This window comes from Hippopotamus amphibius, chromosome 6 (assembly GCF_030028045.1).
Source record: "Hippopotamus amphibius kiboko isolate mHipAmp2 chromosome 6, mHipAmp2.hap2, whole genome shotgun sequence".
In the NCBI taxonomy this organism is placed as follows: domain Eukaryota; kingdom Metazoa; phylum Chordata; class Mammalia; order Artiodactyla; family Hippopotamidae; genus Hippopotamus; species Hippopotamus amphibius.
The window spans coordinates 25,776,610-25,830,612 of NC_080191.1; the positions used below are offsets into that span (position 1 = coordinate 25,776,610).

Consider the following 54,003-nt stretch of genomic DNA (forward strand, 5'->3'; position numbering starts at 1 on the left):
TCTTTCATCAATGTCTTAAAGTTTTCTGCATACAGATCTTTTGCCTCCTTAGGCAGGTTTATTCCTAGGTATTTTATTCTTTTTGTTGCAATGGTGAATGGGAGAGTTTCCTTCATTTCTCTTTCTGCTCTTCCATTGTTAGTGTATAGGAATGCAAGAGATTTCTGTGCATTAATTTTGTATCCTGCTACATTACTAAACTCATCAATTAGTGCTAGCAGTTTTCTGGTAGAGTCTTTAGGGTTTTCTATATATAATATCATGTCATCTGCAAAGAGTGACAATTTCACTTCTTCTTTTCCAATTTGGATTCCTTTTATTTCATTTTCTTCTCTGATTGCTGTGGCTAAAACTTCCAAAACTATGTTGAATAATAATGGTGAGAGTGGACACCCTTGTCTTGTTCCTGTTCTTAGAGGAAATTCTTTCAGTTTTTCACCATTTAGAATGATGTTGGCTTTTGGTTTCTCATGTATGGCTTTTATTATGTTGAGGTAATTTCCTTCTATGCCCATTTTCTGGAGAGCTTTTATCATAAATGGATGTTGAACTTTGTCAAAAGCTTTTTCTGCATCTATTGAGATGATCATATGGTTTTTATCCTTCAAGTTGTTGATATGATGTATCACGTTGATTGATTTGCAGATATTGAAGAATCCTTGCATCCCAGGGATAAACCCCACTTGATCATGGTGTATGATTTTTTTAATGTGCTGTTGCAGTCTGTTAGCTAGTATTTTGTTGAGGATTTTTGCATCTATATTCATCAGTGATATTGGTCTGTAGTTTTCTTTTTTTGTGACATCTTTGCCTGGTTTTGGTATCAGGGTGATGGTAGCCTCGTAGAATGAGTTTGGGAGTGTTCCTCCTTCTGCAATATTTTCGAAGAGTTTGAGAAGGATAGGTGTTAACTCTTCTCGAAATGTTTGATAGAATTCGCCTGTGAACCCCTCTGGCCCTGGGCTTTTGTGTGTTGGGAGATTTTTAATCACAGTCTCAATTTCCGTACTTGTGATTGGTCTGTTCATGGTTTCTATTTCTTCCTGGTTCAGTCTTGGAAGATTGTATTTTTCTAAGAATGTATCCATTTCTTCCAGGTTATCCAATTGATTGGCATATAGTTGCTTGTAGTAGTCTCTCATGATGTTTTGTATTTCTGAGGTGTCCGTTGTGACTTCTCCTTTTTCATTTCTAATTCTGTTGATTTGCATCTTCTCCCTTTTTTTCTTGATGAGTCTGGCTAATGGTTTATCAATTTTGTTAATCTTCTCAAAGAACCAGCTTTTAGTTGTATTTATTTTTGCTATGGTTTCTTTCCTTTCTTTTTCATTTATTTCTGCTCTGATCTTTATGATTTCTTTCCTTCTGCTCACTTTGGGGTTTCTTTGTTCTTCTTTCTCTAGTTGTTTTAGGTGTAAGGTTATGTTGTTTATTCGATAATGTTCTTGTTTCTTAAGGTAGGACTGTATTGCTATAAACTTCCCTCTTAGAACTGCTTTTTCTGCGTCCCATAGGTTTTGGGTTGTTGTGTTTTTGTTGTCATTTGTTTCTAGATATTTTTTGATTTCCTCTTTGATTTCTTTAGTGATTTCTTGGTTGTTTAAGAGTGAATTGTTTAGCCTCCATGTGTTTGTATTTTTTGCAGTTTTTTTCCTGTAATTGATATCTAGTTTCATGGCGTTGTGGTCTGAGAAGATGCTTGATAAGACTTCAATTTTCTTGAATTTGCCGAGGTTTGATTTGTGACCCAAGATGTGATCTATCCTGGAAAATGTTCCATGTGCACTTGAGAAGAAAGTGTAGTCTGTCGTTTTTGGATGGAATGTCCTATAAATATCAATTAAGTCGAGATGGTCTAATGTGTCATTTAAAGCTTGTGTGTCTTTATTTATTTTCTGTTTGGATGATCTGTCCATTGATGTAAGTGGGGTGTTCAAGTCTCCCACTATTATTGTGTTACTGTTGATGTCCCCTTTTATAGCTGTTAGCATTTGCCTTATGTATTGAGGTGCTCCTATATTGGGGGCATAGATATTGACCATTGTGATATGTTCTTCTTGAATGGATCCCTTGATCATTATGTAGTGTCCTTCCTTGTCTCTTGTAATAGTCTTTACTTTCAAGTCTAATTGGTCTGATATGAGTATTGCTACTCCAGCTTTCTTTTGACTTCCATTTGCATGGAATATCTTTTTCCATCCCTCTACTTTCAGTCTATATGTATCCCTTGGTCTGAAGTGGGTTTCTTGTAGGCAGCATATAGAAGGGTCTTGTTTTTGTATCCATTCAGCCAGTCTGTGTCTTTTGGTTGGAGCATTTAATCCATTTACATTTAAAGCGATTATTGACATGTGTGTTCCAATTACCATTTTCTGAATTGTTTTGGGTTTGTATTTGTAGGTGTTTTCCTTTTCTTGTGTGTCCTACTTAGAGAAGTTCCTTTAGCACTTGTTGTAAGGCTGGTTTGGTGGTGCTGAATTCTCTTAACTTTTGTTTGTCTGGAAAGCTTTTGATTTCTCCCTCAAATCTGAATGAGATTCTTGCTGGGTAGAGTATTCTTGGCTGTAGGTTTTTGTCTTTTAGGACTTTCAGTATATCCTGCCATTCCCTTCTGGCCAGCAGAGTTTCCGTAGAAAGGTCAGCTGTTATCCTTCTGGGTTTTCCCTTATATGTTGTTTGTTGCTTTTCTCTTGCTGCTTTTCATATTTTTTCTTTGTGTTTAATTGTCGTTAGTTTGATTAATATGTGTCTTGGTGTATTTCTCCTTGGGTTTATTCTGTATGGGACTCTCTGTGCTTCTTGGACTTGGTGAATTATTTCCTTTCCCATGTTGGGGAAGTTTTCCACTATAACCTCTTCAAATATTTTCTCAGACCCTTTCTTGTTTTCTTCTTCTTCTGGGATGCCTATGATTCGAATGTTGGTATGCTTAATGTTATCCCTGAGGTCTCTGAGAGTGTCTTCTATTCTTTTTATTCTTTTTTCTTTTTCCTGCTCTGTGGCAGTTGTTTCCCCCATTCTATCTTCCAACTCACTTATTCGTTCTTCTGCCTCAGTCATTCTGCTGCTTATAGCATCTAGAGTATTTTTAATTTCAGTTATTTTGTTATCCATTGCTGTTTGTTTTTCTGAGTTCTTATGAACTGTTTCTTGTACTTTCTCTATTTTGTTATCGAGATTTTGTATCATTTTTACTATCATTACTCTGAATTCTTTTTCAGGCATTTTTCCTATTTCCTCCTCATTTATTTGGTCTTGTGAGTTTTTTTCCTGCTCCTTTGCCTGCATGGTGTTTCTTTGTTTCCTCATGGTTGTGCAAACTTTTGGGGTTGCTTGTCCTGGCGATAGAGGTGTTTATAGAAGACTGTCCAAGCCTCAGACTAATGTCCAAGTATTGGATTAAACAAATATTAAGTCTAGGAAACACATACATGTATAAGACACACAATTACTGAATCCATTAGGACATAAGGCTCTAGAAAGACCTGACAGAACCCCCGTGTGCTATCAGATATTCAAAGAGAAACCCAACAGAAATTGACAACTGAAACAGAACAAATCAGAGACAAAAGCAAAAGCAAACAAACAAACAAATAACACCTTACACATACAAACATTAATCCAGGGAGATTTTGTAAGCTAGGATCAAATATAGAAAAGAGCCAGAGTACCACCAGAGAGAATGGAGATTCTCAAAATGTAATTAGACAACTGTACTAAGAACTAAGATAAAGACAAAAGCCTAATATTAAATACCAAGGCAGTGCGTCATCTGGAGAATAGAGCAAGGCGTCTGAGCAGACCGATTGTGTTGCTTATAAGTATGTTAAGATAAAATAAACTTAAAAAGGCTGGAAGAAAGGGGAATAGAAGAGGGTAGTGTCGTTGGAAATATGCAAATTAAAAGAAAGGAATAGAAATGTATAAAAGATAGGGATGAAAGGAAAGTATGAGAGATATATTGTCCGTACTACCAAAACCTTAGCTAGATATAAAAGTATATAAAAAGGCAAAAAAAAAAAAAGAATAAAAAATATCATTAAAAAATTATGTTATAAAACTTGTAGATCCCTTAGGGCTAAGATCTTATTTAATAAAGAAAAAAAAAAAGAGAGAGAGAGAGAGAAAAAGAAAAAAAAAAAAATCCAGCACTGATCCCAGAATGGACCAGTTCAATAGGTATTGATACTACTATTTCTGTTTCCTTAGCGTCTCAGCTGTAAGTGTCCTTCTCCTTGCCTTGGATTTTTTTTTTGCGTTATTCTGTGACCAGCAGAGGTTCCTTTATTGTTCGTCTGTAAGCCTCGGTGTGTGGAGAGGGAGAGGGTACAATAGTGTCTCCTTCTCCTGGGAGTGAGTGAGCAGTGGCGCACTGTTGTTTCAGTCAGGCTTGGAGGTGCCTGTTGCAGAGGGACGCTGGTGGCTCAGGCGTAAACAGAAAGTCTTAGAGTTGGGCCTCTCTCGGGTTTTTTTGTTGTTGTTGCTGTTGTTGTTTTTTTTTTTTTTTTCTCACGGCAGCCTCCCTGCTGCTGGCATTGCAAGGGGTTTTAATCGAGCCCCACCCGAGCGCCTGAGGGTGCTTGTTATCCCTGAGCGCCTTAGGTGGCCCGCAGGGCGTCTCTCCACTGCCTGTTGCAGAGGCGCGGAAAGAGAGAGAGCGGCTACGCGCGCGGCTCCTCCCCCCCGCCTGGGAGCCTGCAGCCTCCAGCCGCCATCATGGCCGGGCAGCTCTCAGGGACGGGCACTCCTCTCCGCGGATCTCCTCCCTCCTGTCCTCTCGGTCCGTCACCCTACCGGCAACAATGTTTCTCACCCTGAACCAGCTCTCCGGTTCCCACGCTCCTGCTCCTGGACTCTCTGTTCAGCCGTGGATCGATGTCTCATTCCAGGAACGCTGAGCTGCGCTGCGGACCCTCCGTATGTTTCTCACTCCCTCCCGTCTGCCACAGCTCTGCCGCTTCACCCTCTTTGAACCCTCGTAGATGCCTCCCTACCGGCTATGTCGGGCTCCCCGCAGCCCTTTCTGGTGTCCGAGGCCGTCTGCTGGTGTTCAGCTGGTTCTCTGTGTGAATGACTGCGTCCTTCCGTGCATTCCCAATACATCTGTGGAGAGGGATGCACTCCACGTCTCTCTACTTCGCCGCCATCTTTCCCTGCTCCAATATTCTGTTTTTTGATCTTAGTGCTGGTTCCATAGTTGTGGTCACTTTTTTTTCTTTGGCATTTAAAAAAATATTTATTTACTTATTTGGCTGCAGCAGGTCTTCTTTGCAGCATGTGGGATCATCTGTTGTGGCCTGTGAACTATTAGTTGTGTTATGTGGAATATAGTATTATGACCAGGGATTGAACCCAAGCCCCCTGCATTGGGAGCACTGAGTCTTATCTACTGCACCACCAGAGGAGTCCCAGTCATGGTTTTTTATATATTTAATTTGTCTCAATGCATTTAATGTGATGCTAAAATTCTCCCACTTTTGGCCTCTTCAAATGGATTCCTAAAGATTTTGTCTGGCCACTGGTGGTCTCTGAAATGGTCACTTTTTAATATTTATCAAGCTGTGTTTGTATGATTTGTGAATTTTTGTGCATTTTGTCATATTTTAATACAATTTGTGAAATAACTAATAAACATGAAAGCATTCTATTAGACCAGAACCAGCCCCCTCCACAAAAAAAAAAAAAAAACAAAAAAACTTGCAGTTTATAGAAAAGACAAAACATTGACTCATAATAAGCAAAAGTTTAAAAACTGGAGAATGCTCAATGTTAAGAGAAAGTAAGGTGAAATAAATGTTCTCTTATATATATTGTGGAAATGGAAATCAGTTCAAATATTCTTCATAGCCTCTTGGAACAAAAACCTTAAAAATAGTCACATCCTATAATCTTGTAATTTTGTGTTAAAATTATCTGATTAACTCAGTTTACTCAATTTTCTGCAATTGAAATTTTACCTTCACTGTATTTCTTTTTTCAATTAACAAACTTTTCCATGTCCATGAAATTGGCATATTTTTACTGCACAGATAGAATACCTATTCATCCTTCTGTGAAGAACAGGAATCTGGAGTTTTCTCTCGTTTTTGAAACTCTTTCTTCTTGTATCTTCTGTTAAGCACTTTGGTACAAATAAGAATAATGGACTTTTAACCAGTTTATGCACAATAGGGTGGTTCATCAAAGTGATTAATCCCCATTCTCACCCCCAAGATCCAGGCACACAAGAAAGTAAAGCACAGAATTTCTGCCTCTATTAACTTGACTTCTCTGGACATTGAAGTTCATTCATGTTGTATCATGTATTAATACTTTGTTCAGTTTTATTCCTGAATAGTATGCCATTTGTGGATATACAGTGTGTATATTTTACAAAATTCATCAACTACATAGCATTCGTGAATTTTATAGAATGCAAATTACATTTCAATTTTGACAAAGAGCATGGTGGAAAGAAAAAGAAAGAAAAACAAAAGAGGTGGGGTATGATAGTATGGAAAACTGTTTTTCTAGAATATAGAGAAGTTCCATCAAGCTTCTATAAAGGATGAAGAAGTAATAATAGAACCTACTGGCAAGAAGAGATCTGGAGTGGGGGGATAAGAGACACCTGAGTAGGAGGAACTCAAGACCTCATGCAAAGCAAGGTCCGTGGTCACGAGCAGTAGCCGCCCAGTTTCATGCAACACACGCCTGTGCGGGAGGCCCTGTTGGAAGGAGAGACTTTGTGGGTCTCCCTGGAGGGCTGCAAAGCTTGAGAGGACAGAACAGAGGCCAGACTAGCAGAGCCTCTCCCCACCAATATGCAGACACTAAGCTTCTTCTGTGTCCTGTTCCATTTTGAGAAGGAGAAATAGGAGGGAAGATCCGTTAGGAGGAGAGAAACAGCATTTACAGAGAATTTAAATTGTCTTAAGTTTATTTCAAGTCAGTATTTAACACTGGAGGAGAAATGTGATCTTTAATCTACAGATTTATCGATTGCTTATTAGTGGGACGGAGGATTTGAGAATAAGATGTATTGGGTATAGACAGAAATTAATCTTTTTTTTTTGCACACATGGTTGAGTCATGGAGTATAATTCACTCACTCAGTTGCATGAGAATTAAATGAGATAACATAATTAAAGCCTTGTATTGAATTTGAATCAGTGCTAGGAGGTGGCTTCCAGGAAACAAGTTCCTTTGCTAGTGAATAAGCACAGAGAGTCTATTAAAGATCCTTGTGAATTTGGAAACCATGAAGGTCCTGCAGTTATAATTCAAGAATATTGTGTTAGCTATTTCAAAAGACAACAGTGCTTGTGTTGGAGCACATGAGATGAGGTTTTTTTTTTATGTTGTCCGTATTTTTTAAGATGCAAAAATGAGCACATGCCTGATCTTATCTGACATGGTTGTAAATGAGAGAAGTGAAATGTGTATAAATTTTATTCTAAGTTACCGTATGATACAAATACATTATTACCATTTTATAAGAATTTTGTGAGTCTCTTTGCTAAGCACAAAGTGTATACCTGAGACTGCTTGTCCTAGTGAATATGTAAATGATGTAAAACTTAAATACCTCTTTTGATCATGAAAAGGACACTATCACCATCAGTCAACCAAGCTGAATAAATTGGATCAAATCCAGGATTGTGCATTACATTAACTTTTCATGCCTTTTAGCCCCCTTTAATATGGAATAGCCTCTTTCCTTTCTCAGTGTTATCTGACCTTGGTATTTCTGAACAGTACATGCAAGAATGTTGTTCATTTTGAGTTTCCAATGTTTCCTCATGATGAGTCAAGGCTGAATATTTTGACAAGAATATACTGAAGTTATTCATCCTCAAAGATCATAATGGGAGGCACATTATGGAATATCTCAATATAACTGATGTTAGCTTTCATAACTCGCTTAAGGTGCTGTCTGCCAGGGCTTTACACTGCTCATTTTTATTTGACTTTTGTTACTAGCAAATCAATAATTTGTGGGGATATAATTTGAGAATATGTAAACATCCTTTTCTTCAGTCAGATGTTAACTCACTACTTTTACCATAAATAGGTGATTCCCCCCAATGTTTACTTTATATTTATTACTTGGTATTCTAGTCCAAAGAAGATGTTTCCCTTCTCATAAATTCCTTCATTCCTTCATTCACTCATTTCAGTCCAGATAAAAGGGTTGTCAGACTCCAGTAGTGAGACAAATCCAGCCCATCACCTGTTTTTGTATGGCCTGTGAGCTGAGTGATTTTACACTTTCAATGTTGAAAACAATTAGGAGGGTAATATTTTGTGACACTTGCAAATATACAAAATTCTAATTTCAGTATAAATGAATAAAATTTCTGTGGCTCCAAGTTTATGTATTTACCTACGGTTGCTTTTACAGTACAATGGCTGAGTTGAGGAAGTGTGACAGAGACCATATGTGCCACTCCACATGCTCATTGCTTCGCACACTTGCTTGTCCGACTACAATGACGTCATTATAACTCAGCAGAATTTCATATGTCAAGTGTATGGTCATACTTCATTTTTTTATTACCAATGCATGCCTATCATATAAGAACAAGAAAAAAAGTAGAATCTGAACGTTGTGCTTTTAAGGCACAGCGCAGTGCAGGTAACTTGTATTGAAGTTGGTAAGCATCATGTTTATTATACGGCAAAAGAGGCAGTGCTAAAAGAATACTGTGTGCATCAATATCACCAGACTGAGCAGTCATTCCAATACTCCCAACTCACAGGAAAGAAATGAGCAGAAAATTTTAAATTTTTAAACAGAATATTTCATCACAGAATTGCTTTATAAAAATAAAAATGAAGATGAGGCTGCAATCAGATATTCTTGGCTGAGCTACTCATTTTAACAAGTAATATATTCTCATTTCTACTTTTTGGGCGATTCCACTCTCATGAAAGGGATTCGTGTTTGGTTTACAAACGTTAAGTGAATCAAGAGTTGATTGAACATTTACAAGCTTAACTTGCCCTCAGGTTAAACTCTATTTACCACCAATAAAGATTTGTACATTGGAAGGATTAAAAATCTCCCCTAGGATCAATTTATGTGCCTAATGGAAATCTGTGAATCATTACCAACTAGCATATTATACAAGCAAGATGACCAAAGAACCGGTGAAAAGTCCAAGGAGATGTTAGCACAGGTCTGAGAAAAATGCCAATTATGTAAAATACAGAAAATACAGTCTGAATCTTTTGTAATGTCTACTTTAAGAAAAACACAAAGAAGGACATCACTTAAGATGCACAACCCTGGGCATTTTGGAAAATGCATTTCAATACTCAGTGAGTTGATAAGACCCTTGGAAACTTCCATAGCCAGTTTTACATGAGATAGTGCAAATAAAGACCTAAAGATTGAACGTCAGCCTTCTAAGAAAGGTCTAAAAGATTTTACTAAGCATTTCATGACCAACAAAACTGTTACTATAGCTTTCAAATATATATTTTTGTGTGTTGTATAGTTGTCAAAGTTAAGTAAATATGAGTACTGGTTACACGTATATCTATAGAATCTCCAACTGTTTTGACTGTTATTGTTTCTGGAGAAACCTGATATCTTCTTAATGTCAACAAAATATTTCCCGATTTATTTATCCAAACTGAGCTAGGACACTACTCATTGGCCAAGACAAACTCTGCACAGAATATTTCTTTCTTAGCAACACATCAATATATACCATCCCTGAAATTACATCAGAAGTGGATTTTGCCTCATCAGGTCATCTGTAACAGTGAGTAGTAAAAGGGTAGACTTAATCTCTTTCAAGTCTCACTCTCTCTCTGGCTTAAAAATATATATATTTTTTCTCTTCAATTTTCTGTTTTTACTCCTTTTTCCAGAAGTTCCTTCTGGACTTCAGTGCAAAAGAAAGACGGAGACACAAGATGTCCTTTCCCTTTATGCAGTCTTTGTCTCCTATATTCATCGTGGAGATACAAACTATTTATGTCTTGCCAATGCTGAGATCCTACATGTATCCATCCCATGCCCTGCTCTTTTGTCTTGTTTCTGTGACAGCTCTTATAATTCTCTCTCCTGAGACTGTGCAAGACAGACTAAAAACACATAAATAGCAAAAAATTGAGCGATGTTCAGAATGTTTGTATGGACTGCCTGACACTCTTTCCTCTTTTCTCAGCATCCAAAGTGTCTGGAATTGGTGCTTTTTAGGGAATGTTTGTGGTGACATTGTAGGTGTCAGGAAGTATGTGATAGTGACTCACACTGTCATTCTTGCCTTTCACTTCAACTATATCTTCTACCTTTGAACTTCTATATTTGTCCATATTATATAGTTGGATTCTCCATAGGCTGAGTATTCTATGGTTTTTACTGGAGAATTTGTGATGCCAGTGTCAAAAGATTTCTCCATCTACCTCTATTGAAACCCTTCTTTGTGGTTCATCAGCCATTCTATTCTGTCCTCAATTCTCAATAGTTGAGGTTGACTGAACTTCAACTTAAGTGACGAAACCTCCAAAAGTTTAGTGGAACCTTAATTGGGAGTCAAATAACATCCCACAAAGGCTTCTCTGTAGGTTGAGATAAAACATTTAATGAAATCAAGACATGTTAACATTAGTTTGATTCTCATGTTTTAGAGTGAGTGGCTGGTTGTTAACATGTAAATTTTTAGGTGACACTCCCCAGAAATTCTGATTCTCCCAGTCTGATATCAGGCCTAGAAACATTTGCCCAGAAACCCAGTTGATTCCAATACAAGTGATTTTCTACTCTACTCAGCAAAACTCTAACCTTTGACTCCCTTTATTAAAGATGTAAGTTAGATTGTTTGTAAAGGAATTAAATCTTATTTCTTGACATGGAATTAAGACAAAACAATAATCACAACTTTTTCACAAATTAATTTTCTTGGTATGCACAGAAATTTTTTAAAATACAAAACTGAAATACACTAGTTCTCACGTAATGCTACTTGATTTTATGGAATTCCTTTATCTATAATTCAAGAATGGATTTCTCAGGCAGAGTTAATAAAGAAGTTCTTTGTAGGTTTGAATTTTGAACAGAAGTGTCTTTAGACTGTTTGCTTCCTATTATTTTGACTTACTTCAAGTTTATTTCAGAATTCTGATTTAAAAATTCTGTGGGGAAGTATCGTAATAACCATATGATATCTTGCAACCATATGAGGGCCACATTTCTGAACTAAATAAATGTGGTATCACTGATGTAGAACATTTCCCACAATTCATTTGAAACAGTGTATCAGTTCCCAAAGCCTCAGAAGCTTCTTTCAGAGAAAGCATATTATTTATGCTCCAGATAAAACACAAATGAAAAGTACATTCATTTAAAAATCTTCTATTTTTAGAAGAATGAAAAATATAAGGAATAAAAATATAAAATACTAAGAAACTTTTTGATAAAATAAGTAAAACCATGGACTCTGAAACCAAATTTGGTATCAAATCTTGTAGCTCTTCCAGCTGGGCCACCTTGAATAGTTTGCTGTAATTCCTGTGCCTCAGTTTCCTCGTCTGTATGTTTGGACTCTTGATAATACCACAGTCATGGGGCTTAAAAAAAAGAAACTGTTTACCTCTTAGAATCTTGGTTTCCTCATCTTTATTATAGTGATAATAACTATCTCTAGCAATGTTGGGTTACTGTGAAGATTAAATGATGTAGTATTTGTAAGGTGGTTAGTATGGTAAATGGGTTGATACACATAGGACCTTTATATGGTCCTTGGCACATACAGAACACTCAGGAAGTATCAGTCATTTATTTTAAAATACTGAGAACTTGAAAGGAATTGTATCTGTTTCTATTTGTAGGTGATAATTATGGATGACACGGACACACATTTATTGAACTTTAAAGGCTATAATTGTGCAGTGCTATAATTAATGTTGACTTCCTAGAAAATATAGATGATTTTGAAACCCGAGATGATGATGTCTTTGTAATTACATATCCAAAATCTGGTAAGTTTGAGGAGTGGCCACTTGTTTTAGTCTTAGCTGTTTGGTAATACATGTGGACAAATGTGCCCTTCTCCAGACATTCACAGGAGCACAGCCTACAATTAGACAACCATATCTGAGAAATAGCTAAATAAATTCATAATCTTCCTGATATAAGACTATGTGAAATCCAATTTTTGTCATTTCTGATGGGACATATAAAGAAACCAAATATTGAGCCAGGAACGGATACTTGGTAAATACTACTGACCTGTTGGCTTGGTCTGAGAATGGAAGAAAATGTATTTAAAACCCCACAGAACTAATTCCTAGTATTCTTTTCTATTTCTCTAATTGCTTTATATTTGTCTATAATAATGCAATACTTTTAAATTAATATAAATTGCTCTCAATCTTACATTCCAAAAGCAGCTTATCCTTATACTGTGTTTTTTCGAACATAGAATTGATTGGTGCCATTGAAGCCATGTTGTACAGAGTGGTTAATGATACACTGGAGACTGTCAGTATAAAAAAAAAAAGCAAATTTGTTCCCAATTTCATGAAAATGCTACAGGCCCTTTCTTTACCATTTTTTTGAAATTCATGACCTTATTCTCTTTCCCCAAATCAGTAACACATTGCCTTATCTCTGGATTCTGGCACTCTGCACATCTTATCAGCACAACTGATATTGGTTTTCTTTTCCCTCTGTTGATGTGGGTGGCATCTCAGTTTGCTTAGTTATGGGTCAAGCATTACATCAATAAACAAGTCGTTTCTTTACCCTGAATCCAGTCCAAGTGTTTGGGACATCACACACCTATCCTCAGTGCACCTACTGAGTTTTATTCATCTTAGAGGAGAGTTTACAGAGTTTCACCAGGATTCACTATAAATTGTATCAAATCTGCCATGTATATAAATCAGTGGAGTAGTGACATTTGCAAGATTGTTGACATCCTCTTAGAACATTGATGGTATATTTGTGAAGATAGATGCAAAAATTCTAAAACCAATATGAGCAAAACAAATGCAGCAATATTAAAAAAATATATACTATGACAAAGGCAGGCTTATTTCAATTGTCAAGATTGGTTTAAAAATTTATTAATGTAGTGGGACTTCGCTGGTGGTCTAGTGGTTAAGATTCCATGCTACCAATGGAGAACCAAGATCCCACATGTTGTGGGGTGGGGCAATAACTAACTAACTAACTAAATAAATAAATAGCAATAGCTCACATTCCTAGAAGGTCAGAGAAAGTCTGTACTATCATTTTCAATAGATGCAGAGCAAGCATTCGATAAAATTCAGCTGCCATTCATTATGGAAATTGCTAGCAAACTAGGGAGAAAGGGGAATCCTTTTAACCTGCAAACGAAAGTCTATCAAAAACTGCCACAAGCATCATATGCCATAGTGAAACGTGTAAAATAAAAGGTAGGGGAAAGGCATAGATAGGGAGTCTGGGATTGACACGTAGACAATGCTATGTTTAAAATGGATAACCAACAAGAACCTACTGTATAGCACAGGGAACTCTGCTCAATATTATGTAACAGCTTAAATGGGAAAAGAATTTGAAAAAGAATAGATACATGTACATGTGTAACTGAATCACTTTGCTATATACCTGAAACTAACACAACATTGTTCATCAACTCTACTCCAATATAAAATAAAAAGACAAAAAAAATAAAGAGCTTGCCAAACATATATTTTACTTTGTTTTAAAGAAAAAGAAAATGTGAAGGCAAAATAAAAAATAAATAAATTAAATAAAATATTACATTTAAAATCAAGAACAAGGCAAGACTACTTTTATTCAGCTCTGTGTGGGAAGACACATGCTACACAATAATAAAACAGAAAAAGAAGGGCAAGGGGCCTTGAGCTCTTAATTAGTCTACACTTCTAAAAGATAAAGCTTTAAGACAGGAGACTAAGGAAGGAGAAACAGAGGAAGCCTCAGAAAATCATATAAAGGAAGCTTACTTGAAGTGCAGGAAACAAAGAAGCTGAAGGATTAATCTGAGTCACTAATACCTTGGAATCAGAACCACCACAGCTCTTCAAAGTGAAAAAGAAACTAACCAAAGGCCATGATTTTACCTTTACTGAGTTTAATGTAAAATACAAATAAAACAAAAAACTTGGAAAATTCATTGGCACTTTTAGAGTAATTAAAAGAAATAAAAAGCTCCAAATAATTTTGAAATGGATGGCATTATTATTGACATTTATTATTAAAAATTCATTCAAAGTTGAAAACAAGGTTATTTATTTTTACAGGTACCATCTGGGCTCAGCAGATATTAAGCCTGATTTATTTTGGGAGACATCGTAACAGAACTGAAATTGTGGAAACACTTCATAGAGTCCCCTTCCTGGAATACAGTCTACGAACAATAGACCATGACAAGAGACCATCCCCTTGCATCTTCTCTTCCCACATACCATATTATTTAGCACCAAAACGTCTCAAGAACAAAAAAGCTAAAGTATGTCATAGAAATAGCTTATGCACATTTTGCACAAACAAAAATATTTTCTTCAAATATTGTTCTCCAGCCTCACTCATCCACATCCTTTCAAATGTGATTATTATAATCTTTCTGACTTGTTTTATACATTAAACCAATATATATGAGTGGTTCATCACAAACATTGACTGCAGTGTTATATAACATATAGCAAAAATTCTTTTATGTCAGCACATAAAATTCTATTCTTTCATAGTTTCAGGTTGGCAATACAATATATAATGTGCACTGGTGGACAGGTAGGTTGCAGCAAAAAAACACACCAAATTGCAAATTGCAATAAACTTTCTTATAGATCTTTGTACTTTTTTGGTCTGGTGAAATGTTTCCCTAAAAGTGGAGTTTTAAGATTAAAATGTCCAAATATTTTATGTGTTGGTAGGTATTATCCATTTACCTCCTAAAATCTGTCAATTTGCATTTGCATGAAGAGGATAGAAGAATACTTTTTTCCCCACATCTTATCAGATATGGGAATTTTTAATTTTTCTCATGTGCTGGATAAATACAATGTCATTCTTGAGTAATCTGAAGCCCTTTTGGTTTTAAAAGTTTGAGCATCTTTTTGTATATTTCTAGGCCTTGAAATATCCTTTACTCATTTTTCTATCGCTTGGCCCTTACTTGCTGTTTTGTTGAAGTATTTATATTTGGGTAAATATTGTTCTAATTAAAAGTTTACTTTTAAAAATTGTTGGTTGCTTTTAATTTTATAGAACCAGTCTGTCAATCTTTCCTTCATAACTTCTGGCTCTTGAGACGTGCTAAGAAAACACTTACCAGCCACAAATTTTATGCGAATTCTCTCCAGGTTTTCTTGTGAACTTTTATGTTTCTTTTATTTTTAATTATAAGTTATATCTGATGCTGCATATGATTTGAAATATGACTGTTGCATGTTATCTGCCAAACTGGTTGGCCAATTGACCCAATATAGTTTAAGCATTTCCCTTTTACATAGTATTTTGAAGTCTACATTTTGATATACTAACTTTCCTTAATTCTTTCCCTTGATTCTGCATTTTTATTCCCAAAATTGGTAGATCTGTTTAATAAGTGGCAGTTCTTCACTGTTTTAAATATTGTAATTGATAAGACAAATTCTCATGCACCTTATTATTTAGATGTTAATTCTCCTTGATATTTAGATATTGATTAGATCTGATTAAAGATACATATTAATTCTGGAACACTCACTGCATTGCAATATTCCATCATTCCTTCCATTATCATTCTTTCATCCTTTATCACATCTACTTTCACGTCCACTGTATGTGATATGTTGTACTTGGTATGTTTCTTACACATTTTTTCCAGAATCTCCAGTTGTTTTTCATTTTTTATTGATATAAACTGGAATTTTTTTCACCATTGTATTTCTATTTAGTAATTACTGTTATCAATAAATGGCATTCATTTTGTTACACTAATTTAGGTGGCTCCATTAATCTCTTTTTTAGTTTGACTAATTTTTCCTATATTCCCTAAAACATATTTCATCTTAAAAAATAATACATTCCTTTTTGCTTTCCTTCCCAATCTTTGCACTTCCTTTCCTTCTCTTTTAGTAGTTAAAATCCACACACACAAAAATAGAATAGTAGAGGTGAAGACAAATGTCCTTGACTCTGGCACTCTCGGTATCTTTACTTGGTTTTGTTTTTTGTTCTGTGTTGTTTTACAACTGATTTTTGAGGCACATAACGCTGAGAAATACATTTTATTTTTATCTGAGTTTACTTAGAGTTTTATTTGTATTTTTGTTTTTGCTATTCAGAAAAGGTCTAATCACGTAAAATGCCTTTTTTGACAACTCTGAAGGTACCATGTTCTCCCCACCATCCTTTAATCTGTAGTGAATTGAAATCTACTAATAATTTACTAATGTTCTATTCCTGCAATTAATCCTACTTGCTTATAGTATAGTAGCACTTGCGTTAACATACAGCTGGAAGAGTTTTAATTTTAATTCAGAAATCTATTTTAAATCTAATCTAAATCTCTATTTAAAAAACACACTTTAATTTTCCATGATTATTTTATTGTTATTTGATTATAGAATCACTGGAAATCTAGTCTTGTAAAAAAATTTTTGAAGCTTTGTGCCTTTTTGCTAAGTTGTCAGTTTTAAAATATAAATCAACATAACTTTTTGAAGATTTAAGTATAGTCCATTATAAACATATCTAATCCTGTTCAATTTATAGTTCTACAACATTTTTCTTTTTCTCATGAGTTTATTTGAATTACCTGCCTTTCCCTAATTCAACATTACAATTTTATTTTCAAAGTCAATTATCCCCGTTTCATATAGATTTCAAAACACTGAAAAAATTCACAACATGTTCTGTCATGACTTGATCAGTTTTTCCCAAGTCTGTGATTACATTTTTCAATAATTTATAGTTTGAAAACCTTTATATTTTTTGTAAATTTTTCAGGATATCAGCAGTTTTCTATTATATGGTTTGTTTTTCCTCCAAAAATTTGGCTTCTTTTTTAAACATAATTTAAAGTTTTCTATTTCATTGATTTCCGTTTTTATTTTAAGAAGTTATTTCTGAATATTTCGTTTGCATTTATTTTTCTGTATTCTTTAATTAAAAGCTAATATTATATTTTTCCCAAATTGATTTTTTTAAATACTGACATTTTAAAATGATAAATATCTTTCTTAGTATAGCTATGGATACAATCTTGTTAGTATATAATCTATCATTTTAGTTTTAACTTTACAACTGGTCAAAGTTATTTTGAAGATTTTTTTATTTCCAAGTGTTTCTACAATTTTCTTTTTAAAGTTTTTTCATCACTGATTATTAGTTTTTAAAATTTATGAATAAGTTTTATGGCCATACACATGATCAATTTTTGAATATGATCCATGACTTCATGAGAAAACAGTATGTATTCTATGTGTCAGGCATACCACACATGTGTAAAATACATTTTGTTAAATAATATAGTAAATTTGTTATGTTAATCCTTTTATCCTCAGGTCTAAAGCTAAATGTGCCTCCATCTCCCATTATGATTGTTTGCTAAATCAAAATCTTCAGAGACTTACTAGAAATTGTGCTATTTATACATTATGTTCTTTATCATATAAAGATGCCTGTCTTTTGGTCATGGCAAACAAATCGCGTGTTGTCTTATTAAATCATTTGGCTTTAAATTTTACTAAACTTTATTTTGTCACTTGTTTTCTTTTTCCCTGGGGTTTTGCCATATGCCTTTTTTTGTTCTTAACCTTATTTTCCACTGTTCTATAATTTTACAGGTTGTGTAAGTATCCTATCCAAACTGCATTTCCCATCATTGAATAATGAGATTCTTTGACTTATCTTGTTATTATAACACGTTACCATGAACATTTTTGAACACATACCCTGGTGCACATCTGAGTGAGCTTCCCTAGAAGTAAACACCCAAGAAAAAAATGCAAAGGAACAAAATACAAAAACACTCACCTTTATAAAAAGATGCTGTTTTATTTTCAACAAAGCAGTTGTACTAGTTTATGCTGAAATCAATAACGTATGAGTTCTTATTTCTCACCTAGCAATTTTTCCTATCGAACTTAATTTTTATCAATTTGGTAATTATAAAATGGTATTTCACACTAATGTTAATTGGCATTTCTTAATTTGTGAAATTAGCACATTTTGATATGTTTATTGGCCATAATTATTTCTTCCTCTGTGAGATTATTATAACTTTTGGTCAGTATTTTATGATGTTTTTCTTTTTGATTCGTTATAGATATATATATACTTATATATATATTCTGAATACCAATCTATTATTGGTTATAAATGTTGCTTCTCATATTTTCTTGTATTTTTTAACAATATGGTATATTTTGACTAATAGCATCCCTAATTTTAATGTAGTCCAATTGATCAACTTTTATTTTAAATAATTTTTTCCTGTTTAGGAAATCCTTTATTTATCCAAGACCAGAAATATATTCTTTGTTCTTTTAGAATTCGAAGTTTTGCTTCCATATTCAAATCCTTAATCCACTCATAAATGTTTTTTTGTGAATGCTGTGTGGTTGAAATCTATTTTCTTTTTTTTTTTCTATATGGAAAATTATTTGTTCTAACATCATCTGTTGAGCAGTTTTTCCTTGTTTCACCAATGTCCAATGTTACCTTAATATCACTTAATATTCACGGAGCGTAAATTGAAACAAATTCGATGCAATGTAATTTGTAATACTAATTAAACTTACAAGTAAATAATTTCACTTTTAAGAAAGACAAATATTGTATGCTAACTCACATATACGGAATCTAAAAATGGTACTGATGAACTCAGTGACAAGAACAGGGAAGCAGATACAGAGAATGGACTGGAGAACTCGAGGTATGGGAGGGGGCGGGGGGTGAAGGGGAAACTGAGAAGAAGCGGGAGAGTAGTACAGACATATATATACTACCAACTGTAAAATAGTCAGTGGGAAGTTGTTGTATAACAAAGGGAGTCCAACTCGAGGATGGAAGATGCCTTAGAGGACTGGGGCAGGGAGGGTGGGGGGGAATCGAGGGGGGGGCGTCAAGGAAGGGAGGGAATATGGGGATATGTGTATAAAAACAGTTGATTGAACCTGGTGTACCCCCCCAAAAAAAAAAAAAATAATAATAATATAAATGTGCAAAAAAAAAAAAAAAAAAGAATCAGTCCTATATGCTTGCATATATGAAATATCATGTGAACAAAGGTATTTATTGAAATTAATCTTTGAAATAGCAAAAAATTGGAAAAACCTAAAATTTTCATGTATACGTTGTGAAATAAATTATGCATTCATGTAATAAAATATTATGTAGGCATTATAAAAAACCTGTAGACATAACCAAGAATTATTAAAGTTGTTTTATTATTCTCCCTGCAGATTATTTACATCTACAGAAACCCCAAGGATGTTTTGATCTCACTTTTTCATTTTTCAAATTTGGTGGTTACCTTAGAAGCTCCAGATAATATGGAACATTTCATGGAAAAGTTTCTAGATGGAAAGGGTAACTATGAATTTATTTTCCAAGCAACATGTTTATGAACCAATGTTGACATGTAGCCAAATTCTCAAACCTAGGGAACATATTTTAGGGAGATGGCGAAGGGTAATCATAGAAGGGGAATGCACATAAGCGGTCACTATTGTCTCTCCACTTAATCTGCCACCCAATGGCTTGTCTATGCTCACCTGGACCACTCTGGGGATTGTCAAGGTTGCAGAGGCATATTGTATAGGAAATATTTTGACCAGAGTATGAGAACCACAAACGGTCTAATGATTCAAACTAGCTAGATCCAGATGTTCCAGAATAGCTCATGTTCAGGGTGGGTGTGGTATTCATGCTCTGTCCTGGCCCTGGGGCAGGCCTTATATGACAGCTGTGGAATGTTCATTCCAACACTGAGGAGAATAGGTTGATGCAGAAGGCTTGTGGAATGGTGGGATCAGGGCTCTCACTCACTTAAAAGATTCTATTCAGGTACTGTCTTGTTGTAGATAGCTAAAATTGCTATCCACAGACCTTAAAATAGACAGTAAGAATAGAAATAAAGATGTGTGTTTTCAGGTGGAGGAAGTAGGAAAAGGAAGGGGCTTACCTTAATGAAACCTTCAAACTTAGGTATTTGGGATTCTTTTGTCTACATTGCTGCTTTCCTGTGGACATAGTGTAGATTGCAAAGGAAGGTTTGTACTGAAATGATGTAATTGTTCCCCTAAACACCATTTTTGACATTAGCATCAATGTCTAGTGGTGGGAGCTTGATTTGTCTTTGTGAGGAATCCAGAACAGAAAAGAGATGATAGTTTGCTGTTCAGTAAGTATGAGAACTTTACCTTGTTATTTATTAATTTTCCCATAGTGTTAACAAGCCTTTGGTTTGATCACATCAGAGGCTAGTATGAATACAGACATGACTTCAATATTCTGTTCATGATGTATGAGGAGATGGAAAAGGTAAGAGAAGTGTTTCTCTTTTTTTAAATTATTTTTTGAAACCCTTTCTTATCTTGGTTTCAATGAATCATATTCTCCTAGTTATCTTTGTACCTAATTACTTCTCAGGCTTCTTTCGGGGTTTCTAATTTCCTCCCCCTCCATTCATCAGAGCTCTCCCCTCACTGTATACAGTCATCTCTCGTGATTTATTTTTGTGCAACAATCTATAGCAATAAGGCCAAACTCAAATGTGTAGAGCAGCCATAGCTTAAAAAATTGAAAAGGGACTGTGGAGCACTGGGGTGAGAAGCCACTAAACTATGGCTAATTAGCCAGAAGTGAATGTTTGCCCTTGTACAAGTTTTTTAATTTTAAGGAGAATTTTGAAATGTAGCTCTCTTGTGAAATGTTTCCATGTTGGCATCCAATCAAGGCTGTCTTAAAACATTGCATAAACCAAGCAAAACACATTTGAAGTCACTATTTTCTTATCTTTGATTGACATATTGATTCATTAATACGCAATTTATTGACTCATGTTTTCGTAAATTATTGAATTCCTATTTGACGGTCACTAAATAACGAAAAAAGATTGAACCCAGTGTTCCTAGATCTTATCATCTAACAAGGAAGACAGGTATACCCAAGCGAGAATATATAATTAAAAACTATGATGTGTTATTCAGGAAAACTGCAGGTATGATTATCAGTGTATGGAATAAGAGGATCTGGTATCGTCAAAGATGATAGGTAATGTTTTCGGGAAAAAGCAACATGAAAACTGCAAACTAATAAATATGAGTTAACAAGGGAAGAGAGGTAAAAGAGAATTCTAACCTAGGTAAAGAGAATGTGCAAATTCCCTGGAGCAGAAAGTACATGTCAAGTTTGAGGAACTGAAGGAAGAAGTTAAAGAGCAAGGTGGAAGTGACAAAAGATTAAGAAAGAGAGGCATGTAGGAACATGACTGTGCAAGGTCGTAGACTATATTAATGATGGTGACTTCTTTAATCTTAAAAGTAGTAAGGAGTCCTTTAAGAGATATAAGAAAGAGGGGTGGCAATGTGATATAATTAATACTTACAATATCTTTCCCATTAGTGGATTGAAAAGTGGAAACAGTGAATATAGGCAAACTAGTTAGTACCACTGTGCTAATCCACTGAAAATTAGTGGCGCTTTGCATTAGAATGGGATAGTTGAGACTACAGAGAATGCAGAGTTTTAAGATTGTATTTAGGAGTTCAAAATGGGACTATATATAGGAAAAATGAGAATGAGAAGTATTAGGGATGCTTCCTAATATTTTGGTTCATATACTTGTGTAGATTATGGGGTCATTCATGGGGGTTGTAGGGAACACTGAAGCAGAATAAGTCTACAGGGAAAAGATTATGAGGTTGGTTTTGAGATATGAAGTTAAAGGTCACTTAGAAACATCCAAGTGAAGATGTTTGGAAATTACTGGAAAATACCAGGTCTAAAGCTCAAAAAAGAGATTGCGGCTAAAAATATCAATGACATTAATTAAGATATCACTACTGTATAAAATATCACTGATATCAATGATATTGATTTGGGCATCATCACTGCATAAAATATAACTAAAACTATGATCATGCATAAAATTAAGAGTGGGAACAGAGGAGCCAGAAGGAGAGGGAAGAAAGAAAGGAGGGGAAGGAGGGAGGAAGAGGGAAGAAAAGGGTTCTAAAACCTGTAACCAAAAGCCCTTAAGACATAAATTTGGGTAGAAAGGGGTGATCCCACCAAGAACACAGAACAGAAACAATCAAAAAAATAGAAAGACAATGAGAAAAAAAAAAAGACCAAAAGACAATGAGGAGTGTGTGGTGATATAGAAGCCAAGTGGGTGTGTCAAGAAAGACGTTTAAGATCTTTTTAATCTTTAAGGGCTTAGAAGAAAAAAATGAGCGTTCAAAATATCCATTAAATCTAGGGACATGCATACAGAGTGAAGTGAGTCAGAAGGAGAAAAACAAATATCGTGTATTAACACATATATGTGGAATATAGAAAAATGGTACAAATCAACCAGTTTGCAAGGCAGAAATAGAAACACAGATGTAGAGAACAAACATATGGACACCAAGTGGGGAAAACAGGGATAGGAGGGGTGGAGGGGAATGAATTGGGAGATTGGGATTGCCATATATACATTACTAATAAGAAAAAAAATATCAAATTGTACACTCTAAATATACACAGTTTATTATATGTCAGTTGTATCTCAATAAAAGTTTTTTTTTAACTTTATTTATTATTTTTGGGGGGTACACCAAGTTCAATCATCTGTTTTTATACACATATCCCCGTATTCCCTCCCTCCCTCGACTCCTCCCCCCACCCTCCCTGTCCCAGTCCTCTAAGGTATCTTCCATCCTCCTGTTGAACTCCCTTTGTTATACAACAACTTCCCACTGGCTATCTATTTTACAGTTGGTAGTATATATATGTCTGTGCTACTCTCTCGCCTCCTCTCAGCTTCCCCTTCACCCCCCACCCCCTCCCATACCTCGAGTTCTCCAGTCCATTCTCTGCATCTGCGTCCTTTTTCTTGTCTTGTCACTGAGTTCATCAGTACCATTTTTAGATTCCGTATATGTGAGTTAGCATACAGTATTTGTCTTTCTCTTTCTGACTTACTTCACTCTGTATGACAGACTCTAGGTCTATCCACCTCATAACATATAGCTCCATCTCATCCCTTTTTATAGCTGAGTAATATTCCATTGTATATATATATGCCACATCTTCTTTATCCATTCATTTGTTGATGGGCATTTTGGTTGCTTCCATGTCCTGTCTATTGTAAATAGTGCTGCAATAAACATTATGGTACATGTTTCTTTTGGGATTATGGTTTTCTTTGGGTATATGCCCAGGAGTGGAATTACTGGATCATATGGTAGTTCTATGTGTAGTTTTTGAAGGAACCTCCTAACTGTTTTCCATAGTGGCTGTACCAACTTACATTCCCACCAACAGTGCAAGAGAGTTCCCTTTTCTCCACACCCTCTCCAACATTTGTTGTTTCCAGATTTTGTGATGATGGCCATTCTGACCAGTGTGAGGTGATACCTCATTGTGGCTTTGACTTGCATTTCTCTGATGATTAATGATGTTGAGCATCTTTTCATGTGTTTGTTGCCCATCTGTATGTCTTCTTTGGAGAAATGTCTATTTAGGTCTTCCTCCCATTTGTGGATTGGGTTATTTGCTTTTTTGGTATTAAGCTTCATGAGCTGCTTGTATATTTTGGAGGTTAATCCTTTGTCCGTTGTTTCATAGGCAACTATTTTTTCCCATTCTGAGGGTTGCCTTTTAGTCTTGTTTATGGTTTCTTTTGCTATGCAAAAGCTTTGAAGTTTCATGAGATCCCATTTGTTTATTCTTGATTTTATTTCCATGATTCTAGGAGGTGGGTCAAAGAGGATCTTGCTTTGATGGATGTCATAGAGTGTTCTACCTATGTTTTCCTCTAGGAGTTTTATAGTGTCTGGCCTTACATGTAGGTCTTTAATCCATTTGGAGTTTATTTTTGTGTATGGTGTTAGGAAGTGTTCTAATTTCATTCTTTTACATGTTGCTGTCCAGTGTTCCCAGCATCACTTATTGAAGAGGCTGTCTTTTTTCCATTGTATATTCGTGCCTTCTTTGTCAAAGATAAGGTGCCCATATGTGTTCGGGCTTACTTCTGAGTTCTCTATTTTATTCCATTGATCTTCCTTTCTATTTTTGTGCCAGTACCATACTGTCTTGATCACTATGGCCTTGTAGTATAGTTTGAAGTCAGGAAGCCTGATTCCACCAACTCCATTTTTCCTTCTCAAGATTGCTTTGGCTATTCGGGGTCTTTTGCGTTTCCATACAAATCGTAAGATTTCTTGCTCTAGTTCTGTGAAAAATGCCATTGGTAATTTGATCGGGATTGCATTGAATCTGTAAATTGCTTTGGGTAGTACAGTCATTTTCATGATGTTGATTCTTCCAATCCAGGAACATGGTATGTCCCTCCATCTGTTTGTGTCATCTTTGATTTCTTTCATCAATGTCTCAAAGTTTTCTGCATACAGATCTTTTGCCTCCTTAGGCAGGTTTATTCCTAGGTATTTTATTCTTTTTGTTGCAATGGTGAATGGGAGAGTTTCCTTAATTTCTCTTTCTGCTCTTCCGTTGTTAGTGTATAGGATCAATAAAAGTTCTCAAAGAAAGAAAAAATCTAGGGACATGAAGTATAGCGTGAGATGCAGTAAACCAGATTGGAGGGGGCTTGGGAATAAATTGGTGAATCCCAAATGTGTATCACCATCCCAGACAGAAATATATTGCAGCAGTCTTCTATATATCTATTTTTATATCTAATTTTTTGACTTCAAACAAATATGTCCAAAATAGAATTGACCACCTCCCAACTTCTCCTGTGAAATGCACTGTATCTCAAGTGACCTAAATCAGAAACAAGCCTTCATATTTAACAGCTCTTCCACCATTGAGTCTTCATTTTATCAATCAATCAAGACATGAATTTGGTCTCTGAAACCTTTGTGGCAGACACAAACTTCTCTCAATTCATATTACCCTCTCCCTAGTCCAGGTCACCATCATCTTTTGCTTACTTTCTATAGCAGCCTTCCTAATTGGTTTACCTGTCTGCAATGTCAACTCATCAACATTTATTCTCTATTCCTCAACCAGAGTTATCATCTCAAAGTTCCAGTCTGATTCTTTCCCTATTTTTATATTTGAGTTTCTCCATAAGAATGTGCTCACAATGAAGATATTCATAAATACAGAATTCACTGAAAATTTGGACATAAAAACCACAGAGTAACTGTGCACAGTCTCTTAAATATGTCTCTGTTCTGTCATCAATACATTATCACCATGTATCACTTTCAAATTGCCTTCCACCAAGTAGCCACTGTTTATGTATTTTTGATATAGGTTTTTGTCAGCCTTTCAAAAAATAATTTTTTAATCATATAATAAGGAGAGAATCATCTTTCAACTTCCCCTGTCAAGGAGGATAGATCTTAGTTAACTTAAGTTTTCTGTTTTAAAGGTCTCTCTGGATAAAGATCTCAATTTTCTCAAGCAATTGGGTATCCGTTAATGTTATTGTGGATTTTTAGGTCTTGCCTTGTCTACTATTTCCCTTGGAAATTTCTTAGTAATTTTACCTAAAACTGTTTATGGTTGGTTTGCCAATTAATTGCATCAGAAAACCCAGACCCCATATAGAACCTATCTTAGACAATCTTGCTCATTTCCCACAGATTTGGAGGTATTATCTCTAGGACCCCAGTGGCTATGAAGAATCATTTTATTTGTTCCTGTTTCAAGTGTCAAGTAGTATGTATTTGGAATGAAGGCAAGGAGAGCTATACTGTCTGGAGAGTCATATTTAAATGAGTAAACTAAAACTAAAATCAAAGTAGTTATAAAAATAAGGTAGTGGTTATTTAGGGGGTGAAGGGCAAGGTTTATGATTAGGAAAGGGATGCATTTTGTGGGGTTCTGGGATACTGACATAGTTTAGGTTTTTGAGGTGCATGTTGGAATCATGAGTACTGTGTTCCCTTCATAATAATTCATTAAGCTGCATGTTTGTTTTATGCCTTTTCTGCATGTGTGTTTTGGTCAACATAAAAAACATTTTAAGAAGATTTTGATTTATCTTAAGTGAAATGAGAAGCTCCTTAGTGGCATATGCTGGGGCAAGCCTGATTTGGGGAGAGAATGAATCTGTCCCCTTCTGTGAGCTTTCCTTTGTACATTGACATTGGCTGAAACCTTCAGTAAAGAAATTCATACACAATTGTATGCCTGGGTATAGCAGTCTCTGGAGACTGAAGTGACAGGGGGATAAAGGAGAGGGGTGCTCACTGCCTGGTATAAAGGATAGTTTACTATTTTGTGTAATATGCTGGAATTATGAACAGTGACAAGGGATAATTTGGGGGAATGGCTCAAAATTATGCTGAAGAACAATCCCAAGTTTAGACAGGAGAAGTTTAGATAGGCATATGAAAGAGTTTATCTTACAAGCAAGGAACACTTCTGAGAGAAAGCAGATCTCTTTTCCTCTCTCCATGATGTATCATTCTGAATGTTTCTTTCTTCATCTGAGTCTAAACTGCCATTAACATTGTTCATCAAGGTCTTCATTTCTAGTCATGTATTGGGATCTCTTGTATTATTTTTTATCATTTCCAGTTTTCTCTCAAATTTGTATTTTTGTCTTTTATATCTTGAATATCATAAGCATAGTAATTTAAATGTTCTTTCAGATAATTACAGCATCTGTAACATGTATTATTCTATTATCAGTATTTTTATTTCTGCTAATTATTGAGTACATTGTCTTAGGTCTTAATGTTCTTGCGTATCTTGATTGTATGTAAGTTATTGTATATAAAAATTATTTGTAGAAATAATATGGTAAAGAGAGTCCTGTTATTTTACTCACCAATTGACACTCAAACTATTCCACTGCAATTGTCACCTAAAAGGTAAACATTAAGATGTTCTTTAACCTATAGTGTAAAAGAATCTGAAAAAACATAGATATATATGTATGTGTACAACTGAATCACTTCGTTGTACACCTGAAACATTGTAAGTCAGCTGTACTGAAAGAAAGAAGGAAAGAAAAATGAAAGAAAGAAAGAAAGAAAGAAAGAAAGAAAGAAAGAAAGAAAGAAAGGAAGGAAGGAAGGAAGGAAGGAAGGAAGGAAGGAAGGAAGGGAGAAAGAAAGAAAGAAAGAAAGAAAGAAAGAAAGAAAGAAAGAAAGAAAGAAAGAAAGAGAAAGAAAGAAAGAAAGAAAGAAAGAAAGAAAGAAAGAAAGAAAAAGATGGAAAGAAAGAAAGAAAGAAAGAAAGAAAGACAGGTGGAAAGAAAGAAGAAAGAAAGAGAGAAAGAAAGAAAGAAAGAAAGAAAGAAAGAAAGAAAGAAAGAAAGAAAGAAAGAAAGAAAAGAAAGAAAGAGAAAGAGAGAGGGAGGGAGGGAGGGAGGGAGGGAGGAAGGAAGGAAGGAAGGAAGGGAAAGGAAAAGAAAGGGAGAGGGAAAGAGAGAGAGAAAGAAAGAAAGTTCATCAAGCTCAGCAAGGCCCTTCATCACCTGTCCAGCCTGCCTCTCCAGGTACAAGTTTTGTGAGTTTATCAAGTACCACTCACACTGAAGTTCAGTTTTCACTGAACATGGAAAATATTTCAAGATTCTGGTTTGGGACTTACTTTTACACTCAGAAAGGAATTCTCCTGCTTTCCCAGGGACATTTCTTATCCTTGCCTCTTGCGCAGGGGCCATGCTAATCTTCTCTGTATCATTCCAATTTTAGTATATGTGCTGCCGAAGCGAACACTTATCCTTGCCTCTTGAATTGGAAGAAATGTTTTTCCTTCTTGAACTTTGCTCTCTCCTCTTCAAGATAAAATTATTCTCTCTTTCCTGTGAGCTACCATTGCACATGGTGTTTCTCTTTCCAGTTTTTCTCACCAATAGTTTTTTTATTGTGTCAAAATACCTATAACATAAAATTTACCATTTTAGCCAGTTCTTCGGTGTTAAGTACATTTACATTGTTTTGCAATAATCACCACCATCCATCTCCAGAGTTTTTTTTAATCTTGCAAAACTGAAACTCTGTACTCCAAAACAAAGATTCTCCATTCTCCCCTCCTCTCAGCCCCTGGAAGCCACCATTTTATTTTCTGTCTCTATAAATTTAACTACTCCACATGTCTCATATGAGTAGAATCCCCATACTGTATTGAACTTTTTGACTGGTATTAAGCCAGTCAGTTAGCATAATGCCGTCAAGATTCATGTATGCTACAGCACATCAGAATTTCCTTCCTTTTGAAGGCTGAATAATATTGCACTGTGTCTATACCACATTTTATTTTTTTATTCATCCATTGATTGGACACATGGATTGCTTCCACTTTTAGGTAGTTGTGAATAATATTGCTATGAGTCCCTGTTTACAATTATTTAGAGTATATACTCACAAGTAGAATTGTGGGATCATATGGTAATTTTATTTTTAAGTTTTTGAAGACAATATTATTCATAGTATTTTCCACAGTACTGCATCAATTTTATTCTTGCTAGTAGTGCACAAGAGTTCCAATTTCTTTACATCCTGAGAGCACTGATTATTTTATTGTATTTTTTTAACACTGGCCATTCTAAAGGATGTGAAGTGGTATTTCACTGTGGGTTTCATTTTTGATTAGTGATGTTGAGTATCTCTCCATGTGCTATTGACTTTTTATATATTTATCTGGATAAATATCTATCTTTGGTTCTAATCATTTTGAGTTAATTTTTGTATATATCAATATTACAAGTAGAAGCCTAACTTTTTATTCTTTTCCATGTAGATATCCAGTTTTCTCAACACCATTTATTGAAAAAGCTGTTTTTCCCCCACAGAATGGCCTTGGACCCCTTGTCAAAAAATTTTTGACCATATATGTGAGGGTTTCTTTGTCGGCTCCATAATGTGTTCCATTGATTTATTTTTCTGCCTTTATTTCAGTACCATGCTGTCTTGATAACTATTGCTTTGCAGTTTGTTTTGAAATCAGGAGGTCTGATGCCTACAACTGTGTTCTTTTTCAAGATTGGTTTGACTATTCAGGGTCCCCTGAGGTTCCATACAAATTGTAGAATAATTTTTTTTTCATGTACAAAAAATGTCATTGGGATATTGGTAGGGATTGTATTGAATTTGTGGATCACTTTGGGTTGTACTGACATCTTGACATTATTAAGTCTTCCAATTCATGAACACAGGATGTTCCAGTTATGCATGTTATTTAATTCTGTTTAGCAATACCTTGTAATTTTCAGTATACAAGTCTTTCATCCCCTTGGTTAAGCTTATTCCTAAGTATTTTATTCTTTCTGAGGCAATTGCAAATAGAATTTTTTGTTAATTTGCTCTTTGTATTGTGCATTCTTATTATACAGAAATGCAACTGATTTTTGTGATTTTTGCATCATACTGCTCAATATGTTTATTAATTCTAACAGGTTTTGTGGAATCTTTAGGATTTTCTATGCATAAAATCATCTCTGGAGATCAACTTGATGATGGGTGATGACCTAGAGGGCTGGGATAGGGAGGGAGAGAATATGGGGATATATGTATAAATATAGCTGATTCACTTTGTTGTACAGCAAAAACTGGCACAATAGTGTAAAGCAATTATATTCCAATAAAGAGCTTAAAAATAAAATAATCTCTGTAGAGAGAAGTAATTTTACTTCTTACATTCCAATTCTAATACCTTTTATTGATTGATTGATTGGGTTGCCTAGTTTCTCTGGCTTAGACATTCAGTTCTATGCTGAATAAGTAGTGAGAATGGGCATTCTTGCCTGCCTTCTGATCGTAGCAGGAACACTTTCAGTCTTCCACTATTGAGTACGATGTTGGCAGTAGTATTTCATGTATGGCTTTTTTTTTAAGATTTATTTTGTTATTTATTTATTTTATTTTTGGCTGCATTGGGTCTTCGTTGCTGCGAGCAGGCTTTCTCTAGTTGTGGCAAGTGGGGGCTACTCTTCGTTGTAGTGCACAGGTTTCTCATTGCAGTGGCTTCTCTTGTTGCGGAGCTCAGGCTCTAGGCAAGCGGGCTTCAGGCTTCAATCTTCAGTAGTTTTGGCATGTGGGCTCAGTAGTTGTGGTGCATGGGCTTAATTGCTCCGCGGCATGTGGGATCTTCCCATATTAGGGCTCGAACCCACATGCCCTGCATTGGCAGGCGGATTCTTAACCATTGCACCACCAGGGAAGCCCCATATATGGCCTTTTAATGTTGAAATATTTTCCTTCTATTCTTCCTTCTATTCTTTTCTCATGAAAATGTGTTGATATTGTGAAATGCTTTTTTTGCATCAATTGAGATCATGTGGTTCATTTCCCTTCATTCTGTACATGTGGTATTACAAAAATTAATTTTCATATGTTGAACCATCTTTGCGTCCCAGGAGTATATCTCGCTTGATCACGGTGTATAACCCTTTTAATATGTTGTTGAATTTATTTTGCCACTAATTTGTTAAGGATTTTTGCCTCTTACGTTTTATAAGTTATATTGGTCTTTGGTTTTCTTTCTTGTAGTGTTTTTGTCTGGCTTTGGTATCAGGGTGATGTTGGCCTTATAGAGTAAGTTTGTGAGCGTTCCTTCCTCTTCAATTTTTTGGAAGAGCTTTAGAATTGATGTTAATTCTTTAAATGTTTGTAGAAGTCACCAGTGAAGCTGTCTCGACCTGAGTTTTTCTTTTTCTTGTGCCCATTGTACTTAATTACTTGAATATAATTACTCTTTAATTACTCTTTCCTCTTGAAATTGTGACTCTTAGCAAGCACAGATAGCATATTGATCTCTTAAACTTCTCCAGCAATTAGCACAGTTTCTGAAACATTTAAGATATCCTAAAAGTGTTGAATGAATGAATGAATGAAGGTGAGCTGTCCTCATAAAATCAAACAGTAAAGAGCTCTAACAGAGCTGACAACCAGAGTACTCACTTTCAGAGAATAAGAAAGTAATGTATCCTTGAAAAGCTCTAGATGTGGAATAAACCCAAGGGCTTTCAGTTTTCCAAAATATGATAAAGATGTTGGGCTGTAACTCATGCATTCTTTATAGGCATAATAGTTTCTCATACTCCCGTTTTTTGTTTTTTTTTTTCAGGATGTTAGAAGTTCTGTGCTTAAAGTCAGCAGTTTTCTTGAGAAAGAACTGAGTGAAGAAGACGTGGATGCTATTGTGAACCAGGCTACATTTCAGAACATGAAAGCTGATCCACGAGCTAATTATGATCATATTCTGACAAGTGAAATCAGGAGAAGAACAAACGAGGGACATTTCCTGCACAAAGGTGATGCTCAGTGGCTTATAGAAACAAAAGTATTGAGAGTTCCCTTGAGTCCTTGGCTACTACACTAATTAATAAGTGCTTCCAAAATGTCTCTCCAAGTACTGCCATTTGGTCCCTAGAGAGAAACAAAATCCCAATTGAAAATGACCCTGAAAAGTATCTCGGGAAACAGAACAGTCCTTTAGTACAGAGCCTGACACTTGAACCTGACTAATAAATATTAGGATCCTTCCTTTTAGTTCACAATGACCCTACTCTTTAACATTTGTAAGCAAGTCTTACCTGAAGGCAAAGGATATATGTGACTAAAAGAGCTCCAGCTTCAGTTTTCCTTTATTTCTCCTAGAACATACTAGGGATAGAGTTAACATGTGTTTTTCTGTGAGGGAGGGTGTTTGGATTACTATTATTTCCTCATGTGTAAGATTTCATCTTGTAAAAAGTAGATTGATACCTCATTAAACCTATCTGCTATAAATTAAATTATTCAACAATAGGCAATAAATTTTTATTGTGCTCCTGTAACATGCCAGGAGTTATTAAGAATAAATATAGGACTTCCTAGGTGGCGCAGTGGTTAAGAATCTGCCTGCCAATGCAGGGGACATGGACTTGAGCCCTGCTCTGGGAAGATTCCACATGCCGTGGAGCAGCTAAGCCTGTGCACCACAACTATTGAGTCTGTGCTCTAGAGCCCATGAGCCACAACTATTGAGCCTATGTGCCACAACTACTGAAGCCCACACACTAGAGCCCACGCTCTGCAACAAGAGAAGCCACTACAATGAGGAGCCTGCGCACCACAATGAAGAGCAGGCCCTGCTCGCATCAACTAGAGAAAGCCCATGTGCAGCAAGGAAGACCCAATGCAGGCAATAAATAAAATTAATTAATTAATTAATTAATTTTAAAAAAGAATAAATATATTCTTCCTGATACTCCTTAACTGTAAATCATTTTTAATTCAATCTTTTCAATGTATAGGATTCTAAAACATAATTTGTACTTCTTTATTTTATTCGTATTTCATTCTCTGATGTATACATAACTTACATATGCTGATGAACATTGATTAATTCTTAATTATATAAAGATTTTACTGAAATTACTATTTTAAAAATTCATTGTTTTTTCTTTTGTCCCATTTATTATCAATTTTCACTTCTTGTTATTCAACTACATAAAGCATTTCTCATGCCCATAAAAGCTTGTTAACTTTTCCAAATGCCAATGATAATATTTACACTAGAAAATCTGATAGCTAAAGATGCCAAATATTAATCTGAATTTAAAAATAGTCTTAATGATGGTTTCAATCTTCCATCAAGTAAAACTGCAGAAATAACAACTCAGGACATCCTCTGTGATCTTGACTTCATTACTTAAAAATCTTTGGGTCTCATTTTTCTCAGTTTTACAAATGAAGGAATACTTACCTTGAAGGGTTTTGTTAAGAATTATATTACATGATAGATGTAGTTTACTTAGCATGGAGCATGGCATTTAGTAAAATATATTTAGTTATTTTAAATCTTCATATATTTTAGGTTTTTTTCTAAAGAAAGGTTATAATTTAATGGTGGTGGTTGGTGGAAGTCTAACACAACAGGAAGTGAACTATAACTCTATTTCCAGTGTTACAGCATCCGAATTTCTTTCTTAGCTCATAATTGTAAAAGGAAAGTGAACTATCAAATCCCACATAGATCTAACAGATATTTAGCTTGGCTTGGAGAAGAGATTAAAGTGGGTTGTAGAAAAATTTTGACCTAATACGCAATCTCCTCACTCAGGTGCTATTCATGTGCTTGTCCTACTAGGTACCATCGGAGACTGGAAAAATCATTTAACTGTGGAGCAAAATGAGAAATTTGACAGAATATTTCAAAGGAAGATGAAAGGCTGTCCCTTGAAGTTCATCTGGGATGTAAATGAGGAGTAAAATCAATCATATAAAAATCTGCTAATGAGAGCATATTTTAACATACATATTAATTTGTGCTTCTCATACAAATCATACGTTAAAGTTAATTATATAACTTTATTAATAAACAAAATGAGGAAACTGTGCTTAGATTAGTTGCCTTGAATTTTATGACCACTTTGAAATTTAAAGGGAAAAGTGATTTGGGCAATAGTCTACATTGGTAATCTGTATGGAAAGGGAAAGAAAGTAAGCATGAAACATGAATCAAAAATTCTTGAGAGCATTTTCTGTAGTGTGTATTTTTTCTTTATCTACAGTTAAATTTAGGATCAGACATTAAAAATCCATTCATCTTTCTAAGAAATTTTATTCATTGGTTTAAAATCAATGTGAATGTCAAAATAAAGATCTCACAATAAACACTTGCATCTGTTCAATAATTTACCAGATTACAAAAGTCTGCACTAATGATCAAATGTTCAAAGGTGGAGTAATCATCTAAAGGTTCAAACATTTAACTATTTGCATTAAAAAAATTGTTGTATTCACAACATAGCACTCACTAAACTAATTCCACATGTATTTAATAAGTTAGTTTAACATAAAATAATTTCAAATAACTAGAAAAATATAGGCGAATCTGATCATAAATTCCAAATGGGGAAAAAATTGTGACTCATAAAAGCATGGAAGAAACTTTTTAAAATGTACTTTAATAAGTGAATGGATAAAAAAATCTCTAGTGTATCCATACAATGGAATTCCACTCAGGAATAAAAAGGCATGAACAAAGCACAATAACTTGAACGGATTGCAAGGGCATTATACTAAGTGAAGAAAGCCAAATACAAAAGGTTAAATAGTTCATTATCCTATTTTTACGACATTCTCAAAGTAACAAATTATAGTGAAGGAGAACAAATCAGTGATATGCAGGTGCTGGACTTGGGGGTTGGTTGTGTATACTAATGGGCAACAGAAGGACATTTCTTTGTGGTGATGGAAACAGTTCGTATCCTGATTGTGTTGATGGTCACATGAAGCTACATATGATAAAGTTTCATAGAATTATAATTGCCTCCAGTCCCTCAAAACAAGTACATGTGAAAATGAATAATGTCCGTATTTGAGATAATAGTATTGTACCAATGTCAACTTCCTTATTTTGATAAGTACTATAATTATATAAGATATGTATTATTATTGGGGAAGAGTGGTGAAGGGAACACCAGGATTCCCTGTATTGCTTTTGCATATTCTTATGGCTCTTAAACTATTTCCAAATAAGAGTTATAAAATAGAATATCCAACATAATCTTGAAGAACAAAACTGAAGAATTTAACCTAGTTATCAATATCTATTTTAATAGTTTTTATTATTAAATAAGAGATTTACAGGAGATTTTCAAATGTAGTACAAAGAGGCTCAATATTCCTTCTTTCCCTCACGATGAGAAACCTATACCTAAAATACACTGGTTTATTTGTTCAAACCTAGTATACATGTAAAATAGTTTAAGAATTGCGAAATCATACTTCTATGAGAAAAAATATTACCAGTTGGAATACACTGTTGGTATTCAGCTCTTTTTGTGTTTAATCTTATAGTACCTAGACAAAATATTGGTTGCTAAAGTTCTGTAAATTAGATCCTTTTCTCTCATCCCATTCAGTAGGGTTATGCCATACATCTGGAATACAGTTGGATCTATTTGTCACAAGATAAATTTCATCCTGTATTCCTTCGACAATAGAAATTAGACACGCAAGAGATTTATTGGGGATATACTTGTGAAGGATAAAGAGGAAAGAGAGCAGGAGCAGATGTGGAGTCCCTTCAGACTGTGATACAGTTGTTACCTGTGAAATAAAAAAGGAAAAGAAGGGTAGGAAGAGCCTCAAACTTTTATGCAGCTCTGAGAAATTCTTGGTAAGGCCAATGGGAAGGCCAGTGCCGAGATTTTCCATTAGAGGAGTCCTATGTCAGGACAAAATGGCCTGGAACTAATACCATTTCCACATGCTGTCCTTGCCTTGAAGAAGCCTTGGGAGACTGTGACTTCAGTGTGGAAGCTGTGGCTTCAGTGTAGTAACCGAAGGCTGTCAGCCAAGTACAATCTTCATAGTAGGTTCTCTTGAAGAGCAATCTACGACATGTCCTTCCAAGTGTGAGAGAGAGGAATTCCAGTTAGAAATGGAAATGGAAAAAAAGCAAAAATTTACAAAGGACTCAAAAACTATAAAATATTTAACAAGAAAGTTAACGAAAATAGTACAAGCAATTTTTGAAGATTATATGAAAAAAAAACCTAAAAATGGTGAATGTCATTCCTTTAGAGAGAGAAATAACATTTAAAAATAGATCTTAACATTTAATATATTTGCATATACATTTCACATAATGGCAAACAGAAACCCTATAAGCTTTTTGAAAAAGTAAATTTGAAGTAAACCAAAACATATTTACAAAAGTACTCAATGGCATTTTTTAAAAGAGTGATTATTAGTGTTTGTAGGGAGAAGAATAGGTAACATATCCTACTATGTATTTAAAATACCATAAGACATGTATAATCAATGTAGTGTGGCACTAGTACAAAAATAGATAAAAGTCTTGAATCTTAGTATATATATGAAAATAATACATGACTGTGAATCATAGGAGAACTTTTTTATAAAATGAAGGAATAATTAATTTATGTGAAAAGAAAAATTTTCATATCACTGCTATCAATTATGAAACTAGTAATCCTGATAAACTGAATATGAAAACTTGAAAAAATATAAATGCAATGGTAAGAGAAATAAATTATCATACTATTTTTTATATTCTTAGGATAGGTTAGATTTTTTTCTGAGCAAGAGACCAAATCTAAATGCCATAAATTAAAAGATTGATAGATATGATATCTAAATATGTAAAATTTCTATACACAGAAAGATATAATAAGAACATGAAATGACACACCATTACCCACAGGGGTAATGACCAAACCACATTCTGACATCCAGATCTCAGCCTTATATAAGAAACCCCAGCAGCCAGTGAGAAAAAAATGAGGAGAATTTGAAGAAAAAATAGTAAGAGCATTTAAAAAGACTGGAGAAGGGGAAGCTGGGACGAAGTGAGAGAGTAGCATTGACATATATACACTACAAAATATAAGATAGGTAGCTAGTGGGAAGCTGCTGCATAACACAAGGAGATCAACTTGATGATGGGTGATGACTTAGAGGGTTGGGATAGGGAGGGTTGGAGGGAGGGGACATGGGGATATATGTATAAATACAGCTGATTCACTTTGCTGTACAGCAAAAACTGGCAAACTGTAAAGCAATTATATTCCAATACAGAGCTTTAAAAAAAAATAAATAGAAAAAACAAAAATAGAAAGACTGGAGAAATATATATATATATATATAACACATTTGTATTATATATATGTATGTATATATGTATATATATAACACATTTTTAAGCCCCTGTGGATTATAAGACATATTTACCCATTAAATGAACTCTTTACATAAATTGGAGGAGAAACTGATCACTACAGTTGAGACTGTAATTAGTGGCCTGAAAGATTTAAAAAAAAAATTCTTTGCACAGGTAGAAATAGAAATCAAGAGATGAAGATTTGACACTTTAAATCTGAGAATAAGACTAGGAGAGCTGCTATGATAGTAGTAATCCTAGAAGGAGCCGTATTAGAAGTATGGCTTCTGAGGTCAGACAGATCTAGATTCTAAACTAGTTCAGCTTCTTATCAGTTGTCTCACTGATAGTGAATCTCTGGACATCTCATTTTTAATGTTAACATTGGCAACACCTAAATCCTGGGTTGTTTGGAAGATTAATAAATGAGTATTAGTTTTTTATTGCATATAACAAACTAACACAAATTTACCGTTTAAAACATCATGCATTTATTATATTTGAATTCTGTAGATCTGAGGTCCAACATGTCCTAGCTGAAAGATTAGGTTCTTAGCTTAGTGTCTCCAAGGCTGAAATCAAAGTGTGGGCAGGGCTATGTTCCTTTTTGAAGGCTCTGTGGAAGAATCCACTTCCAAGTGATTCAGGGTGTTGGGAGAATTTAGTTCCTTGTGGTGGTAGGACTGAGGTTCATGTTTCCTAGACATGTGACCCCTCCATCTTCAAGCCAGCAATGGCCAGTTGAATCCTTCTTGTGCTTCAAATCTCTGACTTTTCCTTTCACCTTCCTCTTCTGCCTCACAGGTTTGTTGGATTCCATTGGGTCCACCTGGATAATCCAGGATAGTGTCCCAAATTTAAGGTCAACTAATTAGTAACCTTAATTACATCTGCAAAGTTCTTTGCACAGTTGTGGGGAATAGGCCATGGGAACATCCTGGGAGAGGGTTCATAACTTGGCCTATCCCAGAATGCATGATTTAAGTCACATGTTTAATACACAGCAAGAGCTTATCATTTTCTATGAGGTACTAAGTTATCCTTTTGTTCACTTTCCTCTGCCTTTTATAAGAATGTGGTTTCTTTTTTCCTAAAGAAAGGTTATAAGTTAATGGTAGTGGTTGGTGGAAGTATAACAGATAAGGAAGTGGACTATAACTCTATTTTTGTGTTATTGCATCCTAAATGTGTTTCTCAGCTCATTCCTGTGTAAGGAAGTTTTTAGTTCCATCAAACCCCATGGAGAATAAACAGATATTTAGCTTGGCTTAGAGAAGAGATTAAAGTGGGCTGTAGGAAACTTTTGTCCTGATAGTGCTACCTCCTCACCCAGGTGCTGTTCATGTGTTTGTCTTACTAGGTACCATTGGAGACTGGAAACATCACTTGACAAATGAAAGATTTGACAGAACATTCCAAAGAAAGATGAAAGATTTTCCTTGAAGTTCATCTGGGATATAAATGAGGAGTAAAATCAGTGCAAAAGAATCATATAAAAAGTCTACTAACTAGAGAGCATATTTTAATATACATATTAATTTGTGTTTCTCACACAAATGTTAATTATAACATTATTATTAACAAAATGAGTAAACCGTGCTTAGATGAGTTGTCATGAGTTTGATGAACACTTTGAAATTTCAAAAATTAACATGATTTGGGAGATAATCTGCATTGGTAGCCCGTATAACAAAGGGAAAGACAAAAAGCGTGCAACATGAATTGTAAATGTCTTGAGTTCTCTGTAATGTGTACTTTTTCTTTACTGACAAATTTAGAATAGATCAAATGTTAAAAATTCTTTTATTCTTCTAATTAAACTTTAATTCTTCAGTTTAAAATCGATGTAAATGTTGAAATTGAAAAATCACATATAAACACATGCATCTATTAATAATTTACCACATCACAAAGTTTTCACAAAAGATCAAAAGTTCAAGATGAATTAATCATCTAATGGTTCAATCATTTAACTATTTGGATGAATGAGATGGGAAAAAAGAATCTGATTTAAAGAACTTTAGCAGATAAAAACTACTATATATAAGATAGACAAACAAGGTCCTACTGTAAACTATACCACAGTAAACTATATTCAATATTTTGTAATAAACTATAATGGAAAATTACATATATAATACAACACTACAAATCAACTATACTTCAATTAAAATAAATAATAAATAAATAAATAATAAATAAAAATAAAGAACTGTAGAAACCAATATTTTGTCTATACACTGTAAGGCTAAAAAATAAAGAACTGAATACCAACACTAATTCAGTTGGTAAATTTCTTTCTCATAGCAAGATGATTTAGCAATTGTTATACTACTTACATGTATACTAGGATTGAAAATATAGGCAAGTGAACTGTTGATATCACTTTCTCACTGTAAGAGAGAGAAGGAATTAGAACTCTTTACACTACCTTTGAAAAACTTCCGTAGATCTCCTTATTTAAAAATAAAAAAGTTTAAAAATAGGTCTTGATGACTGTCTAGGATGAATTCTCCAGCTTTGTTCTTCTTTAAGGTTATGTTGGCTGTTCTATCTTATAATTTTTATTTGGAAATAGTTTGAGCCACAAGAACATGTAAAATAATCCAGAGAATCATGGTATTCCCTTCTCCATGCTTCCCCAATAATAGTACCCTACATAACCATAGTACATTACCAAAAATGTGAAGTTGACATTAGTACAATATTATTAACTCAAATACAGGCATAATTAAGATTTCACCAGTTTTTACATGCACTTGGTTTTTTTTTGGGGGGGGGTGATGTAATTGTACTTCTATGAAACTTTATCACATGTAGATTCATGTAACCATCAGAACAATCAGGATACAAAGAGCCCCATCACCATGAAGAGACTTCCTTGCATTGCCCTTAGTAGTTATACCCACCCACCTACGTCAATACCTGGATATCACTTAGCTGTTTTTCATCACTTTAATTTTGTCATGATGAGAATGTCATGAAAATAGAATCATAAGTATGTAATTTGGGTTTATCTTTCTTTTGTTAAATTTATTTATCTATTTATTGGCTGCATTGGGTCTTCTTTGCTGCACACAGGCTTTCTGTAGTTGCAGCGAGTGGGGGGGTCCTACTCTTCATCGTGGTGTGTGGGCTCCTCATTGGGGTGGCTTCTCTTGTTGCAGAGCATGGGCTCTAGGCACGTGGGCTTCAGTAGTTGCAACACACTGGCTCCACAGCATGTGGGATCTTCCTGGAACAGGAATCAAACCCGTGTCCCCTGTATTGGCAGGCAGATTCTTAACCACTGTGCCACCTACGAAGTCTCTATCTTTCTTCACTTAGGATAATGCCCTTGAAATTCACTGAAGTTATTGTGCTTTGTTCCTGAGTGAAATTCCATTGTATGGCTAGTTACTGCTAACGTATCTGTTATGCATGCTAAGGGGAGGAGGATACTGTAGTAAAACATGATTTTGTTGCTGTCAATTGCCAGTAACCAACTGTATGTAATAGTGGTGAGTACAGATGGGAGAAAACAGAAAAGGTCAGTTGCAAGTGAGTTTTGCACAAATAAGGTATATTTTGTTGAAAGCCTTCAAATCTCTGGATCATTTTACTGCATCTCTGCCACTTTTAATTTAGGGAAGTGTGAGGTAATACCTGGGTCAGGTCTGCAAAGCTACCACTTCACCTTAATGATCCCAAGTAACAATTGGCCAAACTGTCACATAACATCAGTGAAATCTGGACCCTAAGCTATTTTAAATGAGTCCTGAGAATTATGTATACTTATATTTTTAAACTTAAAGATTGATCATTTACTTACATATAAATAAAATAAACTTAATTGCCTTATTTAAGCAAACAAAACATGATTTGGACCACACTAGTCGATAAAATCAATTTAATAAAATAATATATTAATGTTAAGCTACTTGAAATACATTTCTGTAATGAATTATAAAACTCCTCTGTATTCTGGTATGTCAGCATTGTCCTACAGTTTATGCTCTCTGATTTATACCTTTTCCTCTTGTTTCCCAGCAGCACAATTTCAACCTCAGGCACTGGTCTCCTTTGTGCCAGCAGGAACTCACTGAAAGTGGCTAGTATCTCTGAGATTGGCCCACTTGAAATAAGAATGTTCTCCCTTGCCTCAGTTCAACTCTCTTTTCTCAAACAGATCTTTTCTGACTGCTCTGCTCTTTAATAATGCACGGGTCTCCTCTCAACAGCCCATCACTTAGAGGTCTGGCGATCACATGCATATAACACAATAAGTTGGAATGAAGTCAGAGTTCAACTCAGTGGACAAATGACTTGCCTCTAGCTCTTAATAGTTGGTCGATCCTCTACATATCACTTATTCCCAGCTTTAATATTAACTAGCTGTGACCTTGGGGTCAAATTTACAAACCCAACTTTATATTTCTGACATATGTTAGAGAGATGTACATTATAAAATGCTATGTAAATAAAGGTAAGATTATAATTTAAATTTAAATAGTTATAGGGAGAATTATCTTAAGTAGTTATATATTTGCATTTTGTAGTAAATTTAACCAACAAACACTAGGTTTGGAGAAGGCCAAGGACTCACTGCTAGGCTCTCTGTGGTTAAAAGAACCCTGATACATAAAAAAAAAAAAAAAAAAAAAAGAACCCTGAAGTAATACCACTACTTCCACAGACAAATTTATATTCTAGTTTGCATAATGAGGTTATCCCAAATATAAAAGAATAAATTTTAAAAAACAGAACTTGATGATGGAATTTAAAATGCACATTCCAAATGAAGTTAAATTGAATTAAATAGGATAATTAATGTCATAGGTGATAAATTTCAAGATGAATTGTAAACTACTAAGTGTCATAGGTTTGTAAGGAGGAGGCATAGAGCACAAAAGAGGGAAGGAATGAAACATTTGTTCGGTAAAGAACCTTGAAGCAGAGGCTGCAGCTCAAGTCCAAAGTCTCTAGATGATGAGAGAGAACTTAGAGGTCTCCAATTCAACCTCTCCTGAAATAGGAACCCCCCTCTGCAATCTCCTAAAAGACCACACTGCTTCTGATTAAACAGTAGCATTCTAAAGGGCATACCACCACCATAAGGCAGCTGATTCAATGCTGAGGCAATACAACCTGCAAGAAAGTTGTTCCCCATACAATGAGCCAAAATTTAGGAGTGAAATTCCTTGAAGTCTTTGGATATGTTTTGCCCTTGATCACCATGTCAGGATCTGAGCTCCAGTGAGGGCACTCATTAAAAGCAAGGGAAGTTGGCATACTTCATTCAGTTAAGTATTTATAATACTCTTATGCAGTGAATGTCACAATGCCCACTTTACAGAAGGAATGAGGTTCCTGGGGTCATTGCAAATAATCACTAAACTGTCTGTGATAAGAATACAGGAGAGTTTTACAGCCAAATTGAGGACTACAGCCTGGGAGATGGTCTCTCAGGTAGCTCTGAGGAACTGCTCTGCAGAAGCATGGTTTTCAGTACAGTTTTAGTTTCGCCAGAACAAAGACCATCAAACATGACAGGGGTACCTTCCTTCAAGGTTTCAGGAAAGACAGATTAGCACATTCACAGCACATCAGTATGGCCTTGGCACCTGGGAAGCGAGCCTTACCATCAAACAAATACTAGCACTGGCATCCCAAGGAAGGCATTTATCTCTGTCTTCAAAATGGACATTCATTACTTCTGGACTATACACCTTTTTTTTTTTTTAATGGTTAGAGCAGGTGCACAGTGTCTGTTTGAAAGGCCACAAGACATGCTGTTTTAGTTAGCAGAAAGTTTAAGCCAAATCAAGTAAAAGACAGAATGACTTCCCCATACCTAAATATATGAAAATTTCTTCCATTATTGGATAGGCACTAAGACCAAGATTACACAATTAATAAGAGGCAGAGCCAGGATTTTGCCCAGGTTTAATTCCAAAACTCACATCTCTCCTCTCCTCTACCCATTTGAGGCTGATCAGAATAGCTCTGTGTGCTGCATGTTAGACCAACGGAAGAGGAGAGAAGGAAAAATGGGATGTGATGGTGAAAATTTAGAAAAAGAAAAAAAAGGAAATTGAATGAAAGTGACTAAACAAAAACAAAGAATGTAATCTAATCTGCTCAATCTAAATAGTTTTAATGATAAAGGAATTTGGGAGTTTACTAGAATTGGCCTAAGAAAATAACATAGCGCCAATATAACGTCCGATTATCAAAGTAATGGCAACCTTGTATGATAAAAGAGGTATTCCATCAAAAGCAGTGCACTCTCCCAGAAACAGTTAGTTAGGGGGAGGCAGATGAAGGAGAGATGCTGAGGCAACCCACCGCGTGGTCAGGCGGCCGTTGCGTGGGCGCACTGGCCTCCACGCCTCCGCCCACCGGGTGGCAGCGGGCAACCTCCCCACCCCCTCTGCTGGTTATGGTGCCCACTCTTACCAACGTGGCTGCTGGGATCCCCAGCAGCAAAGTGAAATACTCGAAGCTCTCCAGCCCTGACGGTGGACACATGAGCTGTCAGAAGGAAACTTCACCTGCCGCAGCGAGCTTTAACTCGAAAAGATGTCCGGGTGTCGTGAGACCTCATTTATTAAAGTTTAAGAAGAGCCCTACTAACATTCCTTATAAGGCCATTGCCTGCGCCACCTTACAATTTTTGATTGGTGCTTTTCTCATTATTACGGGCTGCCTGCTGCTGGCAGGCTACATCAGCAAAACTGGCGCCAACCGAGCATTTCCAGTTCTGACTGTTGGCATCCTCGTGTCCCTCCCGGGGTGTTACCACCTGATCATCGCCTACAAAGCGCACCGAGGCTGCCAGGGCTACTCCTACCGCGATCTTCCCGACTGCGATGACTAGCCCCCACCGCAGCCAGAAGAGTCACAGCTGGGGGTGAGCAGCGTGTAAGGCATTTGGCGGAAGATGTGGAAATCGACGGCTACAGATGAAGGAATTCTGCCGTTTTGCAAATGCTTAGCAAAACCATGGCCAAATTTTGTAAATCCACCCTCAAAATGTTAACGAAGTTTACAATTAGCCAAATAGGAAGCTAGGAGAGGACTGCTCTATTTTTATTTTCCTGGCCCTTGCGAAAGCCCATGACAGATTTTTCCACCTGGATGTGCATAGAGGAGGAATAGCAATGTTAATTGTATGAGGAAGTGAAAAGTTACTCTGTAGAACAAAATGTTGCCGCCATCACCTCTTTAGAGCTGAACATTTCTTTTAAATAGTCGTCTTCGATAATGTTATCTTGTGGCAAATGGAAAAATGCGGTGCATTATGTTCAGTTTCTCATTACCAAGTACTTTATTCGAAAAGTTCCTGAGTATCTTATCCCTCACTTACCTCTAACTTTGATTCTATGGATGGTCTCGGTAAAATCAAATCTCAATTTGGGAAAAATTAAAAGGGCACTGCAGCTGTGTTGTATGGAGGCCCCATGAGCTCTAGAGTCTGACAGAACTCATTTTAAATCCCAGATGCAAACTTTCCAGCTGTATAACTCTTGACAAATTACTTTAATACTCTGAGACAGAATTGTGGACCATGATTCCTACAGTTTGGGGTTCTAGTAGAGGTAAAATAAAATATTCTATATCCACAACATAGCGCATATGTGTTTTCAGAAGTGTTAATTTCTCACTGTAAAACAGGGTTCTGTAGGAGACTACACATAACATTAAGCCATAAATGAATTACACCCATTTACCTCAAGCTAACACAGGAGAGCTGGTGCCCCAAGAGAATTAGACTGTAATCTGTAAAGTTATCAGTTTAAATCAGGGCACAGGTTACTTTTTATTTGTATGAGCTTCCTCTTGATTCCTATACAGGAAGAGGGCAGATCCAGGCTTTGTGGCGCCTAAAACTTATATAATGAGGAGGAGGGGTCTCTTAAGAAAAAGAATGCAAATTTATGACTTCAAAATTAAGTAGAGGGCATGGCAAGGGGCCTATACAAGGGTGGGGCCCTGAAGCTTAAGTCTCATTAGCTTCATGGTAAATTTGGCTCTGTTAGAGAAGGTAAAAAAAGGATCTAGAGAAAAGGACAATGTGGAGATAGGTCTGCGGTCAAGGCTGTGGTTCCAGATTAAAGGTAACATTGAACAAGCAGTAGTGTTTTCTAGAGAAAAGGATATCATCATATAAACAAGAAATACTTTTTGAAGTGCTGTAATATAGAATATAGATTTGTAAAAGATAAGGAAAAGAGTGTATTTTCTGGGCAAAGAATATTGGCAATTCATAAAAGAGAAGGAAGATACTCTCGGGTGTGTTACTCTTAGGATAAACAAGATGTACTCAAGTTAAAAAAAACACAATGTTCACTGCGGCACTATTTACAATAGCCAGGACATGGAAGCAACCTAAGTGCCCATCAACAGATGAATGGATAAAGAAGATGTGGCACATACATACAATGGAATATTACTCAGCCATAAGAAGGAATGAAATTGAGTTATTTGCAGTGAAGTGAATGGACCTAGTGTCTGTCATACAGAGTGAAGTAATAAACCAGAAAGAGAAAAACAAATACCATATGCTAACTTATATATATGGAATCTAAAAAAATGGTACTGATGAACCCAGTGACAGGGCAAGAATAAAGATGCAGATGCAGAGAACGGACTTGAGGACATGGGGTGGGGGGAGAAGGGGAAGCTGGGACGAAGTGAGAGAGTAGCATTGACATATATACACTACCAAATGTAAAATAGATAGCTAGTGAGAAGTTGCTGCATAATATAGGGAGATCAACTTGATGATGGGTGATGACTTAGAGGGGTGGGATAGGGTGGGTGGTAAGGAGTCATGGGAGGGAGGGGATATGGGGATATATGTGTAAATACAGCTGATTCACTTTGCTGTACAGCAGAAACTGGCACAACATTGTAAAGCAATTATACTCCAATAAAAGAGCTTAAAAAAAACAGAGTTTGGTGATCTTCCATGGGTACTATATTACATACCTGGATATATAACAAAGAGGAAAAACTAATAAATTTCTAAATATTAGTTTGATATCTATCCAACTGTACTAAATGAACAGGGATAACTTGAACTATAATTTGTTTGGGCTCTGAGAGCATCATCATAATCCACCTTTTAATATACAGAAAAGTTAATTGGAAAAGTAACTGGTAAAAAGTTCACCACAGCTTCAATATGAGTAATTAATATTATAAGGGACTCAGTCATGTAAAGTAAGTGCTTTTTGAACATATAGAACAGTTAATCTACACAATGCTACTTAAGGAATGTCAAGTCACGAAATCAAAGATCCAAATAAAGTCAATACTGTAAACTTTCGTTCAGACACAAACCTTATCCCAAAGAGAACAGTTAGGCAAATAAAGACAAAATGAGTGTGAAAGCATGATCATACTACAGGGCTGAGACCAGCTCGGTGACTTGGGGCAAATGATGGGTGCCGCAAGCTTAAAGAAACACAGACACAGATTTAAGAGAAAGATGGGACCAGGGGACTCAAGACCTCTAGGATCAAAAGCCCCGCTGCTTCATCCCACGTTGTTTTTATTGAGCTCTCGGCATTCCAGAAGCAAGATAGCATAAGGTTCTCACACTCCCAGTTTTGTCCCACAATCAAGGTTTTTCTTTGAAATAACCAAACAAAGGCCTCATACGATTGGCGGCAGTAGTCTTTTGCAAGAACAGCAGAAGGAGGGCAGCTGCTATTAGCCAGGTCTCTGTTTGCCTCCTGGGTCCCGATCTGAGCTGAGCGTGGGAAGCAACGCAGCCATGGGGGCAGGAGACCTCTCTCAGAAGGAGTAAGGGTCTGTGCCCCACCCCTGTTGGCCCCTCTGAGACTGTACCTGTCTTAGGTTGTTCCTCCCCTGAGGAATCTTACCCGTCTCTGGCTAACCAGCCATCCTCCAGATCCAAACAGGGTGATATGAGGTGTGCAAGTGAGGAAGGGGCTGCACCCCCAGAGAGGGTCAATATTCTGTTTCCATGGTAGCCTATGCCCCCATGGCCTCCACACCCAGCAACCTTAGTTCCTCCGCTGCTCAAGCAGGACATCCTGCACCCAGTTGCTCGGCCCACATACTTTAATTACTTTTAGCCATATTTATTGTAACATTTTCAAGGTTTCAGAAAGACTTCTGAATGTTTTCCCACACTACAGAAGATGATATTAGAAATCCAAGTGTTTTAATTCCAGACATGGTATGCACAGTGTATATGTTAACTTTATAATTTTAGTTAACCAAGTCACATATCTAACAATTCTGGTTGAATTATAAATTATATATATTTGGCTTTTCTTTTGTTATACAAAGTTTAGACCAATTTCCTAGAACAACATCCTTTTGAAACAACTAGATTTCCAAGCAGTACCTGACAACTGTCAAATCACAGTTAACTGGCTCATTAAGCCAAGTCTTTAGGCATAAGAGATATTGAGAGTAAGAAGCAAAACCCATCTACAGACAGAAAAATATTTCAAAGAACATTCTGATAGTAGGACCTTATCTTTGATTTTGAAAAAGAGCACAGCACTTTATTATTAACTTTTGGAAGAAAGTCTTGTTTCTCTGTCCTTCTAAGAGTGTGAGCCACAAAGTGATAATTTACTCTGAAGTCTTCTTTCATGTTTTTGAAAGTAGCCCGTTTCACTATGGATTCTACATCCTCATTCATCAGCTTCTCTTCAAGAAATTTGCAGAACACATCAGAAGTCTTATAACCCGTACTGAATTGAGGATATTACCTGCCAAAATTGTAGACAGACTAGACACCCCTGTCCAGTAAACACTGGCCCCATCATCAAGATTTGTGTGGGAGATACAGAGGCAAACACCTATCCTGTGACAGCACTTTCAGCTTCAAATGTATCATTTAAATGAATGTGGAAAAAAACCAAAACTCTGGTCCTGCTGAACGTGTGCTAGTGAAGCAGACAAGTGAGATTTTTCTCCTTCTCCTTTCTGCCACTCCCTCCTGAAAATACTTCATGAAAGCCTCTATTTGACAAAGCCATCAAGTAAAAGCATTGCAAAAACAAAAGCAGAACAAAACAAAGAAGCAGAAAACAGGATCATATAGATCTGTATTCCGGGAAAGGGAGTGGGAAGTGGAAGAAGATGTTTCCAGCCTCAAGTAGATCCAGCGCACACTGTAAGATCTTTCAAGTCAGTAATCAATGACTGGGAATTCTTGGGTTCTCTTAAAATTAAGAAGGAATGGTTTGTGCATTTAACAATGAAGTGATATATTCCATTAAAATTGATCAGGATACACATACATTTTTACACCCTTCCCCTCTTGGAACATTTTGGGAAATAATTATTTCTAAAAATTTATAATAAATATTTCTTTTTTAAAAAAATTTATTTTATTTTTGGCTGCATTGGGTCTTTGTTGCTGTGCACGGGCTTTCTCTGGTTGTGGTGAGAGGGGGCTAACTCTTCATTTTGGTGAGTGGGTTTCTCATTGCAGTGGCTTCTCTTGTTGTGGAGCATGGGCTCTAGGCAAGTGGCCTCCAGTAGTTGTGGCATACAGGCTCAGTAGTTGTGTTTCGCAGGCTCTAGAGCACAGGCCTGGTACTTGTGGTGCTTGGGCTTAGTTGCTCTGTGGCATGTGGGATCTTCCCGGACCAGGGATCGAACCTGTGTCCCCTGCATTGGCAGGCGGATTCTTAACCATTGCGCCACCAGGGAAGTCCAATATAAGCTTGTTTTGAATGGCCAAAATACTAGAACTTAGTATTTATTTGTATTTTGTCACATTCTCTTTGACATATCAATGTAATTGATATATAACTCCTAAACCCCATGTCTAATATATTTTAAAGTGGTTGCTTTGCTGCTTCTCCACATAAAAATTTAACTGGAAAATGAAGCATTTATAAACACAATTTAATAGAAAATTCTTTATACAGAATCAGAATATTTCAGGTAAGATATTGTTTAACCAGCTGCCTTATTGAGATTATAAGTATTATCACAAGCCTTTCATATCTATACAAATGAAATAATTCATCAATGAAAATATTGTCCCAGATTTTTCAGACATCTTAAAAGTGTAACAGTTATACATTATCAATCCTATTAGTTGCCATTTGACAATGTAAATAAAAATTTTTAATGTATATAACTTCTGACCCAGAAATTTCACATCTAGAAATTTATTACACATATAAATACACTTATATACACATATATACATATTATAATATATACTTTATGAACATATATATTCAAACATAATTGTGGTAAGATGTTTAGTGTTAGGGACTACCGTGGTGGTGCAGTGCTAAGAATCTGCCTGCCAGTGCAGGGGACACAGGTTCAATCCCTGGCCTGGAAAGATCCCACATGCCACGGAACAACTAAGCCCATGCACCACAACTACTGAGCCCATGTGCCACAACTGCTGAGCCCATGTTCTGCAACTACTGAAGACTGTGCACCTAGAGCCCGTGCTGCACAACAAAGAGTAGTCCCCACTCGTCACAACTAAAGAAAGTTTGCATGCAGCAATGAAGACCCAATGCAGCCAAAAATAAATAAATAAATAATAAATTTTTTAAAAAAGAGAAAAATAAAGATGTTTAGTGTTATACTGTTTCAAAAATTGAAAATTGAAACACTAAGTCTCCATCAATAGCCATCAGGGTTAAATAAATTATAGAATGTATTTAATTTAATATCAAATGTTATATTTGTTAAATACGTAACTGTGTTTATACATGCATATATATACACACACATATATGTACAAAATTTAGAATGGCGTTTAATAATGATTAAATATGAAAATAGTTGGAGATTAGTGCCTAACATTATCCCATTTGTTTCTTTATTTTTTATTTTTTTAAGCTCTTTATTGGAATTTAATTGCTTTACACTCTTGTACCAGTTTTTGAGGTACATCAAAGTCAACCAGCTCTATTTAAACACATATCCCCATATTCCCTGCCTCCTGCGACTGCCCCCCACCCTCCCCGTCTCAGCCCTCTCAGGCATCACCCATCATCGAGTTGATCTCCCTTTGTTATACAGCAACTTCCCACTGGCTATCTATTTTACAGTTGGTAGTGTAAATATGTCTATGCTACTCTCTCACTCATCCCAGCTTTCCCTTCACTCCCCCACCCCCGCAACCTGTGTCCTCCAGTCCATTCTCTGCATCTGCATCCTTATTCTTGTCCTGTCACTGGGTTCATCAGTACCATTTTCTTTTTATTTTTTAGATTCTGTATATATGAGTTAGCGTACAGTATTTGTTTTTCTCTTTCTGACTGACTTCACTCTGTATGACAGACTCTAGGTCTAACCACCTCATTACATATAGCTCCATTTCATTCTTTTTTATAGCTGAGTAATATTCCATTGTATATATGTGCCACATCTTCTTTATCCATTCATTTGTTGATGGGCATTTTGGTTGCTTCCATGTCCTGGCTATTGTAAATAGTGCTGCAATAAACATTACGGTACATGTTTCTGTTTTGGATGATGGTTTTCTCTGGGTATATGCCCCATAGTGGGATTACTGGATCATATGGTAGTTCTATTTGTAGTTTTTGAAGGAACCTCCTAACTGTTTTCCATAGTGGCTGTACCAACTTACAGTCCCACCAACAGTGCAAGAGAGTTCCCTTTTCTCCACACCCTCTCCAACATTTACTGTTTCTAGATGTTTTGATGATGACCATTCTGACTGGTGTGAGGTGATACCTCATTGTGGCTTTGACTTGCATTTCTCTGATGATTAGTGATGTTGAGCATCTTTTCATGTGTTTGTTGCCCATCTGTATGTCTTCTTTGGAGAAATGTCTATTTAGGTCTTCCGCCCATTTGTGGACTGGGTTATTTGCTTTTTTGGTATTAAGCTGAATGAGCTGCGTGTATATTTTGGAGATTCATCCTTTGTCCATTGCTTCATTGGCAAGTATTTTCTCCCATCCTGAGGGTTGCCTTTTAGTCTTGTTTATGGTTTCTTTCGCCGTGCAAAAGCTTTTAAGTTTCATGAGGTCCCATTTGTTTATTCTTGATTTTATTTCCATTATTCTAGGAGGTAGGTTAAAAAGGATCTTGCTTTGATGTATGTCATAGAGTGTTCTGCCTATGTTCTCCTCTAGGAGTTTTATAGTGTCTGGCCTTACATTTAGGATTTAATCCATGTTGAGTTTATTTTTGTGTATGGTGTTAGCAAGTGTTCTAATTTCATTCTTTTACATGTAGCTGTCCAGTTTTCCCAGCACCACTTAGTGAAGAGGCTTTTTTCCATTGTATAGTCTTGCCTCCTTTGTCAAAGATAAGGTGCCCATATGTGCTTGGGCTTATCTCTGAGTTCTCTATTCTGTTCCATTGATCTTCCTTTCTATTTTTGTGCCAGTACCATACTGTCTTGATCACTATGGCCTTGTAGTATAGTTTGAAGTCAGGAAGCCTGATTCCACCAACTCCATCTTTCCTTCTCAAGATTGCTTTGGCTATTCGGGGTCTTTTACGTTTCCATACAAATTGTAAGATTTCTTGCTCTAGTTCTGTGAAAAATGCCATTGGTAATTTGATCGGGATTGCTTTGAAGCTGTACATTGCTTTGGGTAGTACAGTCATTTTCACGATGTTGATTCTTCCAATCCAAGAACATGGTGTGTCCCTCCATCTGTTTGTGTCGTCTTTGATTTCTTTCATCAGTGTCTTATAGTTTTCTGCATACAGATCTTTTGCCTCCTTAGGCAGGTTTATTCCTAGGTATTTGATTCTTTTGGTTGCAATGGTGAATGGGAGAGTTTCCTTCATTTCTCTTTCTGCTCTTTCGTTGTTAGTGTATAGGAATGCAAGAGATTTCTGTGCATTAATTTTGTATCCTGCTACTTTACTAAACTCATCAATGAGTGCTAGCAGTTTTCTGGTAGAGTCTTTAGGGTTTTCTATATATAATATCATGTCATCTGCAAAGAGTGACAATTTTACTTCTTCTTTTCCAATTTGGATTCCTTTTATTTCATTTTCTTCTCTGATTGCTGTGGCTAAAACTTCCAAAACTATGTTGAGTAATAATGGTGAGAGTGGACACCCTTGTCTTGTTCCTGTTCTTAGAGGGAACTCTTTCAATTTTTCACTATTTAGAACAATGTTGGCTTTTGGTTTCTCATGTATGGCTTTTATTATGTTGAGGTAATTTCCGTCTATGCCCATTTTCTGGAGAGTTTTTATCATAAATGGATGTTGTATTTTGTCCAAAGCTTTTTCTGCATCTATTGAGATGATCATATAGATTTTATCCTTCAGTTTGTTGATATGATGTATCACATTGATTGATTGGCGTATATTGAAGAATCCTTGCATTCTAGGGATAAACCCCACTTGATCATGGTGTATGATTTTTTTAATGTGCTGTTGCAGTCTGTTAGCTAGTATTTTGTTGAGGATTTTTGCACCTATATTCATCAGTGATATTGGTCTGTAATTTTCTTTTTTTGTGACATCTTTGCCTGGTTTTGGTATTAGGGTGGTGGTGGCCTCGTAGAATGAGTTTGGGAGTGTTCCTCCTTCTGCTATATTTTGGAAGAGTTTGAGAAGGATAGGTATTAGCTCTTCTCGAAATGTTTGATAGAATTCTCCTGTGAAGCCATCTGGCCGTGGGCTTTTGTTTGTTGGGAGATTTTTAATCACAATCTCAATTTTAGTGCTTCTGATTGGTCTGTTCATATTTTCTATTTCTTCCTGGTTCAGTCTTGGAAGATTGTATTTTTCTAAGAATGTATCCATTTCTTCTAGGTTATCCAATTTATTGGCATATAGTTGCTTGTAGTAGTCTCTCATGATCTTTTGTATTTCTGTAGTGTCTATTGTTACTTCTCCTTTTTCATTTCTAATTCTGTTGATTTGTGCCTTCTCCCTTTTTTCCTGATGAGCCTGGCTAATGGTTTATCAATTTTGTTTATCTTCTCAAAGAACCAGCTTTTAGTTTTATTAATCTTTGCTATTGTTTCCTTCCTTTCTTTTTCATTTATTTCTTTCCTTCTGCTCACCATTTGTTTCTTTAAAGAATATATTCATAAATACATATATTCCCTCCTAGCTTAATGAAAAAGATAAGCTAAACAGTGGGAAAATATTTTTTCTAAGCTGAATAAGTTCATGGATTTTATATTGGCTTAGAAATGTGCACTGTTATAACATTCTTATTTGATTAATGAATTCCAAATTGTATGTGCATGACTTTTTTCACATTATACTTGTACTGTTTAAATGTTTATTATGAGCACATTTTATTTCTGTTTGAGAACTGCTTTTAAATACCCTGAATAATCAAATCGTATCCTATATTAAAAAAAAACCTACATGTATTAGATCCATAAAAAAAATGAGAATGCTGAAATAATAGTAATGACACAAATTAAACTCAAGGGACTTTTATCCTGTGAATAAACTCAAATGCCTCTGCCACCCTACATCTTAAGAATTGCTAGAATTGTCTAAAATGATAGTAATGGCATGTTAGAGAAGGGCATTGAGCAGAATGAAAAAGCATGTCTTTAATATGGAAAGAGTTAGTGACTATAAACTATTATGTAAACTATATCTCACACATTAACAAAAGCTATTTCAGGGGGTTATTAGTTGTAAAAGTGTAAACTGGCTCTCAGCTAAAATTTGGAGGCCTATTTATATAAGGAGCTCCCCATAATAACTTGGTATCATGTTGTATATTGACCGTCTGCAAAGGTGCTTCTTTCAGGGTAACTTTGTAACTATGGAAGAATTAGAAGCCTCCCTTCAAGAGTTAAAGAGTTATCTGGCCCTAATTTGGGATGAGAGTCTGTAACTCATGAGCATTTCTTCAATCACAGAGTAAGACATATCACCACCAGAGAACAACTGGTTCGTTTCTAAAATCCAAGATAAAAGTGCAGTCTGAGTTAGCTAATTGATAAATGTCAGAGGTTATTGAGATGCAGTATTAGTCCTTTTCATCTTTTTGTATTTTTCCAGTATTTTTATTCTGCAATGAAGTTGGTCTCATGGCAGTTAGTAGGAATAGGAAAGTGGGTGGATGATGAGATTTGTTTTATATCAAGAAAGGATTAATTGATTGAAAGCCTGCCCATTTTTTGTCTACTTGATGCTAATGGTCAATACCATGGACAGATAATAATGATATTGAACTAAGCTCAAATAGGAGTGTTAGCCTCCTATATATACCAATGGTATATAGAGGATTTGTTTGTACCCTGGGTATGTCAGTTACAATTATAAAAGACTTAACAGAG

General features: G+C 35.7%; 2 protein-coding genes and 1 pseudogene across 2 annotated transcripts; 2 read left to right on the top strand and 1 right to left on the bottom strand.

Annotated features, from left to right (window-relative positions):
- Positions 1-11,832: 11,832 nt before the first annotated feature.
- Positions 11,833-33,327, top strand: LOC130856076 (amine sulfotransferase-like). Its single transcript, XM_057740269.1, is given in 7 exon segments — positions 11,833-11,878; positions 11,881-11,973; positions 14,248-14,456; positions 19,399-19,525; positions 20,385-20,479; positions 31,199-31,385; positions 33,206-33,327. Coding segments are annotated over 7 exon segments (879 nt in total).
- LOC130856185 (U6 spliceosomal RNA) lies at positions 27,779-27,849 on the bottom strand (annotated as a pseudogene).
- A 9,842-nt stretch (positions 33,328-43,169) lies between the features above and the next one.
- Positions 43,170-43,607, top strand: LOC130856048 (transmembrane protein 230-like). Its single transcript, XM_057740232.1, has 2 exons — positions 43,170-43,262; positions 43,338-43,607. The coding sequence occupies exons 1-2, from the start codon at positions 43,170-43,172 to the stop codon at positions 43,605-43,607; spliced, it is 363 nt and encodes a 120-aa protein (XP_057596215.1).
- The last annotated feature ends 10,396 nt before the right edge of the window (positions 43,608-54,003 follow it).

Coding starts and splice junctions, on each gene's coding strand:
- LOC130856048 (XM_057740232.1), top strand. CDS start 43,170: ATGGTGCCCACTCTTACCAACGTGGCTGCTGGGATCCCCAGCAGCAAA. Junction 43,263..43,337: donor CTGACGGTGGACACATGAGC/TGTCAGAAGGAA, acceptor AGACCTCATTTA/TTAAAGTTTAAGAAGAGCCC.